Here is a 72,089-nt window from a genome sequence, read left to right on the forward strand (position 1 = left end):
AAATATAATTTGAGCAAAAATCTGTATTAATTTACTTGTAAATGTACAAAATTTTACTTTCAGCACATATTCACTTATCGGACTTACCCAATTTTAGTCATTATGACAATATGACAAATTTAAAAATTCTATAACTCAAAATTAGTATAAAAAAAATGCGATCACACAATATGTATGTGAACAAAAAAAAAACGAAACTTAAACAAACGTGACGGATCCTATAAACAAAAACTATGTGTACTATATATAGGTCATTGGACATATTTGGGTTAAGTTCGAAAATTCGAAATAAAGTTAGAAAAATAGAAAACCTAAAAAAGAAAATCTGAAAATTCGAACATATGTTCGAAAATGTTTTGAGTCTACTTAAACCTGTTTCCTGTAGTTCAAATTGACTAAAATTTGATAATTATGATTGCAATGGTGGCAATATAGTATTGTGTTCGAAAATTCGAAATTAAGTTCGAAACATGTTTAATGGTTTTAAAATAATCTTTGAATAATAAAAAAATAAAAAAACTTCGAAAAATTGAACTTATGTTCGTTAATGATTTAAGTCTATTAAAACTAGTTCCTGTAGTCTAAAGGGACTGACGAAGGCATTACAATATTAAGTTCGAATATTCGAAATTAAGTTCCAAAGATTTTAAAATAATCTATGGATTAAAACCATTCGAACTTTTGTTCGAAATACCAAAAAAATGTTGGAAAATAATTTAAACTATTAAAATAATCTCTGATCATAAAAAAACTATGAAAATAACATTAATGGTTCTTATTAATTCAATGTGCTAATATACAAAGGTCCTAATGTATCAAAAAACTATTAAAAAATGCTGAATATCGACACGATGTTTACTATTTCCTCTTTTTATCAGAAGAAATTTGTTGCAAAATTTAAAAAAGTAAATTATATAAAAGTTGTCAAAATAATCTATTACAAAAATTTAGATAATTAAATTGTATATACCGACAAAAAATATATACCCCTAATTAATAAGTTGTTTTTGTTTTCATATTAGGACGATAACAATTTTCTAAAAATAAAAATAACTCAAAAATTATTTATATATGTACATGTATAGTATGTATATATTACATACATATTATGTATGTATGTTTTGAAGATTATTTAATAGAGAAATACTGAATGAATGTGCGTAGTTTTAGTTAATGACATAAATTTTTGTTTTATTTTTTTTGCCAAAGGAAGTATTTAACCAAAAGCATTATCAACGCACTGTAAATATTTAGTTCCATAAATGAAAATACATTATTTCATTTATATAATTTTATACATACATAACATTAATTTTGCTTGTTTTTTTTCTATGATTTAAAAATGACCCATTTTTTGCAATATATTTTTACGATAAAATTATTCTTTACTTTCAATGAAGTATTTAAATTTTTCATTCATTTTCTACAAAACAATAAATGGATTTTGATACGTTACTGCTGCTTATCAACACTTAGTTCCGCTCACAATGATCTCGTTTTTGTTTATTTTATCCCAAGCATGTGGGTGAAGGGTGACTAGTATTAGTACGAATATGTGAATGTAACAGTATACTTGTCGTCGTACAAACTATTTTTTATAATTACAAAGGTCTCAGTATGGTTTAATATACATATGTATATAATATAATATACATATGTATATAATATAATTTTTAACAAATTTATAAATCCTAATATTTTTATTAAATGCTTGTTTAATAAATTTCTTTCTAATTGTCGCAGCTCTATGAGACTGTAGGAATGGACAGCGACAAAACTAACAAATTACATGTTTTAACCGGAAATATTATTTTCTTTTTAGGGCTATAATTTTAAGATAAAAAAATTATGTATAAGTATAAGTACGTTGTGTTCTGTGGACAAATTAGCAATTAAAATACATATGTATGTATGTATGTTTACTTTTAAAAACAACGTACAGATCGTATTACCAATAACACTGGTCTGCAAAAAAGTTTTTTGCGCTCCTTTAAATTTTAATGGCTGAATGGGATAGACGTATTGCTCCTGAATCCAGGTGTGGTAACAAAGTAGATCATGTCTACTTTTTCGCAAACGTGTTTTAAAAAATCCAATTTTTGGTTAGAATTTTAAAGTAAAATTTTATAATGTGGACAAATTGACAAAAACAACAACAACTAACACAAGTAATATTTACTATAAGGATGTCTGGATGTATATAAGTTGTATTTGTTTTCTATTCAATGATGCATCAATGATGCCGTAATACATCATGATGTATTACGGCAAATAGATCAACAAAAATTCGCAAGCATGCCTGACCAATTTCAGGAAGAAGTGTGAGTCTAAAAAATTAAGTTTTAGTGAGTGATATTTAATTTAAAATGTCGATATGCCGAGAGCAGTCCTTTAATTTTTCATCCTCAAAAAGTTCCCGCATTTGTGGCCCTACCTTTGTAGGTCCTCTTTGTTAAGACTTCTTGCTTACATACATACATACATACATACATACATACATACATACATACATACATACATACATACATACATACATACATACATACATACATACATACATACATACATACATACATACATACATACATACATACATACATACATACATACATACATACATACATACATACATACATACATACATACATACATACATACATACATACATACATACATACATACATACATACATACATACATACATACATACATACATACATACATACATACATACATACATACATACATACATACATACATACATACATACATACATACATACATACATACATACATACATACATACATACATACATACATACATACATACATACATACATACATACATACATACATACATACATACATACATACATACATACATACATACATACATACATACATACATACATACATACATACATACATACATACATACATACATACATACATACATACATACATACATACATACATACATACATACATACATACATACATACATACTACATACATACATACATACATACATACATACATCAAAGATGCGTATTTACGAGGCTTATTATTAAATCATATTTTGAATTTTCTATATTTATAAACCAATAAATGTTTTTGCAAAAAAATTTAAAAAAAGTTTAATTTTGTAAAATTAGCAATACAATTTTTTCATCATATAACTATACATACATATATTTTCGCTAGTGTATCCAACCCTCATTGACAGTATTGAACAAATATTTCATAAGCTTCAAAAATATTATACAAATGTTATATAAAAAGTCGAAAATTTCTTAATTTTTTCAAAGTTTTGAACTTTACACGCTTATAACTATCAGATGGAGCTGCCTATGGATTTTAAAATTTGTAATCCTATACTTTTGAATATTGTAAGTACAATACTATTAAAAGTTTATTAAAAAAATATCGTTTGAGATTAAAGTTCGCCAAATAGTGAATTACTCGAAATTGTGACGTGATAGGAAGCAGTCGACGACGCAGATTCAGTTTGTTCTATAAAATTTTTTTTAAGGAGGATTTCTGTGCAGACCTATGTAAAGCAGAAATCATTAATCAATTCTTTTTTGATTTTATTGTATGGTTAAAGTAAAATAGCTTAGCACAACGTCACACTTAAGATGAATAGATACTATGTATGTATGCACATATTTATCTCGCTTCCCGTAAAATGCAATAATACATAACTCATGTTTTAGCATAATTTTTATATGTATTTGCAATTTGGAACTCATTTGCAAAAAACAAATCTTTGAATTATTTGCGTATTTATTTACATGTAAATGATTTGTATTATTCTTGAGGAACATTAAAAGCCTGGATCCCAATCAGTCTTTTGTGGCTCCGTATGTGTTGAATAACAAACTATAATATCACCAGGCTGAGGTATGATGTTGGTGTCTTTTAAGCGTATACCGCATTCAACGTCTTTTTTAATTGAATCTACTTCATTCTTTAAATGTCTCATAGATTCAAGAGGTCCTGTAATGGAAAAAAGACATTCATATTATGTTTGTTTGGAAAATGTGTTGTATTCTTACCATCATAAATGGTTTTCTCCATTTCGCATTAAACGAAATTGGTATGCCCTTTTCAATACACCTTTTGTGCATCGACAACCTGCAACTGGTACTTCTTTTCGTCCCTCCGTGATAGAAAACTGTTGTAAAACATTTGCTTCTCCCGATATATCTTCTACTTCTAATGGAGGCAGTTTATTGCTGATTTCTTCTTTTAAGTCGTCAATTAAGCGATATATGATATCACAAACTCGTATGGAAACGTCACCAGTAACTTTAGCAGGCGGTTCAACCGAAAAGGCATAAATGATTGCATCGAAAGATTTTGCCAATTCAATATCAGACTCTGACACATTTCCAACGCCGTAATGAACTACATCCAAACGACATTTATCGTTTCCACTATATGTTTCTAACACATCAAGTATGGCTTCGACCGAACCATGTACGTCACCTTTGATTATTACACTGACGCGAGGTGTACCGTCATCTGGTAAAGTCTCTTTGGACCTGGGACCATGTCTCAAACGGAATCTACCCGCTAAACGACGGGCGTCTCTTTCTGCTCGATATTTTTCCAAATGTTCTTCTTCTTTTTACGTATTTCTTCAAGACTCTGTTCAGCTTTTTCTTTTTGAGCTTCGTGGGTCCGATATCTAAGGACAGAATGAGCCTTTTTCTGAAAGTGAAGAAAAAAATTATAAACACATTAACTCTAAAAACAACATTATATAAAAAACCTCTGTGTCAACTTCCAGAATTAAATCTCCAGCAAGTGGTAATTCTCGCCATCCTAATATTTCTACAGGTGTGCCCGGTTCTGCTTTATCCAATGGCTTACCATTATGATCAAATAGGCCTCTAACTTTAGCATGCGCAAGTCCACTAACTAAGACTGATCCTTTGCGTAAAGTTCCCCGTTTAACTATAGCAGTAGAAAGCTTTCTTAAAATAAAGCAAATAACTATTAATTATTATAATTTAATAATAATAATAATAATAATAATAATAATAATAATAATAATAATAATAATAATAATAATAATAACAATAATAATAATAATAATAGTAATAATATTAATTTAATTGTGAATAACTCTATGTATACTACACTATTATGGCGGTGAAAAATTACTTCGCAAATTGAAAGTATGCCGAAAATGTATTCAAACTTTCGAAGCATTTTTTGTTGCTAGGGGTATAATATAAAAGCTCCTGCGAAGGACCATTGAATAAAAATCATGATCATTCCGAAATGTTCGCAGTTTCCGAATAAAAGCATTATTTTTTAATTTATTTGCGATATGTACTCTTTCTAGCAAAAAACATTTTAAATTATTCAAGAAGAAGGGACAATTTCATGATGTATTTAGTACGTATTCCATTTAAAATCGTTTTAAATACATTCTTATACTCTAATAAATTTGTCATAAGTGAACGCATGAGAAATTGCATGCACTTTTTGCGCGTTTTGTATAAAAAGGTGGGAGACAAATGTAGAAATGTTAATGACAAATAAAAGCTTGATACCTATATTAAATATACATATTTGGTATAGTACATATGAACATACATTTTTATACTATATAAGAGCGGACAAAAACGCTTCTATACAAAGTAATCACTGTTGCCAACTTTTTTCCCAAAAATATCGCTAAAGTCGACTGAAAAAATAGCTAGAAAATAGCTAAATTCAAGACATTTTGAAAAATTTAGCGATAAATCGTCAAAATAATATTTATTATATGATTCTGAAAACAAATAGCAAAATTTTTCAGATTTTTTATATTATTCTAAAAAGTCAGCGATTTATCGCTAAAATCTATATACATACGTAGGAATGGGATAGTGATACAAACACATCTTATAACAAACACATAAGATAATCTTTTTTTATGTTAAATATTTTCACTTTGGGTTAGGAAAAATGTCAAGTTGAGGTTAATTTCGATATGCGACCCTATACAGATTGCTTTAGAAATGTTGTAAAGATAAATTGAATTTCGAAATGCTGGCCTTTATGGATCGATCCTTTATTTTCAGCATAAGAGTATTATTTATTTTTCCATTACAATACAATTACAAATTATATTCTTACCTAATTTACCGAGCAGGGTGACGATAACCATACGACCGTTGTAGTGTAGCAGACCAGGATCTCTGCTGGGAATCGAACCCACAACCCTCAGACGAACAGGCTAGCACACTACCAACTAGCCTACCGGGGCACCCAAGATTATTATTATACACTCCTTTTGTGGGAAGTTTATCTGCAATATCGATATGCGGCCCTATACGCCTTAGAAATGTTGTAAATTTTTAGGACTTTATGGATCGATCCTTTCGTCACTTATTTCCAATGTTCACTAATTTTTAGAATTATGGTAAATTTTATTATCATATCACTCATTTACTAAAAGACTAGAATAATTAAATATTCGTTTTTTGAGTACAACAAAATATACCCCTTTTAAAATTTTTCGTATAACTTTACCTGTACGCACAAATATTTGCTCCTAATTATGTTCTTCAGAACATTCAAAATAAGTATAATACACACAGCTAAAACTCAAATAATTTACATTGAATGCATATTTTTATACTTATACATACATATATGTAAATCGTCATTCGTAGCAACTTTTAAGCGATATTATCAACATATAAATGAATAAAAAATGCCTTAAAATCTAAAGAAAAATCGCTAGATTTCCCGCTAATAGCTAAATCATATTTTCCCCCGCAAAATGGGATTAAAAATCGCTAGATTTGACGAGAAAATAGCTAAATTGGCAACAGTGAAAGTAATCTTTATACTGTTCAAAAAAATTAAATCATTTGTTAATATTTTAAAATTTTACTGAAGCTGCGTTATGAATATTCGAGATTTTAACGTTTCGCTTTCGAAATGCAATTTTAAACGGCGATAGAGATTATGTCACAATTTTTCTTTCTAATATTAGTCAAAGATACATGTTAATTTCTGTTACACCCGTTATAACAGAATCACTCTCTGGTCCATAGTGCAATGTCCGTCTATCGGAAATTTCCGATGAGGTCACAGGCCATAATTATGAATATAATTTGAAAAAGTTAGTGGACATAATCTACAAAGTCAGGAAAATATATCCACTAACTTTCATTGAAATTAGATTACTACTTCAACTATCTCTAATATAGGCAATCGGCTTTAATTTGTTTCCAATATTGTGTTTTTATTCTTTTGAAAATTCAAAAATTGCTACAAAATATTTGAAGATAAAGTCTGATTTTAATAAAAGTTGGTAAGAATATAACCCTAAATATGTGGATTGTGATCACCAAGTTTTTTCTAATTCTAATTATAAATAAGACCTGTGTTACTATCTGAAATTATGGATAGACAGACATTGCACTATGGGTCGTGGCCTCATGTTTTCCTGATTGTCTGAAATTTTAAATCTCCATTTTATATACATAATATATTTTTAACATTTCCTAACTTTTGTTTAACAATCTTAGTTCTGCTTTCATATACACAAACGGAAATTAATGTTTAGAATTATCTATTCAAAATTTTTAAAAATTCGAATCACAATAAAAAATAAAAAAACATAAATTTTTGTACTAAAAATTTAAATTTTTCGAAGCCGGTTAACCGAGACATAAAAACCGGATAACTCGGTTAACCGAAAGCCAATGTCTTAAAAACCCGGTTTGCAAAAAACCGAAATATGCAATATAAACCGGTTGTTAGATTAACCTGGTAACCGGTTTATAAACACTACATATAACATATAATTTTAAATAATTATTAAAAGTATCAGAATAACGAATATTTTGCGACAAAATTAACATCACTATTGCACATTTTCTTATTTTTAATTATTTTTATTGCAAATTTTGATAAATTATTGCGTTATATTTAACATACATATACACTATGAAAAAAGAAAATAAAATGATTTTGGCCATCATTTGGTTGACAGAGGTGCATTTCCAAATTGTCTAAAAATAGTGCTGGCCAATTGGAATATTGTCAAATATTTATCTATTAATCCAATATTACCTAGATTAGAGTCTCTAAAAAAAAGGACGTATGGTCAGCTTAACATTGGTGGTAATCGATTTTAAATATTTACATACCAATTCTGGTCAGTAATGTATTTTAAGCAGTTTTAAATTCTGTTAAATGCATAAAATATCAATAAAATTTACAAATTTTCCCATATAAAACATTTTAACAAATGCTTTTTTGCATATTTTGCATAAAAAGTTTCAAATAATCATTTTATGCACTTTTAAAACTTTTTCAACAGGGAGAAAATGCATTCTTTAAAAATGTATTATCTTAAACTTTTTAATATAAAAATTATATTAGAATGAAGAAGCTCATCCATAGTAATAGATTGGGTTCAAAATAAACAAGTAAGAAAGTATATTCGGGCGTGGCCATATGGTCGGCCACGCCCGACCATATGACCATATATGGTGGTAACCCTACACCAGTTATGAATATTAAATGTGATTTATTTTTCATAATAAAGCATTTATCTTCAATATTCCCTTGTTCCGATACATTTAAGCAATTTATGGATGAAAAACTAATTTTCTGAAAGAAGCTTTATATGGGGGCTAGGGGCAAATATGGACCAAACCCAATAAAATTTTGTGAATATATTTATATTTACATAATATTTTATTGTGCTGAATTTCATCGCGATATTTGTGTTTATAAATTAATTTGGGACATTCAAGTAATTTTCTGAAGGGTACTTTGTATGGGAGCTAGGGTCAAATGGGGCCCGATCTTTATGAAATTTGGCAGGGTCATCAAGACTTCTATAAAACTTAGTTGTGCCGTATTTTATCGATATATATGTATATTTAACATAATTATGAGCTCAGAAGCCCTTTTCGGGGGGTTCTGTTCTATGGGGGCTAGGTGAAATAATGGACCGATCTTAACCATTTTCAATAGGCTTCGACCTGTACCTTGCGCACAAGGTTTACATGGACAGCCAGCCAGCCAGCCAGACGGACGGACGGACATGGCTTAATCGACTCAGAAAACGATTCTAAGCCGATTGGTATACTTTAAGGTGGGTCTAGGACGAATATTTTTGTATGTTACAAACATCAGCACAAATCCAATATACCCTCCCCACTAAAGTGGTGTAGGGTATAAAAAAATCCGATATAAACTTTCAAAGATATAATCCTTCAAAGTTTTATACCTTTTTGATTTTTTGTAGTTTTCGAACAAATTACAATCGCCATAAAAATAGCGTTTCTTGAAATTTTTAAGAATTTAACATTGATATGTCTTATGTGTTTAAGGGTCAATCTTTAGGTGGGATTAGGTAAGATTAGCGATTAAATTAAAATTAATCCTCGAAAGATGTTTTTGAGTACTCAATTAGTTAATTTTGTTTGGAAGTTTAGGCGCCCAATGGAGGTGGTTTAAACTTAAGCACGAAATGCAAAAGTGTAAACAGCTGATGCAAAAAAAATAATACAATTTTAATAAATATAAACATTAAATTTTCTATTTATTAATTAGTACACTTCTCGCCACTTGAATAGCACATATATAATTTTTTTTTTTCAAAGCATATATTTTTGGATCAGAAATTTCTGGAAACTTGCTTTTTCCCCTCATTGTAATATTTTTTGTTCTGAATAAAATGTGATACGAATAGTTGTCATATCTGTAATATTTGATTTTATATAATTTTTTTTGTAAATTAACCCAAAAAAGCTAATGTTAAAAATTCGCCATCTGAATAGAATATCCCCCAGAAAAAGTGATTTTATAGCAACTTTTGTAATTAAAACTTATTGATTTAGATTATTTACAACGATATAAATTAAACTAAGCTATTTTAGTAATGTGTTAAACCTCTTTAGTTGACTAACACTTCACAAATCCTGTTTGGAAGTGATTCATATAGCATGGCCATGTAATTCAGTTGCACTGAGCTCCAGACTTCTTTAATTGCATAGATTAGTTCAGGAAATGTTGAATACTTTTTTTTCCAGACTCATAAACTTTTCGGGCAACCCATTCCCACAAGTTTTCTATGATGTTTAAGTATGATGAATATGGAGGGCAGCTCAACAAGCTTCCAGAAATTCCTGATCCAAAAATATAAGCTTTGAAAAAAAAAATTATATATGTGCTATTCAAGTGGCGAGGAGTGTATAAATTATGGACACTTCAAAATACATATTTTTGTTTTTAAGTTTTCATTAATTTTCATATTAAATTTACAATTGGTTTAAACTTAAGCATGAAATGCAAAAAAAAATTAATACAAATTTTATAAATATAAACATTAAAATGTTCTATTTATTGATTAGTATAAATTATGCACACCCAAAATACATTTTTTTTGGTTTTAAATTTAAGTTTTCATTAATTTTCATATTAAATTTACAATTGTCTTCTTTTTTAAAAAACATGCATTGTTTTGGTAACAAACAGTGACATTTTCTGTTGTTTTGTATGGCAACACTGCGAAATTTAATATTGTACTCAAAAACATCAAAGGGGATTTACATCAGAAATTTATGATTAGATTAACTAATCTGATTATTAATTGGCATTTGATTGCTCTCAACAGATTTTTGTAACCTTTGATCCCCAAGTATCTCGCTTACACGATATTTTTGGAGACTTTAAATTTAGCTATCTAAAATTCCCCAGATTGCAAATTTTTTGCCTAATTTTTCTGCCGTTTTTTATCGTTTATATACAGTTTTGTATCTTATATATATCATAATTTGTATCTTAGTATATAATATTATAAACTCTTCTGATTTAAATGCAACAAATTTTATAGATTTCTATCGCGGATCTTCTTTTCTGGAAATAATTTTATGTTAATCGAATATTAGTTTAGTTAATTCGATTGTCTGCGATATTTTATTTGAAAAATATGTTTTGAAGTCTTAAAGTCTTCATCCTTTTAATAAAACATGCATTATTAAGGTAAAATTCAACATTAAATTGGTACTGTTTAAATTGAATCATATTTTAAATATACTTATAATTGACGTAGGGCATATGATATACAGTAGCGAGCACAAAAATTGCAACGCGTTGCGATAAGATCTTTGATTTCGTCTGTCGCGAAATAACGGTAATGAATCCATCTCTTCTTTTTGCTGTTTATTCTCTTAACTTAGAGCTACCAAATAAGCAACATTTTGTTCGAATTTCTATTACTCAAAGTTAAATATTTTATATGTGCTGAAAAATGTGAACATTTTCCGCGATCACAAAAAACGCAACGAAATGAAATAACAGTAAATTTATGATTTTTGTTGTGTTTTTAATGGAAGTTTCTTAAAGAAATTACACAATAATTATCTTCTAATAAACAAGCTCTAGAGGATAAGAATTCATGCTTAAAATAGGATAGCTCTTTTGAATGAAAACTTTTTTGGATTTACATATTTAGTTTTATTTTTATAAAGTGCAAATAAAGTGCACAAATTATAAATATACACTCACATTTGCTCGCCAGTGTATATTCATATTTCTCACATTTTTAGTGCAACGTAAAATAATTGTGCGAAAGCACGAAATATTTAACTTATATGTATTTACCCTCGTCTTGGATCTGTTTTAGATTCCACAACAACTCCTTCCATTAGACCTGTGAAGTCTGCTTTTAAACCCATTAGCGTCGCCTGTGTACTAACTGCTTCTGCTAGCAAAGGAAGATTTGTGCCTTTCATTGCCGAAATTGGTATAACTTGAATATCGCCGCCATGTTCCTCTAAGGTCAGACCCATTTGAGAGAGTTCTTGTTTTGTTTTCTCCTGAAATAATTTATGATTAGTTTAAAAAATTGTCTGCATAACATTAGTAAATGAAAACTTAGTTTTTTTATATATACAATATTAGAAAGCACATTAGTTATGCACCTACACATATAATGAAATGCATGGGAAGGTCCGTAAAGTTTCCTGACCCATAATCGATTGGAATCTTATAAGAAATTGTAAAACAGATATAAATCAAGAAGATTTGGACGGAAGCCCACAGAGACTCTTTAGTGTAATCCTGGAAGTGGTAACCAATACCAATGAATATATGAGATATTCTTATTATTTTGATACCAAAAACACCTACTAAAGAAATTTTGGATTGGATTTTTAATCAATTATCAAGACAAGTTTAGATTCCAATATGTTTTGCCGCATGTATTTTTTACTTCCATGTTATTTTTTGAAAATAATGTTACTTTAAATTTAGTTGATTTTAAAACAACATTTCTCAAATTTTTTTTGTCCTGACATCAATATTTGGCAAGCTGGATAAAAGAATAAAAAGGTCCTTTTTGAGGTTTTTTCGATTTTTTCCACATTTATCACAAAGAAAATATACGCAATTTTGGTATCACATGAAAGGCGTTTCAAATGTCATATCAAACATTAATGTGCGATTAAAAAAGTATTAAAAATTTTTAGATTTTCAAATTTTTACATAGAATTTTTTAATGTAGATAATTGAAATTGTTACATATTAAATATCAAACAATTTCACCATAATGGTTTTTTATGTTTTAAAAATTCCACCTAGTTAAAATTTAATTTTTCAAAAATTATTTTCTACCCGATAGTGTTAGTTATGCAATCAATGCTGACATAAAATGCATATCATTATACGCATAATTTTATAAGCTTTTCAGTGAAATTAAAAGAATATTTCAGTTTAACTGAAAGGCACTTGCTGTCCTGCTTTCTGCACTGAAAATAATCCATGCTCAACATTACGAAAAAAAATTTCGTAACTTCTATTTTCGTAATATTTACAAAAATTTCGTGTATAATACGAAATATTATTTAATAAAACCCTTTTCTATTTTTACGAAAGTACGAAAACCTTTCGTAATATTTTTTTTTTAAATTTTAGCGAAATTAAACATAATGATATTAATTATATTATCATTAAATAAAACTACAACATTTTTATAAAATTTAAGAAAAAGTATAATATTATTCACGAATTATTTTCATAAAAAAAATTAAAAATTCGTGTGGTTGTACATTGTCCGAAATGCTTCGTGGTTTCGCACCATGAAATTCTTTCGTAATATATACGAAATTGTACGAAATATTTTAGTAAAATGCAAAATAATTTTATATATTTTACATTTTTTTTAAATACATAAATATGTTAGTTCTTTTAAAATAATTATTGTAAATTTAGAAAAAGATTGCGAATTAAAAAAAAACAATTTTTTTATGTTTTTTAAAAAAAACATAAAAATTGTCTGCCTAATTTCCTGTAAATTTAAAATTACGTTTAATATAACTCCATAAAAATTACGAAAATAACAAAAAAAAAAAAAAATCCTAGCAAAATATATATTTTCTTTTTTTTAAATCAAAAATAATTCTTGTATATTACTAAATAATCTTGTTACGAAAAAAAATCGTTACTTTCGTTAAATATTACATGCCTTAAAGAAATTATTTTTGTAAAAGAAAACAAAGTTTCTTAATATATACGAAAAAAGATATTACGACAGGTTTTCGTATTTTCGTAAAATTATAAAAGGGGTTGATTAAACAATATTTCGTATTATATTACGAAAAAAGTAGTTACGAAATTTTTTTTCGTAATGTTAAGCATGGATTATTTTTAGTGTAGAAAAAATATTTTGAAATTAACAAAAATGTTTGCATAAATTAATATTTCGTAAATTTTTCCATATTTATTCAAAATTCTCTTTTTTCAATTTAAGTAAATTAATTTTTTCAAGATTATTTTGCATTATACTAAAATATTTCGTACAATTTCGTATATATTACGAAAGAATTTCGTGGTGCGAAACAACGAAGGATTCGTACAATGTACGACATTTTTCGTATTTATTAGGCATGGATTTTTTCAGTGAATGTATATGTATGTCCACATTGTATGTGATATAAAATTAAATTAAATTAGTTCGGTAAAAAATTTAAAATTTGTATTGAATGTTATTTTTTTACTGTTATAAAATAATAAAGAAACAATTAAAAGTACAGATGAAAAGTGACAAATTGTTTTTAACACAAGATAATATATTTAATTTGTCATATTTTTGAGGGGTTTTACAACAAATTAACGAAAAATAGTCTAAGAACTTCAGTGTTTAAGTTATAGTATGAAATACTTACAACATTAGCTTCAGGTTTATCAATTTTATTAATGGCAACAATGATGGGAACTAAAAATAAAAAATATATATATTAAAATAAATGAATAAATGTAAAAAAAAAAATTAAATAAAACACTTAGGGAGAGTTTTACAGTTCTACCTAATGGAAAAAGTTTATGTATGAAGTATAATTTCGTTCCCTAGAGTGAACTATGAAACCGGCCCTTACAATTCGAAATACAGTGCACTTGCGAAAAGGTAAATGAATTACAACCGGTGCACACTGGTTTATAAACTTTTATATTTGGAAATAATTCGGTATATCGGAAATGGGGGCCAGTGAGTAGCCCCCAAAGTTTGTCACATTTTTTAAAAAATCGCCAAAAATTCTTTTATGATCCGAATGAGCTGAATTTTAGAACCTGTTATAGAATTGATAAAATGATGGTGAACATTTGTTTTTTGCTAAAAAAGCGATTCTAGTAGAACCCCTTCTTAAGGAAGCGTTTCTAGTGGAACTTTTTGCAGAATTGATAAAGTGGGAATCTATGTTTAATTTATATGGGAGATGCTATTTCATTTTCAAGTCATCTTGTATTCGATGAAATTCTGCATAATTAACGTGCGTACAAGCTTTACATGGCATAGCATAGTCGACTCAGAAGGGATATTAAGCGTTTGTGCTGATGTTTGTTGGAAATAATCATTTAATATAAAATAACTTAAGAACATTTTTTCTAAATATATTTTAAAAATACACATTTTATTACAAAACCTATATGAGTTAGATACTCGGCCGGCAACGGTTGCCTCCTATGCCGATACCAACTCTCTATCATTGTTAACGTGACCAGACATCCCGCTTTTTAATGCTTGATCCCGACTTAGATTTCAATCCCGCTTTTCAATAACAAATCCCGCTTTTTGTTACATAACAGGTCAATCGTCCTTAATTTTGTTGTAATCAATTTGGGATTTACTATTTAAAAGTTTAAACTTTAAATTAAGAAATTTTGTTAGAAAATAGAGAATCGAAAAAAATATTCTAGTATTTTTTAATAACATATCAAAATGTGGGTACAAATAGACATCAACTTTTTAAATAACAAATTTTCAGGCTGATGTTTAAATAAAGTTAACGGTCTAAAGAAATTATATTATTTTAAGTGACAAGTGAACCTTAACTTTTTGGACACATGACTTTAAATTTATAAAGCTGTGTTTTTTTTGTAGAGTTATAAGAAAAATATCAATCCAATTTTATGACCAGTATTTTAAGTCCCGATCTACTGGACAATTGAATTTATCCTCACTTAAAGTGACTGTGTATCTGATCCATCAAAACACACTAATATTTAACAATCAGGAGAAATAAGTAGTTCCATTTGTGGTCCCATTCTGATTTGTTTTATTTTTATAACTAATAGTTCAGAGTGATTTTATCGAATTTTTCTTATACACTATGTTTCCTCATATTTTACTCAGAATTCTCGAGGAGCATGCGAAAATGCTGTATAAAGTTTAATTTATACTGATTTTTTAATAACATAGGCCAACAAAAAAATGTATTTTATCATATCAGGTTTTTGTGTCTTGTTTGCCCTACCTTTATTAATCGAAATTCAGTTTTTATTTTTTCCTATGCGTCAAAATTTTGAGATAAAGAGGTTTTAATTCAGCATAATTCTTCAGTAGAGTTTGTAAAATATTTGAATGAAAATTAGTATTGATTTTGAGGTGCTTGCATCTTTTTTGGGAACCTAACAATCAACTCAGAAACAAAAATAAAAATATAAAATTTGGGAAAATATAAATTTTGGGATTTTTTTTTTGGAACGTTTATAAAAAAAAAAAAATCAAAAAAGACAATTTTCAAAAAAATTCTTGACATTTTACTCCAGAATTACAAACGTATGGATCCGAGTATATCATTCTCAATAACAAGGCAAGGTTTTCATGCACTAAAAAATTAAAAATATGCGCTTATAACATGCACTATAAAATATGCACTAAAAATGTGGAAAATATGCACCAAAAAATATTTTCTTTGTGAAATTTATTTGTTAGCACTAATTTTTCTTTTATCATATTTGAGTAAATTTGTATAGATATTTAGAATTTTAGTTTTTGACAACATATACATATATAGGTTCTTGATGATCTTGATACTCTAATACCAATTAACCAGAATCACGATCTCGTGTCAAGACCAAACTCAAAAAATCGATTTGAAATTTGCACTGCTATTGGATAGTAGCCCAGACACAACTGTCAAGAACTTTATCGGACGGAAAGAGCTGAAGTGTTGAAATTTTCTATAAATATTTCTTATAGGTTTGTTTGGTATTGAATATGAGCAATTTCGGTCCACGTTTTCGCATAGCCCCCATACAAGTGGCCCCCTGAAAAAGAGCTTTAACAGTCATAACTGTTATAAAAATGCGAGTATAGCGAAATTCGACATAAATAAGTCTTATATGAGCTAAATTCTCTCTACCAAATTTTATGAGGATCGGTCCATAATTGACCCCCATACATATGTATATGGTCCCTCCAAAAAATTACTTTAACGCCCATTACTGGCTTAAAAATACGAGTCCAGAGCTGAAATTCGATATAAGTAAGTTTTTTACGAGCAAAAATCTTTCTACCGAATTTTATGAGTATCGGTCCATAACATACTCTACCCCCCATATATGGTTCCCCTCAGAGCATGACTTTAATGCTCACTACTGGCTTGAAAATAGCGCTGAAATTCGACAAAAGTAAGTTTCGTACGAGCACAAATCTCTCTACCGAATTTTATAAGAATCGGTCCATAATTGACCCTACCCCCGATTTTCAGAAAATGACTTTAACACTTACTGCTTACTAGCTATGAAATTCGATATACAGAAGTAAGTTTCTTACAAGCCAAAGTCTCTCTACCAAATTTTTTAATTGACCCTAAAGTTGGACAAAAATATTTTGTTTTTAATAATTTCCATAATTGACTTAAGCCCTATTTCAAATATAAACCTAATGTTAATATAGGAGCATTCCATTTACGGCATACGGTATATAAGAATATAACACTTGTTTTTAAATAAAATTTGTGTTCGAAAATTAAAAAAATGTGCTAAATATGCTATAAAAATATTACAAATATGCAAAATATATGTATTTTAAAGCAAAATATGCAATTTATGCATTTATAACAAAATATGCAAAAATATGCAACAACAAATAGATGCCATTTTGTTGCAAAATCTTTGATTCGAAAGGAAAACTACTTAAAAGTTATTTTGAGTTACTGACTACAAACATGCATTTGCATAGAAATCCTTGCCCTGCTCATTAATATCTTTTCCGACATCTATTCATCAAGATTTATTAAGAATATTTTAACGGAATTTTCAATTTTTTTTTTATTTATTTCCTGTCCAACAACATTTTTGTAACTAACACCAATAAAATTATTTATATAAAAAATAACTAAAACTCTAAATATTAAATTTTTTCTTCCATAAAAGAACATCTTCGGAAAATCACCCAGAAGTTCAAATTAATATCGATATATGTATATAAGATCCGTCTTAATCAAGTATAATGTGTTTACTTGTTTTGATATTAAGTTTTATTAAATCCAGATTTAATGAATGACAGTTTTCAAAATCCCGCTTTTTCAATATATTTTCATTCAAATCCCGATTTTTAGTCACTCGGATCCCGCTTTTATTCCAAAACCATCTGGTCACGTTAATCATTGTGTATATAGTGAAAAAGTTATGGATTATGAAAAGTCGACTTTTCGACTTTGTGTTTTATGAAAAGTTGACTTTTCTACTATTTCCGACTTATTTTCTTTTTCGTAATCTCATATATCGTACATCGGAAAAATCGTACGTCCGCACCGACTTTATTAAAATTAAATTCAAAAGGGCGTAACAACAACAGCAAGTCAGAAAGTCCTAAAAAGCAACATAATATACAATGTCTGGCAGTACAGTTATAATCCAAGGTGTTTATTGATGTTAGGATTCAGTACTTGTGAAAAAATATCGTTTTTATAACAATAATAGCTTTCAATGTATTTAGTTTTTTGTCTCTCCCTTAAAATTTTTAAAAGTGTTGTTACGCCCTTTTGCATTTCAAGTAACGATATATGAGTAAAATCAAATATTTTTAAGAATCGATGAAACTAAATTAAAATGTCACGTATTTGTGTTACTCTTTTGAAATTAGTAAATGTTTTGATACGATTCGGTATAATATACCAAAACACATGTATGTCCATAATTTCAGACCATTGGCTTATTATCTCTCAACCTTCTGAACATTTAACATTTTAAAAAATATTCTGGGTCCTTCTAATTCTAAGACGATCTAGCCATGTCCGTCTGTCTGTCTGTTGAAAGCACGATAGAGTCCGAGCGGAATGATTTAGAGGGTTGAAATTTTCCATAAAAGGGAAAAACAGATTTAACGGCCATATCTGTTTTAACAGTACGATTATGGCGATAAAATTCGTCATAAATAAGTTTCATATGATCCAAAATCTCCCTGCCAAATTTTATGAGGATCGGTCCATAATTGACCCTACCCCCCATATAAGGTCCCCTTCGGAAAATCACTATAGCGCTTATTACTAGCTTAAAAATAAGAATATAGCGATGAAATTCGACACAAATAAGTTTCATGCGAGTCAAAATCTCTCTATCAAATTTTATACGGATCGGTGCATAATTGATCCTACCTCCCCCCCCCCATATAAGGTCCTCTTCAAAAAATGAATTTAACGCTTATAACTGGCTTAAAAATACCCCCATATAAGGTCCTAAAATGGTACTAAAATTGAGTCAAAACTAAAAACCTCATAACTTCGTTAATATTGTGTTTTTTTGGGAAAAACGTGTTAATCTGTGATCACTTATATTTCTTACCAAATATCGATTTTTGGTACTAAAATTGAGTCAAAACTAAAAACCTCTATAACTTCGTTAATATTGTGTTTTTTGGGAAAAACTCGTTAATCTGTGATCACTTATACTAAAATTAAGTCAAAATTAAAAACCTTTGTAACTTCGTTAATATTGAGTTTTTTGGGAAAAACGCGTTAACCTGTGATCACTTTTATTTCCTACCAAATATCGATTTTTGTTACCAAAATTGAGTCTAAACTAAAAACCTCTATAACTTTGTTAATATTGAGTTTTTTGGGAAATAACGCGCTAATCTGTGATCACTTTTATTTCCAACCAAATATCGATTTTTGGTACTAAAATTGAGTCAAAATTAAAAACCTCTATAACTTCGTTAATATTCAGTTTTTTGGGAAAAACGCGTTAATCTGTGATCACTTTCCTACCAAATATCGATTTTGGGTAGTAAAATTAAGTCAAAACCTCTATAACTTCGTTAATATTGTGTTTTTTGGAAAAAACGTGTTAATCTGTGATCACTTATATTTCCTACCAAATATCGATTTTTGGTACTAAAATTAAGTCAAAACTAAAAACCTCTATAACTTCGTTAATATTGAGTTTTTTTGGGAAAAACGCGTTAATCTGTGATCACTTTTATTTCCTACCAAATATCGATTTTTGGTACTAAAATTGAGTCAAAACTAAAAACCTCTATAACTTCGTTAATATTGAGTTTTTTTTGGGAAAAACGTGTTAATCTGTGATCACTTATATTTCCCACCAAATATCGATTTTTGGTACTAAAATTGAGTCAAAACTAAAAACATCTATAACTTCGTTAATATTGAGTTTTATGGGAAAAACGCGTTAATCTGTGATCACTTATATTTCCTACCAAATATCGATTTCTGGTACTAAAATTAAGTCAAAACTAAAAACCTCTATAACTTCGTTAATATTGTGTTTTTTGGGAAAAACGTGTTAATCTGTGATCACTTATATTTCCTACCAAATATCGATTTTTGGTACTAAAATTAAGTCAAAACTAAAAACCTCTATAACTTCGTTAATATTGAGTTTTTTGGGAAAAACGTGTTAATCTGTGATCACTTATATTTCCTACCAAATATCGATTTTTGGTACTAAAATTGAGTCAAAACTAAAAACCTCTTTATATTGATTTTTTTGGGAAAAACGCGTTAATCTGTGATCACTTATATTTCCTACCAAATATCGATTTTTGGCACTAAAATTGAGTCAAAACTGAAAACCTCTATAACTTCGTTAATATTGTGTTTTTTGGGGTAAACGTGTTAATCTGTGATCACTTATATTTCCTACCAAATATCGATTTTTGGTACTAAAATTGAGTCAAAACTAAAAACTTCTATAACTTCGTTAATATTGTGTTTTTTTTGGGAAAAACGCGTTAACCTGTGATCACTTATATTTCCTACCAAATATCGATTTTTGGTACTAAAATTGAGTCAAAACTAAAAACCTCTATAACTTCGTTAATATTGAGTTTTTTGGGAAAAACGCGTTAATCTGTGATCACTTATATTTCCTACCAAATATCGATTTTTGGTACTAAAATTAAGTCAAAACTAAAAACCTCTATAACTTCGTTAATATTGAGTTTTTTGGGAAAAACGTGTTAATCTGTGATCACTTATATTTCCTACCAAATATCGATTTTTGGTACTAAAATTGAGTCAAAACTAAAAACCTCTTTATATTGATTTTTTTTTGGGAAAAACGCGTTAATCTGTGATCACTTATATTTCCTACCAAATATCGATTTTCGGCACTAAAATTGAGTCAAAACTAAAAACCTCTATAACTTCGTTAATATTGAGTTTTTTGGGAAAAACGCGTTAATCTGTGATCACTTATATTTCCTACCAAATATCGATTTTTGGTACTGAAATTGAGTCAAAACTAAAAACCTCTTTATATTGATTTTTTTGGGAAAAACGTGTTAATCTGTGATCACTTATATTTCCTACCAAATATCGATTTTTGGCACTAAAATTGAGTCAAAACTGAAAACCTCTATAACTTCGTTAATATTGTGTTTTTTGGGGTAAACGTGTTAACCTGTGATCACTTATATTTCCTACCAAATATCGATTTTTGGTACTAAAATTGAGTCAAAACTAAAAACTTCTATAACTTCGTTAATATTGTGTTTTTTTGGGAAAAACGCGTTAACCTGTGATCACTTATATTTCCTACCAAATATCGATTTTTGGTACTAAAATTGAGCCAAAATAAAAACCTCTTTATATTGATTTTTTTGGGAAAAACGCGTTAATCTGTGATCACTTATATTTCCTACCAAATATCGATTATTGGTACTAAAATTAAGTCAAAACTAAAAATCTCTATAACTTCGTTAATATTGTGTTTTTTGGGAAAAACGCGTTAATCTGTGATCCTACCAAATATCGATTTTTGGTACCAAAATTGAGTCAAAACTAAAAACCTCTATAACTTCGTTAATATTGTGTTTTTTGGGAAAAACGTGTTAATCTGTGGTCGCTTATATTTCTTACCAAATATCGATTTTTGGTACTAAAATTGAGTCAAAACTAAAAACCTCTATAACTTCGTTTATATTGAGTTTTTTGGGAAAAACGCGTTAATCTGTGATAACTTATATTTCCTACCAAATATCGATTTTTATACTAAAATTAAGTCAAAACTAAAAACCTCTATAACTTCTTTAATATTCAGTTTTTGGGGAAAAACGCTTTAATCTGTGATCACTTATATTTCCTACCAAATATCGATGTTTGGTACTAAAATTGAGTCAAAACTAAAAACCTCTATAACTTCGTTAATATTGTGTTTTTTGGGAAAAACGTGTTAATCTGTGATCACTTATATTTCTTACCAAATATCGATTTTTGGTACTAAAATGGAGTCAAAACTAAAAACCTCTATAACTTCGTTTATATTGAGTTTTTTGGGAAAAACGCGTTAATCTGTGATAACTTATATTTCCTACCAAATATCGATTTTTGGTACTAAAATTGAGTCAAAACTAAAAACTTCCATAACTTCGTTAATATTGAGTTTTTTGAGAAAAACGCGCTAATCTGTTATAACTTATATTTCCTACCAAATATCGATTTTTATACTAAAATTAAGTCAAAACTAAAAACCTCTATAACTTCGTTAATATTAAGTTTTTTGGGAAGAACGCGTTAATCTGTGATCACTTATATTTCCTAGCAAATATCGATTTTTGGTACTAAAATTAAGTCAAAACTAAAAACCTCTATAACTTCGTTAGTATTGAGTTTTTTGGGAAAAACGCGTTAATCTGTGATCACTTATATTTCCTACCAAATATCGATTTTTGGTACTAAAATTGAGTCAAAACTAAAAACCTCTATAACATCGTTAATAATGAGTTTTTTGAGAAAAACGCGTTAATCTGTGATCACTTATATTTCCTACCAAATTTAGATTTTTGGTACTAAAATTGGGTCAAAACTAAAAACCTTTATAACTTCGTTAATATTCAGTTTTTTGGGAAAAACACGTTAATCTGTGATCACTTATATTTCCTACTAAATATCGATTTTTGGTACTAAAATTGAGTCAAAACTAAAAACCTCTATAACTTCGTTGATATTGAGTTTTTTGGAAAAAACGCGTTAAAATGTGATCACTTATATTTCTTACCAAATATCGATTTTTATACTAAAATTAAGTCAAAACTAAAAACCTCTATAACTTCGTTAATATTGAGTTTTTTGGGAAAAACGCGTTAATCTGTGATCACTTACATTTCCTACCAAATATCGATTTTTGGTACTAAAATTGAGTCAAAACTAAAAACCTCTATAACTTCGTTAATATTGAGTTTTTTGGGAAAATCGCGTTAATCTGTGATAACTTATCTTTCCTACCAAATATCGATTTTTGCTACTAAAATTGAGTCAAAACTAAAAACCTCTATAACTTCGTTAATATTGAGTTTTTTGGGAAAAACGCGTTAATCTGTGGTCACTCATATTTCCTAACAAATATCGATTTTTGGTACTAAAATTGAATCAAAACTAAAAACCTCTATAACTTCGTTAATATTAAGTTTTTTGAGAAAAACGCGTTAATCTGTGATCACTTATATTTCCTACCAAATTTAGATTTTTGGTACTAAAATTGAGTCAAAACTAAAAACCTCCATAACTTCGTTAATATTGAGTTTTTTGGGAAAAACGCGTTAATCTGTGATCACTTATATTTCCTACCAAATATCGATTTTTGGTACCAAAATTGAGTCAAAACTAAAAACCTCTACAACTTCGTTTATATTGAGCTTTTTGGGAAAAACGCGTTAATCTGTGATCCTACCAAATATCGATTTTTGTACTAAAATTGAGTCAAAACTAAAAACCTCTTTAACTTCGTTAATATTCAGTTTTTTTGGGAAAATCGCGTTAATCTGTGATCACTTACATTTCCTACCAAATATCGATTTTTGGTACTAAAATTGAGTCAAAACTAAAAACCTCTTTAACTTCGTTAATATTGTGTTTTTTGGGAAAAACGCGTTAATCGGTGATCACTTAGATTTCCTACCAAATATTGATTTTTGGTAATAAAATAGAGTCAAAACTAAAAACCTCTATAACTTCGTTAATATTGAGTTTTTTGGGAAAAACGCGTTAATCTGTGAACACTTATATTTCCTACCAAATATTGATTTTTGATACTAAAATTTAGTCAAAACTAAAAACCTCTATATCTTCGTTGATATTGAGTTTTTTAAGAAAAACGCGCTAATCTGTTATCACTAATATTTCCTACCAAATATCGATTTTTGGTACTAAAATTGATTCAAAACTAAAAACCTCTATATCTTCGTTGATATTGAGTTTTTTGGAAAAAACGCGTTAATCTGTGATAACTTATATTTCCTACCAAATATCGATTTTTGGTACTAAAATTGAGTCAAAACTAAATACTTCTATAACTTCGTTAATATTGAGTTTTTTGAGAAAAACGCGTTAATCTGTGATCACTTATATTTCCTACCAAATATCGATTTTTATACTAAAATTGAGTCAAAACTAAAAACCGCTATAACTTCGTTAATATTGAGTTTTTTGGAAAAACGCGTTAATCGGTGATCACTTATATTTCCTACCAAATATCGATATTTGGTACCAAAATTGAGTCAAAACTAAAAACCTCTACAACTTCGTTAATATTGAGTTTTTTGGGAAAACGCTTTAATCTGTGATCACTTATATTTCCTACCAAATATCTGTTTTTGGCACTAAAATTGAGTCAAAACTAAAAAGTTATATTGAGTTTTTTGGGAAAAACGCGTTAATCTGTGATCACTTATACTAAAATTAAGTCAAAACTAAAAACTCTACAACTTCGTTAATATTGAGTTTTTTGAGCAAAACGCGTTAATCTGTGATCACTTATATTTCCTACCAAATATCGATTTTTGGTACTAAAATTGAGCCAAAACTAAAAACCCTATAACTTCGTTAATATTGAGTTTTTTGAGAAAAACGCGCTAATCTGTGATCACTTATATTTCCTACCAAATATCGATTTTTGGTACTAAAATTGAGCCAAAACTAAAAACCCTATAACTTCGTTAATATTGAGTTTTTTGAGCAAAACGCGTTAATCTGTGATCACTTATATTTCCTACCAAATATCGATTTTTGGTACTAAAATTGAGCCAAAACTAAAAACCCTATAACTTCGTTAATATTGAGTTTTTTGAGAAAAACGCGCTAATCTGTGATCACTTATATTTCCTACCAAATATCGATTTTTGGTACTAAAATTGGGTCAAAGCTAAAAACCTCAATAACTTCGTTAATATTGAGTTTTTTGAGAAAAACGTGTTAATCTGTGATCACTTTTATATTTCCTACGAAATATCGATTTTTGTTACTAAAATTGAGTCAAAACTAAAAACCTCTATAACTTCGTTAATATAGAGATTTTTGATAAAAGGCGTTAATCTGTGATCACTTATATCTCCTACCAAATATCAATTTTTGGTACTAAAATTGAGCCAAAACTAAAAACCTCAATAACTTCGTTAATATTGAGTTTTTTGAGAAAAGCGAGTTAATCTGTGATCACTTAGATTTCCTACCAAATATTGATTTTTGATACTAAAATTTAGTCAAAACTAAAAGCTCTATAACTTCGTTAATATTCAGTTTTTTGGGAAAATCGCGTTAATCTGTGATCACTTATATTTCCTACCAAATATAGATTTTTGGTACTAAAATTGGGTCAAAGCTAAAAACCTCAATAACTTCGTTAATATTGAGTTTTTTGAGAAAAACGCGTTAATCTGTGATCACTTTTATATTTCCTACGAAATATCGATTTTTGTTACTAAAATTGAGTCAAAACTAAAAACCTCTATAACTTCGTTAATATAGAGATTTTTGATAAAACGCGTTAATCTGTCATCACATATATCTCCTTCCAAATATAAATTTTTGGTACTAAAATTTAGTCAAAACTAAAAACCTCAATAACTTCGTTAATATTGAGTTTTTTGAGAAAAACGTGTTAATCTGTGACCACTTATATTTCCTAACAAATATCGATTTTTGGTACTAAAATTCAGCCAACACACTATTTATTAGACCTTGGTGTACAAAATTTTTGATATTTCTTTTTATATGACTTTAAATTGTAAGAACTTTTCAATTTCTATAAAAAGTGGATTTGTTACGTTTGCGTACTAAGCTAACCATATATAAAATCAGGATTGGAAATAGCTTCGAAGCAGTGAAAAAAAAAGGTGTAATATAGGAAAAATAATGTAAAATAACTGTAATTCGTTAAGGATATTTTAGAGATAACGGTAGTAAAGAACGATAACCAACCTTTATTAAAATAAAGTATACATAAAATACTTATAATATCTTGAGCCTACTGTATTAACTGTTTAAAATGGCCACAACAATAAACAAGGCGGAATCGAACCAAAAATGTTTCGAATAACCACGAATATACCAAAGTATTGAGATTCCCAATGCCCCATAACCTTAAAAAGTATTAGGTAACGATAAATGAAATTTAATTAAAAACATGCAAAAGACTTAAACCTATCATTAAAGCAAACGTTGGCTCCAATAAAGGCTGATATATCCATGCGAAAAATAGAAAATGTCCATATATCAGTAGGGTTACAATAGTGTTCACAAAAACATGATTATATTTTTCACTCCTTTTCTACGAAAATCAAATTTAATTTCATAATTTAAAGCTTAGTTAATTTTTCGGGACGTATTATACATATTTACCCCCTTATTCACAAAAAAAATATATATTTTATAAACAGTTTATAAATTAGATTTTGTATGGAAATTTTGTTTTATAAACCTTTTATAAAATAAAAATGTTGTTTGTGAATAAGGGAATTAATATATATAGAATGAAATTCTTATTAAAAAAGCGTATGTGTGGTATGTTGTATGTATGTTGGTTTTGTTTTTTTTTTCATGCTTTGGTATGTTTGGATGTGTGTTAGGTTCTTTGTTTTGTGTATTTTGTTTTTGTGTTTTGTTTCGTTTCGTTTAGGCTTCTTGTTTTATGTTTTTTTGTTGCTAAAGTAACGGTAGTCTTGGAAAATTGAAATGTTATAAAATTAAACTTATTTTAAACACTCTATGGTAAAGGGTATAAAGGCGAAATATGTACATATGTCTGTATTGAAGAAGTTTTCCGCGGGCAACTTTTTGTAGAAATATAAAATATGTTTAAATAAGTAGATTTTAATTCCCGGGATTCCCTAAAATTCCCGGGAATCGAGATGTTAAAAATCGCCACATTTCCTGGGAATCTTTTCCCGATGCTACCCGGGAACGAACTACATACTTGTAAAATTAACACAAAGCTTTGGTAAAAGTTTAAAATTAAAACAAACCTTCGATTTTTAATGTTTTAATATTTGTTTTTAAAATGAAATCTTGCTAATGTCAAAAATATGTTGTGTAAACGAACTAGGTTTTGACAAAACCCAACTCTAGACAACAAAAAAATATTGTGTTTGTTGCCGAAACGCTCTCACCTTACTTATTACATCATGGTTTTGAACAAGGTATGTATGTATATTAATTTTATTTTTTTATAATTAATATATCTTGGTTTTCAGAGATGGGGGTAGTGCACTAAATTATTAGTTAAATCAATATTTAAGTAGCACTAAATATTATTTCAAAAAATATATTTTTCACTAATTTTCTGGAGCTTAGTGGTAGTGAAGCTTATATTTTTAGCACTAATATTTTTTAGTGATAATTTTATTTTTTTAACTATAACTCAATTGAGTGATAGTGTAGAAAAAAGCACTACACTCTAATAGTTAAAAATTTGAACAGTCACTAACAAAAGGCTTCAATAATTTTCTTTGCACTATTTTTTTTTTATGAAAATGAAAGAATTTGTAAGACAATAAATGATTCAATTTTTTAAAAGGCACATCTATTAAAATGGAAAATACAGATTTTGTTAGCGATGGCACTATGATAGACCCTACATATGCAGTTACCCCAACAACATCTCATGCTTTAAAAAGAAATGGTGATGAACCCTCCTCGGAGAATTAAATTAATTGGTTATTCATCTGCGATGCCAGTTGCCAAAATGATGTGGTTACTGGATGTTTTTTAGGCAATAGCTTGGAACCTTTGTAAATAATGAACGTTTTACTCATTAATAATATTCGTCCAATGAGGTTTTGGTTGACTTAAACCATTTCTAGACTGTCCTATTAACTTAAACTTTCAAATGAGTGAAACATTTCTCTGTTGAAAAAAATAGTGCAGGAATATTTTTTGAACTAATAATTTAGTGTAGAAAAAATTATTTCACTAGGCTGTAAAAACAAATATTTTAACTATTTTTAAAATATTTTTAGTTAAAAATTTTAAATACCACTATCACTATTATTGAATGAGGCTTATATTTTTCAATTCATCACTAAACATAAATGAAAGTAGTGAATAATTTTGAACTACCACTAATAATTAGTGATAGTTAAAAATTAGTGCACTACCCCCATCTCTGTTGGTTTTGAACAACATTTTTTTGTTTCTGAACTGTCATCACCTTATGTAAATTCGCCTTGGTTGCGAACTTCCATCTTAAAATCTACTCATATTTAGCACAACTCTGTTAAAATGAAAATTTGATATTTTTGGTATTTTGCGCGCGTAGTCTGATGTTTTTCTCCCGATTAAAAATTATTTAAAATTCGGATTTTTTAAACAATATCGATTAATAATATTGTTTATTAATATTATACATATTGTCTTCATAACAAGCAACGTGAAAAAGTATACATAATATAGAAATAAATTAGAAGATTTAAACTGTCTCTGAAAACATAAATAACACTTTTTTGTGAAAGAAGGAATTAAGCAGCAAACGATTGTTGTGAAATAATGAACTATACATAAATAATAATAATAAAATAATTGTAAAATCCTTTTTTAATTCTAATTAGAAAATATGGTTTGAACAAAACTCTAAATTCCAGGAATTTTATTCAACCAGAACAAAGATCTAAAACATTCAATGTGTTCTGTTATTTTATATTTGAAATTGCTATTTTTTAGTCCAATTAGATACAGGACATAAGTATGTATGTATGTAATACATAGAAACATCACTGTATATACATTTGTAGGGACATCGATTAGAAGTATGTATTACTCGGCACACAGTAATCCTATTTATTGTTATTCACCATGATGTAATAAGATGAGAGCGTTTCGGGTTTTGTCAAAAGGAAATTGCTAAAATTATTAATAAAAATGTTGGAAAAAATAAGCCAATATTTAAATTTTGAGCAGAATCGGTGCAAGGATAACGAAACCAACCATATATCTTCAAAAACGAAAATGTGATTAAATAATTTCTAGTTGCCAAAAGGAAAACGGACATTTGCCTTTCCTCTTTGGAGGGACCTTATTTTATTCGTTTGCGTCTAAAACATATTAGAGTAAAATGTAAGTTAAAAATTATATCTTTGAAATTTCGTTTTCTAAAAATTTTAACTATGTCATACCTACATTTTAGAGAAAATTATGTTTCCAAAAAGACATAAAATAATGTATGTATAATAAGTAGTCCGACTCTTTGTAACAGCAATACCTAACTTTAATAGGATTAACAAGTAAGAGTGCTATATTCGGCTGTGCTGAATCTTATATACCCTTCACCATAGTGTATTTAAAAATTAATTTTTCCGACTATATCATTATTATAGCAATAGCAAAACATAATGAACAACAACAACGCTAAACGATATAAACACACAAAAAACAAAATACACAAGGCAGCAGTGTTGCCACTTTGGTTATTATTAACCAAAATTGGTTATTTTTATTTGGCATGTGTACATGTGAATTATTTTTTCGTTTTGGTTATTTTTTGGAAACAATTGAACTAAATGCTGTTTGCTTTTATTCTAAAAATAAAATTAAAAAAAACTTATTTTATCTCTAATTTTAAATCAACTATGTAATTATACATATCGTCCTGTTTTGAATTTTAATGGGGAGGGTATATTGGATTTGTGCTGATGTTTGTAACATACAAAAATATTCGTCCTAGACCCACCTTAAAGTATACCAATCGGCTTAGAATCGTTTTCTGAGTCGATTAAGCTATGTCCGTCCGTCCGTCTGGCTGGCTGGCTGTCCATGTAAACCTTGTGCACAAGGTACAGGTCGCAATATTGCTTAAATGTATCGAAACAAGGGAATATTGAAGATAAATGCTTTATTATGAAAAATAAATCACATTTAATATTCATAACTGGTGTAGGGTATCATATGGTCGGCCACGCCCGACTATACTTTCTTACTTGTTTTATTACAGCAATTTGTACATCTACTGGTTATACTTATGTGCACAAAGGTATTTTTTGAAATCTTAATTGGTTAGGATTTAGCAAAAGTACCTATGAGTTTTCCACATATTAAATGAGTTGATTAAAATCATAACAACACCGTAATATTATTTTATTTCCACTAGTCAATCTAAAACCGTGAATAATGAATCCTCTCTCTCCTTCTGGTGCATCCATGAACTTAAAATCACTTTTTGGGTCGATTCAAACTCGTCCGTCCTTCCTTTAATATTTCTATTGGAACTTTTTATGTAAAGAACTCGCGATACTTATATGAAAAGACGAAGTAGGCTGTACTTCGCATTTCGATTTTTATGGAATTTGGTGGGAATAGTCTACGTACTTAGTCGATTATGTCCTCCAAATTAAATTTAAAATCTAAAGTATTTTGCATAAACAGATACTGTGCTAATTTGCCGAAACTCTAAGATAAATGATTTTATAAGAATTAATAAAGTATTTTCTGCTAATTGATGCAAGAATAGTATCACAATATCTTTAAAGTATTAATCAACTGATATTTTTAAGTAACACAGCTAAGGAAAATGAAATTGTATTGTATACAAAAGTTGTAATAACATCTAAACTCGTACGACGAACAATAATCGCGATATATGCAAAGATTTGATACTCATGATATTTGACTTCTACTATCTCACAATGACTTTTAGTTCTTTATTTACATTTTCTAGATGATGTTGTATACTAGTTTTTATTTTACCGTCTTAAATTCTAAATTTTGGTCAATTTGTCGGATAATTTGGATAGATTACGTTTACAAATATTGCTGAATTTATGAATGTAATGCTAATATCCGCTACATGGTATTATAATTTGGCCAAATATACCTCTTAACCCCAAATTTCGAACGAAATCTCCAAATCTGTACATAAAATGGGAAGAATTTTATAATTTAAAATTGTTTTCCAAAAAGTCATATGTGGAGTATTTTTGAATTGCGCTAAAACGCGTTAAAAACTCAGTTATTTTTTAAAATAAATATTAATTACATTTGTTAACGAATCCGCAAAGAGACATATATTTTTTGTTGAATATACGATAGAGTCGAAAAGAAACAAGATAGAAAACTGAAATATTTTACCAAAATATTTTTAATTGACCCAGTTTGATTGGTATTGAAAATGCGAAATATCGGTCAACGATTTCACTTAGCCCCCATATTATGCACTATTCAGAAAATTACTATATTGCTTAAAAAAGCATCTATAGCGATGAAATTCAATATAAAAAAGTTTTATTGGAAATGTATTTGTCAAAGTTTATGAGGATCGGTACATAATTGACTCTATCCCTCATAAAAAGTCTCCTCAGAAAATGACTTTAAAGCTCAAAAATGATTTTAAAGTACTGCAATATAGCAACAAAATTCAACATAATCAAGTTTTAAAGGAACTAAAATATCTCTGTCAGATTTTATGAGAATTGGTCCATAATTGACCATACGTCTCATATAAGATCCCGTACAGAAGATTACATTAACGCTCATAACAGTTTAGCAACGAAATTTAACATAGTTACAAGTTCCACTTCAGAAAATGAATTTATTATTTTAATGTCCAAATGTAAACATGAAACAAATAAAAATAATTTTGTTTACTTTTTTCTTAATTTGGTTATTTTTTTATTCGAATTTTGGTTAGAAAAAAATTTTGTTGTGGCAACACTGCAAGGCAGTAAAACCAACAGACTTCCAAACATACGAAACGAAATACAGAAAAAAACAAAAACAAAATACACAACGCAATGAAACCAACAGACATCCAAACATACGAAACGAAGTACATATGTAAATAAACAAAAACAATGTACACAAGACAATGAAACACACAGCCATCCAAACATACGAAATTGAATGCACCAAGAAACAAAAACAATATACACAAGGCAATGAAACACACAGCCATCCAAACATACGAAACGAAATACTCAAAAAAAACAAAAACAAAGTACAAAGGCAATGAATAAGCACTGTTGTTGTTGTTTATTTTTTATGAAATTTTCAGAGGTTGTCTCGGATTTTTGCTTATATCTCCGTTGTTTATGAACGGATTTTGCTGATTTTAAAAAGGAAACTTCTCGAAAGCATGTCTGATAGAATTATTGAAGATTTGGATCCCGAAGATATCTGGGGTCTTCAGAAAACTGATTTCAACAGACAGACAGACAGACGGACATGGCTTAATCGACTCCGCTATCTATAAGGATTCAGATTATATATACTTTATGGGGTCGGAAAATTATATTTTGGAAATTACAAACGGAATGACAAACTTATATATACCCTTCTCACGAAGGTGAAGGGTATAAAAATATTTAAATAAAAACATCGAATTTCGAAAAACAGGAAAAATTACTGCGGTGAAATTATGAGGTTTTAAATTAAAACTTTTAATCAATTCTATGTAAAAATTTTAAAAACTTAAAAATTGTATACAAAATTGTGTTATGTCATTGAAATCGTCTCCCAAAGACCTTTCATATGTTACTAAATTGGTTTAATTTCAAGAAATATGATAAAAATCATAAAAACCTTAAAAAAGACATTTTTATCCTTTGATCCATCTCACCAAATATTGACATCAGGACAAACATTTTGAGAAATGGTATCTTAGAATAAAAAAAAATTTCATTTTCCTGGGAACATCAGCAACTTCTATTTTGGGGCCACTCTAATTCAGATGTTCATATCGTCATATGAAATCCAAAAAGCCCTAAGTTACATTGAACAAATTTTTCAGGAGAAGCAAAAAACCGTATAAAATGATAAATAAACCAAAAGTGTTCAACATTTTCTCAAGTTAAGCTTATTTCTTATTGACAAATTATTGTTTGAAGAAAAGCTTGCTTTGTTTTACTTACGGAGATATGAAACTTACGCCCTTGAGAATTTGTTTTTTCTGAAACCCAAAAGGGCGTAAGTTACATTAAAAAATAGTAAGTTTTAACATTTTCAACTAAATTCAAATCGGTTTTTGTTGGTCAAATAGACCGTAACATGGAAGGCATAAGGCTTCTTTGTTTTCATAAAAATTTTCGGAAATTGGAATTTTTCTTTGAAAAAATTCTAAAACTGTTAAAATAATCTCTAAATTACAAGGATTCGCTAAAAGTGCCATTTTTGTTTTATTTGATGCCAACTTATAACATTTCACAGTTTCGAAGTTAAAAATTCAACAGAATTTTAAAATAATTTAAATATACGGTGTATCATAATCAATCAAAAAGTCGATTTTGATTTTTTTGTAACTTAGGGCTTTTTGGATTTCATATGACGATATATGAATATTCAATTAAAATAATAAGTAATTATTAAAAACTCTAGATTTCGTTAACAACTCGTGTATGCTAAAGTAAAATTAAGTGAAACAATATAAAAATTACTAATTAAAAAATAAATAAATAAAACTTCGCGCGTAATATAATATATGGCAAAACACGTGAACAAATAAATATATACAAATAAAAACTAAACTAAAGATTTTTTATATTAAAGCAATGCGAATTTTTTTAACAGAATAACCGTGTTTTTAATTTTTTAATAATTTTTTCAAACAATCTAAATAAATCTATATTTTAAAATTCTTAATAAACTAATTGAATCTGGAATTAAATTAAATAAAAACATATTTATGTAAAAAAAGTCCTAGATATGTATGATGATAAGTACTGCTCAAAAATATAGCGCACTTTCTATTTATTATTTTGTCTTTTTATACCATTAAAAAAACTTAAGATAAAAAAATTTTGTATATATTTTAAATTAAAGCATATAGACCAGTTTATTAAAATAATATTGAAATTTTTTTTTAAATAGCAAAATAACTGCGCTAAAAAATATTTTACGAAACAAGTCCTTAATTATTGATTCAAAATTATAGCGCATTTATAATCAAATTGGCAATAATATATTCTTATATGAAATGTTTTTCAATATTGGATCTCGGGATGATAAAATACTACTGCCCCTATATTTTAATACCCATTTAGTCCCAGTTGGTATTGAGTTGCCAAAGTGTAGCGAACACTTTGGGGTTTTTTTTACCAAATTCATTTTTTAGCATTTTACAATCAATTTATGCAGCTATTTTCAATTCTGATGACATGAATCGGTAATCAATCAATCATTATATAATTTATAAACATTTGATAACAATTTAGTGTTATTTTTTGAATATTTCCTTGATAGATCCAAAATTTCTAAATTTTGGGCGATAGCATTGAGCGTTTTTAATATTTTAACTAGGCCTATGTTAAAATAATAATATAAATATGATAATATTTTCTACAAAAGTTTAAAATTTAGTGATCCTGTATTTTCATATCCTTAAAAAAAGATAATTGGCCAAGAGAAAGGATGCTAAGACATGCACCTGTGCTAACTGAAACACCATCAAGAAAAATGTTTTTAAATTCTTTTAAATGGTAATTGTATATTCAGTAAATGGAAATTTTATTTGCAGAAAATGGAAAATAGAGGTCAATTCGAACGAAAACTATTATTTTTATTTAATTAGTATACAAATTTATTATCAAATCGATGTAATACGATATTAGATATTATCGGATTAGTTCGTAAATTTTTTATATTATATGTGAGGTTTAGCTTGTGTAGAATTAAGCATATTCAGATCACAGTAATGATGTGTTATTATTCCACAGATTAATATTAAACAGTAGACGCAAGTTTTTTAAGGCTTTATAGTGAAATTTGATAAAATTATTACAATTTGTATCATCACAATCTTAAATCTGCCAAAAAGTGACCCATGTTAGAGGGTTCGATTGTTGTTAACCTGGGAAAAAAATTTTAAAATGTCATTTGAAGGTTATCTCCAATGTCAGTAGATATAATCCGCATTAAAAGAAATTGGACTATTGACCAATTAGGGGCATATTTTGACATAAAGAAATTTACTAGTACTACAAGACACATATCAGCAAAAATAACCAAAAACAACTGCTTAAAATTTGCTACTTCAAATTAAATAGCATTTAGAAGCATACACAACTGTCCTTTCATAACAATATGTTGCAATTTTTCAAAATTAATTACCATTTTTCAATATTGTTTCAACTTATTTCAAAGAGTGCGCTATAATTATGAAACAGTTTTTTAAGGTTAGTTTTGTATAAAAAGCGCTATTACCGTTATTTTACCGTATTACGCCGAATTTTGATACTTATTACATAAACTGGACTTCGTTCTTGAATTTGCCATCAATTATTTTTTTCTAACTTAATTAATTGTAATAATATAAAAAGAATAAAAACCTAATACAACGTGCGCTATATTTTTGAGCAGTGCTTTATTTATTCATATTTGTTTGTACATGTGTTTATATAAATTAAATGAAATTTAGAAACGAATTGTTCCTAATTGATAATTGCTCAAGGTAATATTTAAATGTAAATATACATACATAATATATATTAAATCGAATCCTATTCGCAAAAAATGTAAACATGATTTTCAATTTTCGTTTTTTTATAGAAATCGATATTTTGGGTTCCTTAGCATCATCTTTTATTGAACAGTTACAACTTGACAAGAAAAACAATTTGGACGTATGTATGTAAGTATACATTAATTTTTGTTTTCGAATTTTGTAACAGCAAGGTGTCGGTTACTTCTAAATTTTCTTTAAAAGCAATTAAATTTAATTTTTGTATTGAAATAATGTAAGCGGAAAAATTTTTGTATAAAGTGTAAATATAAAATTCAGTAACAAAGAAAAATCTAACAAAATAACAAATGAAATCAAGATGCTGCTATGTTATTTGATTGATATAGTTAAATTCGTTCAATAAATTCTTTGAAAAATAAAAATATGTATTAAAATTTTACATTACCATTAGCTTCTTTTGCCAAATGTATTACTTCTCTGGTTTGAGCCATCACACCATCTTCAGCTGCTACAACTAAAACAATTATATCTGTGGCTACCGCTCCTCGCGCTCTCATTGAACTAAACGCTGCGTGACCTGGTGTATCGAGAAACGTCACCTTATCTCCGTTTTCCAAACTCACTGTAAATGCACCTATATGTTGGGTGATTCCACCAGCTTCGCCAGATGCAACGTCAGCTCCACGCAATGAGTCTAACAATGTTGTTTTGCCATGATCTACATGCCCCATAACGGTTACCACAGGTGGACGTGGCCTCAGTTGTTCTGCAGTAGCTGGAGGCCTTGGAAACACATCCTTATCTTTACTATCGACTTCTGTGGTCGCAGAAGTTGGTGCTGCTACGATACGAACTCTTGCCCCAAGTTTCTTAACAATTTCTTGTATGACTTTTAGGTCGTGCAATTGCGCAGTTGGTTCAATATTGTCAGCATCTTTAACGAACAACATGGCTTCCTGGACATCTTCTACAAAAACGTAAGATAATATGCATACATAAGTTAATAAATTAAGAAATTTGTTTGGCAGATATTTGATAATTACACATTTCATAATTATAATTATATGCATTAATGAATTCCGAGAATTGTATTTTTACATACCCAAAGAGCGACTTATAGATTTAGACAACTGATCCACAGTCATATGCCGCCATATCTCTACTACGCTTGGCAAATCAGGTGAATTTTTCTTTTTCGGGGAATATTCTATGATTCTTTGCGATTTCTGAAAAAGTAAACAATTAGAGTTATTCAGATTAGCCTTAACTTGCAAAAATAGCAAATAGATATGTATTATATTTTGATTAACAAGTAAGAGTAGTGCTATATACGCCCATAATCAAAGCATGGGTTCGGAAAGTGTTCCTATATATGGACTTACGTCTTAGGAGTATAGTGTAGGCTTGAGTCAATTATAGACTGAGATCTTAACTTCGAAATAGTAAATAGGTAATATCTTACAAAAAACTAATTTTGTCTTCTGACTAGATATAAACTGATTTTCTGCAATAGCGGTATATGGGGACTAAGTCTAATTATCAACCGATACTTATAAAATGGCGCAGTGATTTTAGTTGTTATAACAATTACCTATTTGTGTTAAATTTTACATATATATACATACATATACCTATGTACATTAGACCGACTCACTCTGTATGGAAAGTAAAAACGTGTTTTTGTTACCCCCCTCTAAATTTACCTTGCTTTGTGTTATGATAATTCCCAAAAATTTTTAAGTCCTAGCGTTTTGTTTTGAAGCAATATATAAAATGGGGTATCGTTTGAAAGGAGTTTTAAAACCGCGTCCAATGATGTATTAATCATATATAACCGTAAGCTTATAATTATCATATTCCAAAAAATTTAAAATTGTTAGGTTTTTCATTAATATAAATAAAATACATATGTATATGCTCAATTCTTGCACACCACTAGACGTGTCTTCAAAAGACCTTTCAAATTATACCACATTTGTACATTTTGTTTAATAATAATTGTAAAATTTAAAAAATAACTAAAAAGGACAGCTCACGAACGGTCATACGTTCCCACGATAATTGGATCTTCGCTCCGGAATGACCCGAGTCATACTCGGCCAAAGATTGTCTACTCAGCGACAGCTGTATCAAACGTAAGTTTTTCCCCAGGAAAGAACTATCGGCCACAGTCGAACTGTTACAACAACAACGAACAGCTATAGATTAAAAATATTTTGGGAATCATCATAAAACGAAACAAAGATTTTTTTGAAGCTGTGTAAAATATTGAATTGAACATGAAATATCGTTTCCCCCGTAGGATATTTTCTTGGACGGACAACACTAAATATATTTTGGGTAACATTATATTACATACCAGCGAATATTTTGAGGGGGTAACTTAAGCACCATATTATTTTGAATTTTAATGAAATGTTTGTTCATTTCCTCGATCATTTTTGAGTTACTTTGAAGTTAGTCATTAATAAGTTAGCAAAAAGTTAACTTGATTTTTAGTTAACTCACAAAATCTTTCAGGATATATCTATACTTGTATTTTTATGCCAGCTATGAACGTTATTATATTATTCACATTCATTTACATTGAGTTTAAATAAAATGATCTATAAAGAACACTATAAATGATCTATAAAGAACACTAAAAAAATTTCAAAAATTTCGTAGCCATTGTAAAAGGACCCAAAATATATGTACATATTGTATGCATTTATACTTTATGGGATATAACAACTCTACTCTTCTGTCAATGATTTCATTATTCGTATTTTCCATAAACCTTTTCTTCGGCAGTTTTTCGTCTCTTCAATAGTATTTCGCAGGTGAATATAGGTCTAACAAAGCTTTTACCATGCAAGAGATTAAGGTTAGACACCCCCGGTGCGAACCGGCCAATGGAAGATCTAAAAGAAAGATGTTTAATGATTTTAATCATATTTTTTGGATGCTTTTAATTTATCTATAACAAACGAGGATGCCATTAGTTTATAAAGCGCTCCATTTAATTCCTTTTACCGAATCACAGAAAACATTTTTACGTAAAAATTGCATGCAATTTTTCTTCTTTTAATTACAAACTGCAACTCACAATGATTGATAACGTTCAGCACTTTGCAAAAGCAGCTGACATGTTCGTGCGCCGCTTGTAAAAACTCAGTCAAGGCGAATTCATATAAGGTGGTGTTATTCAATCAGCTGATAATTTTTTTTCTTAATTCGGCTGGTTTACGTAGCTGTCAAAGTTTGTTATTGTTTACATTTTTATATTTAAAAATGTCCGTTAAACAGAGAAAAACTTCGTTAATATTTTGAATTATTTATGTAAAAAATCTGAAAATACCAAGCATTTCGTAAAAAAATATCATTTTATTTAAATAATGGCATAATTGGTATGTATACAAATATGTTATTTAAGAAAAATATTTTTTCTATTAAATGTTAACATATTACACAATATTGTTTTATATTTTATATTAAAATTGTGTAGATAACGTGATTAACTAAAAAATATCTCTTCCGGAACACTTAATATTTAGAAACGCAGGCTGGCGGCAGCTGACTTCTACGTTATGGCTTAATTTTGAAATCTATTAAATGTTAACAAATTAAACAATATTGTTTTATATATACACTATGTAGATAAAGAGATTAAATAAAAAAAGTCTGTTCCGGAACGCTTTATATAACAAAACCCATATGAGGTATTTACCCGTCCGGTGGCTGCTACATTATGGCCAAATATTGGAAATTACTCCGCCGGAGTAGAATTATCCATTCGCAACAAATATTCATTAATTCGTAATATAATATTTTCATGAATATGTACTTTTTTATGTTTATTTTTCACAAAAAATTAAGTTTTACTAACTTCACTCACTTAAATTTTGCATATTAATCTGTCGGAATAGAATTTTTCGTTTGAAACAAACATTATTAGTTAATCGCGTTATCTACAAAGTGTAAATATAAAATATAAAATAATATTGTTTAATTTATTAACATTTAATAGAAAAAATATTATTGTTATTATAAGTTGGTACATGTGTACCAATTATTCATTATTTATATAAGAAAAATATTGGTTTACAAAATGCTAGGTATTTTAAGATTTTTTACATAAATTATTCAAAATACTAAAGAATTTTTTCTCTGTTTTAACGGAAATTTTTAAATATTAATATGTAAACAATAACAAACTATGACATCAGTGCGTACCAGTAAAGTGCAGAAAAAATAATCAGCTGATTGAATAACACCACCTTATCTGAATTCGCCTTGGGCGAAACTAATTCTATTTGAAATCATATCGCTCATTTTCTACAAGACATAATCCAAAATTCGGGTTTTTTGAACTAAGTACTACAAAACATGTGCCATACTAAAGTCTTTCAAATATTTTTATCAAATGTTAAATATGTATGTCAGATCGATTTTTTACAAAAATTAAACTTCTAAAACTCAAATCGCTTGATTTGTTTAAAAGATATTTAAAAAATAGTAAAATGTCATTGAACAAAGCCATTTATCTCAAATCGACTTGTAGTAAATGAGCTATATTTTCTGTTAAAATATTTTGTATAAAGGATTACAATACTACCGGTACATTTGTTGTTCCTTCCCAATAAACCAAACGATATCGAAACGATATTACCTAGGTAATAAAAAGTATCATAATATCGTTCTCGTATCGGAAACGATAGTATTTACGGACTAAATTGTACCTTTCCTTATAATATTGTTTTTCCATGAAATTATAATATCGTTTTCGCTATCATAATTTCCAAAAATAACGATAGTAAAATCGCCTTTTCCAGCTTTTATTCTGTATGGTCTTTTGTTATCAAAATCTAATTTTAAAGGATATTTAACTAAATATTTCGCTAAAGTAAAATAACAAAAGCCTGAAAAAGAAAAGATTGCATATATACATACTTAGATACATTCATAGAATCATATTTTTCATCAAATCTGCGTTGTCATGCAAATACCTGAAACTTTTTCAAAATTGTATACATGTCAACTTACCACAAAATTTAAAATCAAAATTCGCGTATATCTTTTAGTTTTATATTATTTATCTAAATTAAATTGATTTTATTTGAATTTTCTTAACAGCTTTTCATGAAATTTTTGTATATAAATTATTTTTATGTTTGAAATATATTTCAAATTTTTGTATTTTTTATTGGAAACAAAATATATTAAAACGATATTATAATAATATCGTTTTCAATTATCATAATCGCCCTAAAAAAGTAATACCGTTTTCGCTATCATATCGTTCTTTGGTTTATTGGGTTATAATGAAATTTTAATTGATTTTTTGACTAACATAGTATTAATGTATAACAAGTGCTAAAGAACTCATTCCTTGAAAACTACATCGAATTACTTAAGAACCACAATAGTGTCCTGTAAAACGATCTACGGAAGTAAAATGTTTCCTAGGAGATATTAAAGAATTTTCGTGACATTTTTTAATTAAGGCTTCATTTTATATTGACTCTAAAATTAAAGTTAAACGCGTGCTAAATTTGTAAATTTTTTAAAATGTGTTGCTGACAGGGACCGTAACCGTTATGATTTTTATAATAAAACTCAGAAAATAATAATTATTTTGGATTTTTTTTTTTTTTTTTTTTTTTGTGGAAATAATAATTATTTTCTGATTTTTATTTTTTTGGGCAGAAATAAAAATCAAAAAATTATTTTTATTTTTTTTTTGGCAGTAATAATAATTATTTTTTGATTTTTATATTTTTGACAGAAATAAAAATCATTAAGGTAATATCAAAGTAAATTAATAAAGTAGCGACACGAGTTGTTGTACAACAAACGTCTACAAAAACCACAGGCAATTTGTTTTTGTTCGAAATACTCACTTGTCAAAATTTGTTTACAAAAATGAACCAATAATTAATGGAAAATATGGCATTATTGTTGTACTTTCCAAAAATATGTTGTTATTTATATTAAAAGTCACAGAGTTTTCTTTATTTTTTAAAAATTAGAACATTTTTAAAAATATTATACACTTAAAATACACTTTTTCACATTAAATACAACAAATTACTCAGACATTTGTACAAAAGCAAGCGTTAAAATGAAAACAAATATGGCAACATAAACATTTTTGACAAGTAAGTCCACAAATAGCAAGTTTAAAAAAAATAGTCAGCTGTTCAAATGAGTCTACTTTATAAATTTACTTTGGGTAATATCATTTTTGTTTATTCATTTGTTTGTTAATTCGCTTTTCTTTGCTTATATTTTTCTTTGCTTATTTGTTTATTTGATCTTAGATAGTTTCTTTGTTTGTTCGTTAGTTTGTTTATTTGTTCGTTCGTCAGTGTCTTTGTTTGTCCGTTTAATTGTTTGTTCGTTTGTCTGTCTGTTTATTTGTTTGTTCATTATTTTATTTTAATATAAAATAATATAACATATAGATATATTTAGTTATACATTTTATTATTTATAAAATTGTTTCTTTATTTGTTTTTTTACCAAGCTAAAATACGAATTACGTATAAAGAAGAAGAGCTATACTTATTTTTTTTGTAATTATACATTTTCAATTAGCTAAATAAGACAATGTGTCCTAAAATAAATATGTATTTTATATTTTGTGTACTTATAACAAAAAAATAAACAAACAATTTTATAAATAATAAAATGTATAACTAAATAAATCTGTATTTTATATTATTTCATCTTAAAATAAAATAATGAACAAACAGACAGACTAACGAACAAACAATTAAACAAACAAACAAAGACACTGACGAACGAACAATGATTTTTATTTCTGCCAAAAATATAAAAATCAAAAAATAATTATTATTTCTGCCAAAAAAAAAAAAAAAAATAAAAATCATTTTTTGATTTTTATTTCTGCCCAAAAAAATAAAAATCAGAAAATAATTATTATTTTTTGCCAGAAAAATAAAAATCAAAAATTTAAAAAGCATAGCGTTTTATAAAAATATAGCTCAAAACAATAAAAATGGTATCTTTAAAGTTGTTCTCCTATAATTTCTTATATTTGATTTTTTTCTTTAAAAATTCAAAGATAATAATTATTTACGATCCCTGGTTGCTGAAGTTAAATTCTAATTAAGAATTCCAAAATTATTTTTAATATTTATAATAAACTAGCTATACCCAGTGTGCTTTGCTACCCTAAAAGGAATATGTATAAATAAATACCAGATTTATTATATGTTACATATGAAAGATGTCAAGCAAATTATTGCAAGTTCGCCAGTTTCTATCTATCGCCAATTTCTATCTATCTATAAAAAATGTGAATAATATAAGAGTTTCCAAGATGCACGAAATTTTGTATTTAATTCATATATGTTGTGCCAAGCCACCCATTGAAACTCCACCCGTTATGCTCTAAATTTTCACATGAATTTCAAAGTTCTCCATGTAAAATTTTAAGATTCTAGCTCTAATAGTTTCTCAGATATACGAATTTTTCTATTTGATTCATGTGGGGGCTTCAAGTACCCCCAGGTGAAAGTCCGCTTTTTTTTCCTCCAAAATGTTCAGATGAATATTTAAGTTCATCGTGCGAAAATTGAAGAATTTAGTTCCATTAGTTTTTCAGATAAACGAATTTTTGTCTTTAATTAATATGGGAGGTGCCGCTCCCCTCATGGGTAGTCCGCCAATTTATTACTTAAAATGTTTAGATGGATGTTAAAGTTTTTCGTGCAAAATTTGAAGATTCTAACTGTAATAGTTTCCCAGATAAACGTATTTGTGTATTTAATTTATATGGGAGGTGCCACGCCCCCTAATGATAGTCCGCCTACTTTTTGTCCTAAATAATTATATTGAATCTAAACCCAATAAACCAAACGATATTATAACGATATCGAAAAGATATCACTTAGGTGATAAAAAATATCATAAGTGATAGTCGTTCTCGTATCGAGAACGATAGTATTTACGTACTAAATGGTACCTTTCCTTATGATATCGTTTTTCCATAAAATTATGATATCGTTTTCGCTATCATAATTTCCAAAAATAACGATAGTAAAATCGCCTTTTCCAGCTTTTATTCTGTATGGTCTTTTGTTATCAAAATCTAATTTTAAAGGATATTTAACTAAATATTTCGCTAAAGTAAAATAACAAAAGCCTGAAAAAGAAAAGATTGCATATATACATTCTTAGATACATTCATAGAATCATATTTTTCATCAAATCTGCGTTGTCATGCAAATACCTGAAACTTTTTCAAAATTGTATACATGTCAACTTACCACAAAATTTAAAATCAAAATTCGCGTATTTCTTTTAGTTTTATATTATTTATCTAAATTAAATTGATTTTATTTGAATTTTCTTAACAACTTTTCATGAAATTTTTGTATATAAATTATTTTTATGTTTGAAATATATTTCAAATGTTTGTATTTTTTATTGGAAACAAAATATATTAAAACGATATTATAATAATATCGTTTTCAATTATCATAATCGCCCTAAAAAAGTAATACCGTTTTCGCTATCATATCGTTCTTTGGTTTATTGGGTTATAATAAAATTTTAATTGATTTTTTGACTAACATAGTATTAATGTATAACAAGCGCTAAAGAAAGAATTTTAATTAAGGGTTCATTTTATATTGACTCTAAAATTAAAGTTAAACGCGTGCTAAATTTATAAATTTTTTAAAATGTGTTTCTGAAGTTAAATTCTAATTAAGAATTCCAAAATTATTTTCAATATTTATAATAAACTAGCTATACCCAGTGTGCTTTGCTACCCTAAAAAGAATATGTATAAATAAATACCAGATTTATTATATGTTACATATGAAAGATATCAAGCAAATTATTGCAAGTTCGCCAGTTTCTATCTATCTATAAACAATTTGAATAATATAAGAGTTTCCAAGATGCACGAAATTTTGTATTTAATTCATATATGTTGTGCCAAGCCACCCATTGAAAGCCCACCCGTTATGCTCTAAATGTTCACATGAATTTCAAAGTTCTCCATGTAAAATTTTAAGATTCTAGCTCTAATAGTTTCTCAGATATTCGAATTTTTCTATTTGATTCATGTGGGGGCTTCAAGACCCCCCAGATGAAAGTCCGCTTTTTTTTTCCTCCAAAATGTTCAGATGAATATTTAAGTTCATCGTGCGAAAATTGAAGAATTTAGTTCCATTAGTTTTCCAGATAAACGAATTTTTGTCTTTAATTAATATGGGAGGTGCCGCTCCCCTCATGGGTAGTCCGCCAATTTATTACTTAAAATGTTTAGATGGATGTTAAAGTTTTTCGTGCAAAATTTGAAGATTCTAACTGTAATAGTTTCCCAGATAAACGTATTTGTGTATTTAATTTATATGGGAGGTGCCACGCCTCCTAATGATAGTCCGCCTACTTTTTGTCCTAAATAATTATATTGAAACTAAAGTTGCTCCGACAAAATTTGAGGACTCTAACTGTTATATTATCTAAAATATACGGATTTAATATTTTCTTAATATAGGCGTGGCTCCTCGCCCCTTGGAATTTCAAAATAAAAATTAGCCTATTACCTATTCCAGACATACAGGAATACGCTGTGAAAATTTGAATAAAATCGGTTCAGCCGTTTAGTAGTCTATAACGTTCAAACATACATACAAACAAGCACACATTCATTTTTATATATATAGATAAAAGATAAATAAACCCTTTTTATTATTATTTGAATATTTTATTGTTTTCAAAGACCTTTAATCAGTAGCGCACTCTGTTGGCGTTAGAATGCATTACCACATTTAGTATTGTTTTTGCTGAGCTCAGCAAATTTGCTGGGATCGACACACAAACACGTATATTTCATACCGGACGATTTTGCTGAGATACCCCGCCTTTAAGTAGCTTGCTGAGTTCATATTATAAAAAAATTGGTTTTGCTGAGGCTCAGCAAATTTGCTAGGGTTGTAAATCAATGTCTCCACTGTTTGCTTATCAAGGCCAAAAACCTACATGTGTCGATAATGCAGTGTAAAATATCGATATAGCAGTCAAAGAATTTTAATCGTATAATTTTATAATTATACAGTACATACAGTTAATTACAAAAATAAGTACTATACAGAAATCAGACTTGGGCGATTTCCATTAATTTTGCATTAACATTAAATTAAAAAAATATTAATTTAATGTAAAAAATATTGCATTAACATTAAATTTATAAAATTTAATGCATTAAATTTGCATTAACATCAAATATTTTTGAATTTAATTCATTAATTTTACATTAACATTAAATATTTTTGAAATTAATGCATTAATTTTGCATTAACATTAAATATTTCTGAAACTAATGCATTAATTTTACATTAACATTAATTATGTAATAAAATTAATGCATTAATTTTCCATTAATATATATATAAAAATTGATAAACATAAATAAAAATACATCGCCAAAGACCTCGATCTAAATAAATACAATTAAAATTTAATGGGTTAAAATCCTTTCTAATAATTCCATTTAAACTTGTGAGTTTTGAATATGATATTTACATTTAAGGTTGTATAAGATTGCACAGTATGACAAAATAAACAAAAAAAGAATACGTGGGAAGTGATACTATTCTTCTGATATGTATTATCGAGTATAGGACTAATTAGAAAGGAATTTAACACATTGAATTTTACTTGAATTTAGTTAGATCGAGGTCTTTGGCGCTGTATTTTTATTTTTATAAATTATTATATACATTAATGTTAATGGAAAATTAATGCATTAATTTTATTACTTATTATTTAATGTTAATGGAAAATTAATGCATTAAATTCAAAAATATTTAATGTTAATGCAAAATTAATGCATTAATTTCAAAAATATTTAATGTTAATGTAAAATTAATGCATTAAATTCAAAAATAATTAATGCATTAATTTCAAAAATATTTAATGTTAATGTAAAATTAATGCATTAAATTCAAAAATATTTAATGTTAATGCATTAAATTTAATGCAATAAACTTGCATTAACATTATTTTTTTAAATGGTGAAAAAATTGTTAATGCATTAACATATTTAATGCATTTATCCCAGGCAGTATATTCAATTCGCTTTACAAACATATTTAAAAAGGGATGTTATTTTTTTTTAATATAATGGCGAAGACGCGAGAGTTGTTCACCAAATCAGACCAGAACTACGACTCTCAAATTAATAAAAATATATCGACAAATTAATAAAAATATATCGACAGATATTTTCATATAAATTTTTTGAACTGTACTGATATTAATATTAGAGGCCCCTTACAAAACAATATTTCTTTTTACTTTCTCGTGTTCAACACATTAATATGCATCAATTGAGAGGTATTCCTGCATAAGATTCTTAAAAAGACAGATAAAAAATAATTTATTTTTTTCTAACTTTAAAAACCATAATTTTCTTCATAAGCAATTTGAATACGAAAATAAACCAAAAAATATTTTTCATAATACATGAAAGAAAATTGTTCAATACATTTTAACAAGTAATTGGGTTTTGTGTTAAATACAATGAAACTCTGATATTATTGCACATTTTGTTAACATTGCACAGTGGACGTAATACGCAATCTGGCGTCATTAAACTCTAAAATATATAAAACAATACTAAATTATTATTTTCGACTGTAAAAAAGTTTATCAATATATAAATTTTAAGCATTTTTTTTATAAGTAAACAATAACTTACATACGTTTTTTGTGCTTCAATGAGGGCTTGTCCTTCCCTTTAGAAATTTTCATAGCAACTTTTATAATAACGGAAACATGGAAAATTTTTAATAATTGTACTATTACAATTATGTGTATTTGGAATTAATATGGGCCATAACCTCTCATTTTCGATTATATTGAACTGACAGTAACAAAACATTGCAAGAATTAAATAAGTAATTATTAATTTATTTATTAGAAATAAAAATTGGCGGAATTTGAGGTGTGGCATCTTCTATTAAAATTAATTATGTATTTTAATATGTAAAAAAAAATTGTGTCTCAAAATTGCACACGAGTAAATTCATATCCATTTTACGTAAAATAGTGAATATTTTTAAAGGTTTAACAGTTAAATAGAAATTTATTCAACAGTATTAAACCGTTCTTACTACATCTTGAGTAATATAAATAAAAAGGGCGGAATATATAGGTGGGTGCGGCGTGTTAGTTGAAAAGTGACTTTTTATTGTCAAAAATGATGAGTCATGTTAAAATACGTCTACCACACTTATCTCAAATTATATTTTTACCCGCAAGATGTTTCTAATTATAAGAATTAGCGGGTTGAAAATAACAACAATTAAATAACAACAAATCAAATTTTCGACTAAAGTAAAATTTGGGACGAATACGGTCAAATCTTCAAATGCTCTTGGAGGTTACCTATTATAAAATTTGAATTTAATGATTCCAGAACAATCTTCGGACCGTATTCATAAATACGAATGGACAGTAATATTTAAAATTTCCCAGCAAAAATCTTTTAATGGCTTGTACTTACTCAACTACTTACTTTTCAACTACTTAACGTCTGCATTACTAAGAAGTAAATTGTTTGCACATTTTAATTGTTTTAATTTACAAAAAAGAAAACAAAATCAAACAAATATAGCAGTGCACGGTGGTCAATTCCGGCCAAAAATGATTTCTTTCAATTATTTAATTCTGATAAATTTTTGATGGTAGATTATAGCTAACACTTTAAATCATACAATTTAAATCATATTTTGATAATTGCTTAACTTTGTGACTGTTTATACATGTGCAAAGTTGATAATATTTTGCCTGTCGTTTTAAGGTTTTTTTAAATTAGATTTTAGACACCTTGACATAAATGAAGGCTATGATTTTTCCTTAAAGTTTTCTTTGTAAATTAGCACGTGTTTTAAAGTAGCCTTAGTAAGTGATCATTCCATGTGGTTATTGCGATTTTGTGCGGTTTAATTTTTTTCGATAAATTAAGTGATTGTGGCTTACTTTAAAAACTGAAAAAAGCTATACAAATCCAAATTTTGAAAGAGAATGGGTGAACATTGCATCTACTACTGTTATATATCAGGAATAAGTATTATAAATGTCATCTGCAACTTCCTGCAACTCTAGTAACTAGAGCATTTTTAATGAATTCGTCTATTACAAATGCTGAACTTTTCCATATATTTCAACTTCATAAAAATAGAGAACGGGACGACATATTATCAATAGTACAAAATCAAATGGATTAGGGAAGGGTCAATTATGGACTGAACTAAATAAAATTTGACAGAAGGATTTTACCGCCTATAAAACTAGTTTATGTTGATATATATGTTTATGCTGATATTTATCACTCCTTTTTCTTAAGGACCCTTATATAGGGGATAGGGTCAATTATGGACCAATTGTCATAAACTTTGATACACATATTTATGTTCATATAAAACTTGTTTGTGTTCAATTCCATTGCTAGACAGATATTTTAAGACAATAATGAGTGTTAAAGTAATTTTTTGAATGGAATCTAATATGGGAGGTAGGGTCAATTATGGACCAATTCTCATAAAATTTTATAGTGAAATTTCATTGCCAATTATGGACCGATTGCCACAAAATTTGGTCGAGAGGTTTATTTTCCTAAAAAAATATTTTGTGTCAAATTTCGTTGTATTACTAATATTTATTAATATTTATATTTATTTATTACTAATATTAAACGCGGACATCGGGTCAAATATGACCCGATGTCAGCCATACTATACCGTAAAATTTATGGGTGCATAAAACTGCTTCATATTTAACGTATTTATGAGTATTTGAAGAGTTTTCTGGGGGGGGGGGGTCACTTGTATGGGGGCTAGGCGAAATCTTCAACCGATATTGCCCTTAGTCAGTACCAAACAAACCTTACCTATAACAAACATTTGTGAAAAATTTCAGCTATTTATTTAAAGAAATAAAGAAGTTATAGATTTTTGGCCGGAATTTACCACCGTGCAGTGGTGCAGTGAGTAGAACATTTGACTAACAAACCGAAGTCCCTGGTTCTTTTTATTATTAAAAACAGCTTACTCAACAACTTCTATGTAAGCGGAACTGCAAGTACTTCTTTTTTACACGGTTTTGTTTACAAAATATATGAAAATATTTTGAATGTATGGTAACGCTGTTGAGAGAATGAGTACCTAAAAATGTGAGCATAAAAATAAACGCTCTCAAAATAAAATAAAGTCAATTTTTACAAGCGCATTCTACGACTTCAAAAAATGCCAATTTGTATGAAAAAAGCGCTATGCTTTTTTTATGAATGTATGTATGTATGCATGTATGTATGTATATATGTATGTATGCATGTATGTATGTACATATGTATGTACATATGTATGTATATACATTAAAAATCTATGTATCACCGGGTGATGAGAACTCTGCTAACCCTCTACTATATGACACCGTAAGGACCTGCTTTAAATGCAAAAGTTGCTTTTAGTCATTACAAAAAAGCTCTTATAAGAATGTGATACTTCACATGTTTTAAAAGGACTTGGAAAATGTTAAAAGAAAATAGCTGACATACAAATTTGACGGTATCTGTTTGAAGGTGTTCTATGTTTTATTGCTTTTCCCTTCAGAATTTTTTCCTTTCAATCACACTTGAAAATCATAACCAACATTATCGAAACATAATGGAAAATAAACCTAAAAATTACTTTGTGTTGATTTTGGGTTGTGCAACAACAACAATTCTGAGTGACCAAACATACAGGTAATCATCATCTTAGGATCGGACACTAGCAAAATATTTACAATAGCGGCGTACATCACTTGTACACACACATTCAAACAAGTGAATCGGCCAAGTTAGACGCGTATGAATATTTTAAGCGGTCGCGCTTAAGTGCTATTGTCGCATTTGCAGCAGCACCAACAACAAGCAGGTAGGACCTATGTACAAAGCATAAATAACATAATGCATAGACGCATACATTAACTGGGACCATTAAACAGTACTCACTCTTGAATTGGAAAGACCCGTCCTGTGTTTATAAATAAACATTTTTTTTGGAATGGATAATGTCTATTAAGAAAAACATCATTATCATCATCACCGCCATTGTTGATGTTGTTTATTAAAGTAAATAAGACCAAATTTAAATTTCTTTATTTGAAATGTTGTTTTAACAGTCAAAGTGATAAATTTCACCTGTAAGCGTTGATTGTATTGAAACTAGGCAGGCAGTTTGAAAAGTAAAAAGTGCATTAAAATAAAAAATCTATTCCTCATATTTAGACAAGTGGCACATCATAAAAACAATGAGCGAACAATTGCCGGCTAAAGATCTAAAGCCAACTACTGCAGTAGGACCACACAGACTGCGAAATATGAAAAATATGTATTTGACTATCTGCAGTATTGAATCGCATGATTTGTTAAAAAGTAAATCACATCACCATTTAATTCCATTATATTCTGCTTTTTAAGGTGTCAAAAGCAATTAATTCGCATCAATGTAACGATTTTTTCCAATTTATTATCTTGCACAAACAATTTTTATTCCAAAGCCCTACACAAATAATCAGGTCATTATTCCTCAAATATGCTGCTGCTCAATCAAACATTTTTATGTTTGAGATTTTCCTATATTCCGCACACACGCCTAAAGTGAATAAATAAAAAATACATACAGATACAAATGAACTCGTCTGTATTGAGTACTCGTCCTGTTTGTATGTTTAGTGAATGAACTATTTAAGTACTCTTTATCACGCTTGACAAAAACAGATTCATAAAATTATGTATAAAACTAACAAAATATCAACAATAAATACTTACGTGTTTTGTGGTTTTCAACTCCCTTTACGCCCTTCTCCTGCATTGTGTTCCTTTCACTATTATAGGCTTGAATAGCTGGTACGTCTGCCTGGGTTCAATTGAGAAATGCAACAAAAAAGCTACACTTGCCCTGACAAAATGATATGGGGTGCATGTGTATACATCGAGCAAACAATATCAAACCAATCTTCATGAAATGCTTTTTTTACCCCTGCTTAGTCCTGCCTCTTCAATTCATACAGAAGTTTATTGTTAAAATATTGTTTAGGTTTTACTCACTCAAGTACCATTGAGATAAATTGTACGGCGTCGTCATTTTTTGTTGTATGATGTTGACATCAAACAAACACAGAGGATTTTTGATTATTCGAGCTTTTGTTATTAACTAATCGAATGAGTAACCACTGACATTTGTTATTGAAAAACTCGGATATTAAACTTACTCCAATTTGAAAATTGTTTGATGTACATAAGTTTAACATCTCTAGAAAGGGGGATGTGCACAGAATCATTGACAGTGGAGTGTTTTATGCGGTATTCAGTGTCTCAGACGAAAACTTAATTTCCAAATTAATTTTTATGAAAATAATCAAATATTTTATATTTTTAGAATATTTTTTATACAAAATTTGGAAAAAATCTATTCAATATAATGAATACGGGTGTTAATATTGATTAGGGAAACAGAAATAATTTTGATTTAAAATTCATAATAATTATTTTTAGTTATTTCGTAGTAATTGATAGCTTTAGTCTGAAAATCCCACTAAGTAACCACAAAGCTTTTAAAGGAAATGGTCTAAGCTTTCTTTTGAGCAAAAAAAAGCCCATTTTGAAAAAATTGTGGAAATTGAAGTGCCAAATATTGAAAAAATCTTATTCATGAGTTAAAAAATTATTTTTTGATAAATTCCCACTCGTATCCCATTAAGCGACAATAAAGTCTTTAAAACAATTTAATAAAAATTTTTATTTTTTTTGAAACAGTGTAAAAATAGCTATCAAAACTCCTTTGGACAATTTTTCCTAGGTCCAATAGGACAAAAGTTACACTCATTTGAAAAAACCCTGTATGCCCAAAATGTCCAACTTTGACCCCTTCTAACTCCGGTAGTTCTTGACCGATAGAGCTGAAAATTTGTGTCTGGCCTACTAACCTTGGTGTAAATTCGGAAGACATCAATTTGGGCCATTGACACGAATTTACCCATATATATGAAGCTTTATGTTCTTTATATGAAGCTTTATGTTCTTTAAGTTCTTGCCTCGTATGTCATCCTTGTGTTAAAACAAGGACTTAAAATGCTATTGTGTGAGTAAATTTTAGCATAGCTGGGGAGGTTATGACGAAATTTAAAATAGGTACTGAAAAGGGTTTGTTAGGTAACCATAATCAAAGTGCAACATATTATAATTATAGGGGCATTTCACAAATTTTCGTACAGGTTTTGTACCTCACCTTTTCCGATTTTGACGAAACTTGGTACACACATTCTTTGTATAAATACAAAGTTTAAAGTTCTCCAAAATTTCATTACGGTTTAAATTTTATCATGTTTCAAATTTCACATTTTTCAAGATTTTTTCAACAAGCATTAAATTTGACATCGTATATTTTCTAAACTATTTATCCGATATTAATCGTTTTAGTCCCTGGCTAGGATAATAATATCAAAAAACGTCCTTTATTCAAGGATATATCAAAAAATGGAATGTGCCATTTTCTTTATTCCTTCACATAAGATTGCCTATAGTGTACTCAACAATATACAAAAAAGATTCAGAATGGGTCCAAATAAACTTTTAGTAAAATAATCCACATCATTTCCATACAAATTTCAAAAATTTTAAATTTTTTATTCAGGAACAATTAATTTTTGTTTCAAATTTTTAAATTTATTTTTGTGTTCATCAACAAATAAAACTATAGCCCAATTCACGATCTGGTGTATTTTTGCAATTGTAAATACATATTTGCTATTAATTGTGAACGATTTTTTCTGCTTTTATTTACAACACTAATTGCACACACACAAAACACACGGCTTTTTGCTGGTTTTTCGCTTAAAATTCGTTCTTACCTCTATTTCCGGTGCTTCTAGAAGATATATTATAATCCTATTTGTCTCCCTTAGTCCATTTTTGTTTAATTTCTTATTTTTTATAGCTTTTTACTTTTTTCGTTTGTTTTTTTTTTAAATTGTTTTTTTATAGGGAGAATCCATGTGAAAGCGGACAGCAGTCGGATTTACCATCTCCGATTTTAATGAAACTTACCACACATATAAAATATATAATATGTTCCACATATCATTGACTTTTTGAATGGAATCTCATTCCAATGTAAAAATATCGCGATTTGAAAATTGAAAAATATGTTAAAATTTCCTAAAAGTACATACACATAATTGCCCATAACTCTGAAACTACATAAAGTCTAACATAATTTTTGATTTCATATTAAAGCCAAAGATATTGTCTTTAAAATCGTGTAAACAGAATATTTCACTTCCAAAAGGTTAAAGGTCAATTTTCATAGTGTATAATTCAATGTCAAATAGGTCAGACAGCCCCGTGTTAAACATTATAAAAATACATGGTATGAGGATACCTAAACTCTCTTCTATATTCTAGTGAAAACTTTTCGATGGAGGCTCGTGTAGTTCAGGAGTTATTAACCAAAACGTAATTTAAAACCAGTTTTTTATACAAAATTGTATGAAAAATTAAACAAACAGAAAAAATTAAACAAACAGAAAAAATACACAATTTATATGGTAAATTACATTGTATCTCATAAACCACTGGTCCGATTTAAATGAAATGTGCAAGAAAATTATGAAGGACGATCAGGCCTTACTGGAGGTATCCTTTGTCATCACAATATTAAAATAAAAGGTGGAAAACAGCGTTTAAGAAGTTAACTCTTCGACTTCAAAAATTATTTTAAAGCTTCTATCATCTATAAATGAGATCAAATTTAACTGATCATAAACTTTTCGTAATCTATACAATACAGTAAAGCTAGATCCATATTGCAATACTAATTAAATTTAAGGGTTTAAGAGATATAATTTAAATAAAGTAGTGGACAAAAGTTAAACAATTAAACTAAAATAATTTTTCAATTTTACTTATAACTTAGTACTACCATTAAGTTTTATAATACCCGTATTGTCTACTATAAGAAAAATTCAACTTCAGCCAAATCGGTCCTTATTTGCAGATTTGTGAAGCTTTAATATTTTTTTATGGTCGAAGTACTCTCATTTAACACCACATACCTCACCTTGTATTTTAACAGGGCGGTAACAAGGTAAATTTTCAGTAAGGTTAAATCGTTTTTAATAATTTTCTTGTACATTTTATTTAAATTGGTCCTGCAGTTTAAGAGATACATAGCATTTTCCATATAAATTGAATTGACTCCACTTTGTATTTTTTTCGGTTTGTTTAATTTTTCATACGATTTTGTATAAAAAAAACTTGCTTTAAATTACGTTTTGGTTAATAACTCCTGAACTACACGAGTCTCCATCGAAAAAATTTCACTAAAATATAGAAGAGAGTATAGGTATCCTCATACCATGTCCTATTATAATTTTTAATATGGGGCTGTCTGATATATTTGGCATCGAACAATACACTATAAAAATTGACCCTTAACCTTTTGGAAGTAAAATATTTTATTTGCACGATTTTAAAGACAATATCTTTGGCTTTATAACGAAATCAAAAATTATCCTGTACTTAAAGGAATTTCAAAGTTATGGGCAATTATATGTATATACTTTTAGACAATTTTAACATATTTTTAAATTTTCAAAGCGCGATATTTTTGGTCTGGAATGGGATTCCGATCAAAAAGACATTGATTTAAAGAACACTTTCAAACCATAATATGTGTGGGAAATTTCATTAAAATCGGAGATGGTAAATCCGAAAATTGCAGTTTTCTGTCCGTTTTGATATGGATTCACCCTATAATTTTTTTATTTTTTAAGCTGTCAGTTTGTGTTGCAAAATGTTGAGTAAATAAAAACTACGTATTTAAGTGTAGTATATTTTATAAACCGTAGCATGAGTATTTCTGTATATTTTGTTAGTGTATTGTAAAAATATACTAAACCATTTGCAAATGCAATGATACAATACCATTTACACTAGATTGTGAATTGGGCTTATAAGTTTTGAAATTTGTAGGGAAATGATGTGAATTATTTTACTAAAAATTTGTTTACCTAAGATCCCCTCATTGTCCCATTCTGAAATAATTTTTCTGAATACACACGTGACGGACATTGCAGTAGAATCACCAGCAATATTTCACTTAAAACCAGGATTTTTTTGGGCGGTGAATTTTATCGGTGTATTCATTAGTTATAATTACAACATATTCTAATTTTAATAACATTGTTACCTATCAAATTAAATCATATAAAACGTAAAATTTGGTGAAAACTTTGCGACAATAAATATAATCATATTTAAAAAATAAAATTAAAAGTTGGCTTTGACTTTTCAGTTTTGACTTTTTAGCTAATAAATTAATTACTATTAATTAAATTTTATTTTATATTAATTAAACATTTGATATCAATAATAAAACATTTATCAAGAAAATGGGTCACGCAAAGCATTGTACTGAAAAAGAAAGAGAAGTCATTAAAAAATTAAGTAGTTCAGGCCGATCACATTGAAAATAAATTAGTTAGCATTTTAAATCATTATTTTAACACGGCAAAGACATTGGAGGCAAGTACCTACTTACAAATCACCACTTAAATAAGTACTTACACATAGAGAGTTAAAAAGCTATTTTGTTTTAAAAAAAATCCAATAAAATGTGAACATATTAAGATAAAGTACTTACGTATCTGATTATTTGTAAGTCATTATTATAAAAAACCTAACTATACTCTACACCTCTATAGTGGGGAGGGTATTATGCGTTTGTGCTGATGTTGGTACTAACACCTACCTTAAAGTATACCAATCGGCTCAGAATCACTTTCTGAGGCATCTGTCGTCCATGCGTGTCCATATAAACCTTGTGCGCACATACTTTACTCTTGGTCCTAGGATCCATTATTTCACTCAACTAGCCTTAAGCTCATAATTATGTTAAACGTTCCAGTATTTTTACAAAAATCGGCAAAACTTAGTTTTATATACATAAGTCGAAATAATACTGCCGATTATCGTAATGATAGTTGTTCGAGAATTGTATAACGCCCTTTTTGCAAAAACACTTTGTATATAAATATTTTCATCACTCAAGTATGTATGTACTTTAGAGTGCATGCATAGATATATATTCATCCTTCCCGGTAGTGAAGGGTTGTTTGTTGTTATTGAGAATCATTACACAAACATATTCGTACATCCTTCAGCTCCCTCATCACATATTAAAAATATACAGAGCAACGACTGGTACTTCATCTAACCAATTTTTATAATAAAACTTTTTATAACTACATACATCTTAAATACAAACAATAACCACTACTTTACGTTGCATTAGTTATTAAAATATTTTGTTATTATGTGGAAGTTGGTTCTGGGTTGATATTTTTGTTGTACCTTTTTTCCATATTTTAAAAGTGTTTCACTTTATCCTGTTCACATTATGTGAAAATAAACCACAATTCTACTAAAATACACCTAATTATAGAAAGGGAAAAATTATACTGAGGCATATATTAGGGTTATAGGCGAAAGTGAAGGGGTTGTCAAACAAAATTTGTTATTCTCTTCACACAGACGAGTTCTGAGAGAATAAAACACACTTCAGAAAACTAAACGCACTCACAAAACTTCAAATTTTCTTCGCGAAATTGCGAGAATATTAGCACTTAATAGTTTTTCTTATCACTTAAACTTAATATTTATTATTTTTTGCCACACTTTGAATGTATTTAAAACCCCGAAAATAATTTATATTTTACAAACGAAAAAAAAAATATTTTTTATTCTTTGACATTTCATTTTAATTAAAACTGAAAAAAGTATTTCACATACTTTTTTTCTTTTTCCATCAGTGCAGAAAAAAATAACAGAAAGACGTGTTTATAATGTTTTTAAGATGAAATATCTTCTGAAAAAATTAATTAACTAATATTTTCATTCACTAGTATATGAAATCCCAGTAATAACATACAAAAAATAACGTATCAAAAATACATTTATTATTTAGTACATTTTTATTTTTGTGCTACTACTAATACATTCTCACCAGTTAGGTTTTTGACAGGGGACTTAGGTCTTTGACAATCCCTTTCGCCTATATGCTACTATATGTACTGAGGCTTCTCTTGATGTTGCTGATGTCACTGCAATTTCTCTTACAAAGAAGTTGTTTAGTAAGTTGTTTTATTTTTACACCCTTCACCTTCGTGAGAAGGGTATATATAAGTTTGTCATTCCGTTTGTAATTTCCAAAATATAATTTTCCGACCCCATAAAGTATATATGTATATTCTGAATCCTTATAGATAGCGGAGTCGATTAAGCCATGTCCGTCTGTCTGTTGAAATCAGTTTTCTGAAGACCCCAGATATCTTCGGGATCCAAATCTTCAATAATTCTATAAGGCATGCTTTCGAGAAGTTTCCTATTTAAAATCAGCAAAATCCGTTCATAAACAACGGAGATATAAGCAAAAATCCGAGACAACCTCTGAAAATTTCATAAAAAATAAACAACAACAACAACACTGCTTATTCATTGCCTTTGTATTTTGTTTTTGTTTTTTTGAGTATTTCGTTTCGTATGTTTGCATGGCTGTGTGTTTCATTGCCTTGTGTATATTGTTTGTGTTTTCTTGGTGTATTGAATTGTATGTTTGGATGGCTGTTGGTTTCATTGCGTTGTGTATTTTGTTTTTGTTTTTTCTGTATTTCGTTTCGTATGTTTGGATGTCTGTTGGTTTTACTGCCTTGTGTATTTTGTTTTTTGTGTGTTTATATCGTTTAGCGTTGTTGTTGTTCATTATGTTTTGCTATTGCTATAATAATGATATAGTCGGGAAAATGAATTTTAAATACACTATGGTGAAGGGTATATAGGATTCGGCACAGCCGAATATAGCACTCTTACTTGTTTAATAATAAAAAGAGCCAGCGATAAAACGAACCAGTGACTTCGGTATGTTAGTCAAATGTCACATGTTCACTTCTTAGCTATTTTATTGCGCGTCAAATAATGGTTTTCATATACAAATTTAATTTAGTTTTCTTTTTTCTAAAATAGAATTCTTAAGTCGCAATCATATAAAATGTACAAACAAAATGATAAAGCCGAAAATAAAATACTTCTATATCAGATTAAAAGAAGTCATTACTGGAGTACTTGTAAGTAGCAGTCATTGAAAAGTAAGTGATTATGTAAGAACAACCCATTACGGAGTTTTTGCTGTCTATATACATATCTCTTAGTGCGGGTTTTTAATGTTGTCAATTAAATGCTAATTTATAATCAGATAGTTAATCGAATCTAATGTTAATCCCGTTTAATGCTTTTAAGTACAAAACCGAAAAAACTATTTTCGACGATTAATTTTAATATAATCGCTTGTCGTTCACCTATACATTTCAGTCTGAAAAACAGATTGGACATCGATTAAATAATAAACATTTGCGGAAAAAAGTAATACATATAGCCCAGGAAAAAAGGGGTTTGCTGTGGATGTTTATATAGCTGAATGAAAATTGACACATAGCTTCTCCTTACCTTTACTAATAAAGTATTATAAGTCACCATAATTATCGTGTGCGCTAAACTATAATTTCTATAGAGAATTGCGTTTCCTACATTTTGATTGAAAACTTTTTTTGCATGTCATTTGTTGTTTTCGTGCTATAGTGCATTATTTTTCATTGCAATGATATTTTCAAATCTTAATATAGATTGTACCGAAAAGAAATCTGTCATAACTTTTACTTAATTCATAAGCTGTTAATATATGCTTATATGTACACTGTTATACGTTCTGCCTCATTTAGCTATCTAAAATTCCCCAGATTTCTAATTTTTTGCCTAATTTTCCCGGGTAATATCGTCATATAAAATCAAAAAAGCCCTAAGTTACATTTAATAGATTTATCAGGAGAAGGAAAAAACCTTCTAAAATGTGAAATAAACCAAAAATTTTCAACATTTTCACAAGTTAAACTTATTTTTTTTATTATAACATATTATAACAAATTAATATTCGAGAAACATTTTCGGTTTTTGTTTTACGTACCACAGTGGGGCAGAATGGAAATTTTTTGGAAATAAATCTGGCATTTCTAAACGGCTGATCCGATCGGGATAAAATTTGGCGTGAGCGTAGCCAAGGAGTATTCGAGTTTAAGTTTTGAAGATGAACCCTGCAGATGCCCCAGGGACGGCGCTGTGGCGGCTCAAAGTAGGGTACCTACGACATGTAAAATTTTTAAACTCGTGCCATTTTTTTGTTTTTCACCCAAATACAAATACATTTATATTTTGTGAAAGCGCTCGACGAGATCTTGAAAAAACAAGCTTGGACATACTACTTATCTCTTATAATATCCGAGTTATAGGCATTTAAAAATTTAGTGATACAAAATTTACCATACCTTGGTCCGCCTTTTTTTGAATACCGGGCGTAATTTTGGACCAAATGGACTAAATTTTTTCTTGTTAGTTAGACAACAAAATTTCCAATAATATACAAAAAATTTCAGATCAATATTGTTTACAGATCCAAAAATATACGTTTTTTAATTTAAAAATTCAAAAAAATTTAGATTTTTGGCGTTTTTTTGCCAAAAATGTATCTTAACTCTTTTATTAATAAAATAAAATTTTTATTAAGAACATATAACAATTTTATAGTTTTCTAAAAGGTATCTTTACGCAGAACGCTTTGGCGTAAAAAACTTGTCCTATTTTTTGAAAATGTTGCCACTGCGTCCTTCCGAATATGACCTATTTTTTATCAAAACTTCAACTTTGGGCGACATGTTCTAAAATCCCAAAGCTGGGATCAGAAAACTGAAAGCAGTTTTGGAAACCTCAATATGTTTTCTATTTACTCCAAAAGTATTTTCCCAGCCCTGAAAGAAATGTGGACCCTATGGGCAAAAAAGTAAAAAATCCCATTTTTGGGATTTTCATTCCTATTTTTGGGAATTGCGGGATGCCCTTTGACCTTTTCAATTTTTTTTTTGCATATTCTTATTTGAAATGACAAATTTAACAAGCGTTGAAAATTTCATTGAGTTTTGTTCATAAATAAAGATTTTGTCATATATTACATATTTGTTTAATTTCTAAAACTATGATTTATATCAAAATTTTTATAGGATCGCAGATAGCTACAACAATTTAGTCCATATTTATCCCTTAATATCATTTTTTAGTTAGATATGGAAATTCTCGACCCTTTACAAAAAATTTCAAGCCAATATCTCAATTACATTCAAAAATATGTTCATTTAAACCTGTGTCCTTTAATTTCATCTTTTTCATATTTTAGTATTAAGTATGACAGAACATACATTTGGTGTTGAATAAAATATTTGGACAATTTTTAAAAATTATTTAGTTAATTATTTTATTATAATATTGTATATAAAATAAAAAAAATTATAATTGTATTATGAGCCACGCACAACAACACCTAAATCACCCCACACAAATTACCTTTCCCGCCCACCGAAATATAAAACACAATTTAATACAATATCATCAGTTAGTATAATAGCTTTTTTTATTTGAACTGTTTATCTTAAACCTACTTATATAGTTAATTCCTAGCACTACTTATTTTCTATAAAATAATCTGTCATATCGGTATACATATCCAGAAGGTAATATAAGTCCTTTAAATCTTCCTTGTTTTGAGATGATAGAGTTTCATAACAAATCCATCTTTTTCGCATAGTTGAAAGAACAGGATCAGAAGATAGAAGTAAACTATTAAAAATATCTTCATTCTGTGATTGCCTGGAGCATTTTCTTGAGCTGAATAGTTGAACATGCTTAAAATCTCGATTCCTCGCTTCCTGGGCTTCTTCTGTTAACTCTCCAAGTGGAAGAATATTCGATTCAATTATTATTTGACCATGACACAATACTTTGTGTACTGTTGGTGTTAGTTCCCTCCATGGATACAGAGATACAAGTAATTTAGAAATTTCAGATGTGTATTCCCCAAATCGATTTTCATTAATTTTATGTTTACTATTCAGTGCCATTAAAATAGTTTTAACTCTTCGAAGCAACTCCTTGTCGATTCCAGTTATTTTTGAAGTAATTTCAAAATCACGAAAAAACCTTCTCGACGTATTACCGTCATTTGTACTACCGCAACTTGAAAGTGGTTTGTCGATGTTTAATCCCATCTGAACTTTAAATTCTTCTTGGATTCTGCTTTTTTCCGCAGCTCTCAGTTCTTTCAATTCTTCCTATTTTTTGTTGATTTAGTAGGATAGTTTGTTTTTTTTTCCTGGATCGCCTTGTATGATGGTAATATATTGTGTCCTTTTTCATGCAGAGCTTTCCTTAATATTTGGTACTTATTTCGACTGAGACCCAGTTCCAACATAAGCGCTATTGCTTCCTCTTCAGTAAAATTTGATTATGATGTTGGAGTTGGTATACTTTCCACAATTCGCTTAAGTCGTTTTGGTGATGCATTAGGAAGAATAGTTGCAATATGTACGACATCCATATGTTGGTTTTCCTTTTTCAGCATTTCGTTAAATGTATCAGCAATTTCCTCATTTGAGATTGAAAAAAGTTTTTGTGTGACCCTTTTTTTTTTACCTTGAACATAAGTCTTCGTATGACTTGCAAGGCGCTCCTATTGATGTGTTGTAAGTTGAGATTTCCGTAGTAGTTTCCATCCAACTACAAAATTTTAATCGAAATTTCTTTTGATTTCCATCCACAGACTTACTTTTTACATCAAAAAGTTTTAAAAAGTTTTCAATTTTTGATATGCCTGTTTTGTCTACTTTTCTACTATATGTAGTTTTTATATAATTTGAAATGTCTTCAATTCTTTCTGGCCCTTTTGAAGATATACTCCATAAAACGGAACACAACTCTTCGTACTTTAATGTAATCTTCATTGTAGATTTATTAAATATGGTACTTAAAAGCTGAGAAGTTTACTTATATACCAATTCTTGTCATTTCCGATACAGGTATTCCAAAGTAAAAAATTACGAATTGTCTACCTATTAATATTTAGGACTATATTACTATAACCTGTAATTCAGTCATTGATATTTCTTATTAGTGAATGAATCGAAATTATCATTACCTGTATATTTTTACCTACATGATCATAAACGAAACAGAACGAAATGATCTGTCGAAAAAATTTAGGTAAAAAATAGTTATAAATTTTTGAAAATTTAAGCATAATAGGACCTTTCAATTATAAAGATAAGCAAACAAATAGAAAATAGGTAAATATAAGATTTAAATATGTGCTGTCATACTTAATACTAAAATATGAAAAAGATGAAATTAAAGGACACAGGTTTAAATGAACATATTTTTGAATGTAATTGAGATATTGGCTTGAAATTTTTTGTAAAGGGTCGAGAATTTCCATATCTAACTAAAAAATTTTATTAAGGGATAAATATGGACTAAATTGTTGTAGCTATCTGCGATCCTATAAAAATTTTGATATAAATCATAGTTTTAGAAATTAAACAAATATGTAATATATGACAAAATCTTTATTTATGAACAAAACTCAATGAAATTTTCAACGCTTGTTAAATTTGTCATTTCAAATAAGAATATGCAAAAAAAAAATTGAAAAGGTCAAAGGGCATCCCGCAATTCCCAAAAATAGGAATGAAAATCCCAAAAATGGGATTTTTTACTTTTTTGCCCATAGGGTCCACATTTCTTTCAGGGCTGGGAAAATACTTTTGGAGTAAATAGAAAACATATTGAGGTTTCCAAAACTGCTTTCAGTTTTCTGATCCCAGCTTTGGGATTTTAGAACATGTCGCCCAAAGTTGAAGTTTTGATAAAAAATAGGTCATATTCGGAAGGACGCAGTGGCAACATTTTCAAAAAATAGGACAAGTTTTTTACGCCAAAGCGTTCTGCGTAAAGATACCTTTTAGAAAACTATAAAATTGTTATATGTTCTTAATAAAAATTTTATTTTATTAATAAAAGAGTTAAGATACATTTTTGGCAAAAAAACGCCAAAAATCTAAAATTTTTTGAATTTTTAAATTAAAAAACGTATATTTTTGGATCTGTAAACAATATTGATCTGAAATTTTTTGTATATTATTGGAAATTTTGTTGTCTAACTAACAAGAAAAAATTTAGTCCATTTGGTCCAAAATTACGCCCGGTATTCAAAAAAAGGCGGACCAAGGTATGGTAAATTTTGTATCACTAAATTTTTAAATGCCTATAACTCGGATATTATAAGAGATAAGTAGTATGTCCAAGCATGTTTTTTCAAGATCTCGTCGAGCGCTTTCACAAAATATAAAAATCTTTGTATTTGGGTGAAAAACAAAAAAATGGCACGAGTTTAAAAATTTTACATGTCGTAGGTACCCTACTTTGAGCCGCCACAGCGCCGTCCCTGGGGCATCTGCAGGGTTCATCTTCAAAACTTAAACTCGAATACTCCTTGGCTACGCTCACGCCAAATTTTATCCCGATCGGATCAGCCGTTTAGAAATGCCAGATTTATTTCCAAAAAATTTCCATTCTGCCCCACTGTGCGTACGGAGATGCGAAACCTACGCCCTTGAGAATTTGTTTTATCAAAACTCAAAAGAGCTTAAGTTACATTAAAAAATAGTAAAGTTTAACATTTTTAATTAAATTTAAATCGGTTTTTGGTGATCAAAACATTGAAAATTGTAATAATAATCCTTAAATCACAAGGATTCACTAAAAGTGTCACATTTGTTTAAAATTGTTTAAATTTTCTTGAATTTTAAGGTAATTTAGAACAGCGGTTCCCACCATTTTTTACTTCGCGGACCCCTTGAGGAATTTATTTAATTTCACGGACCCCCATACATATTTTGATATCTTATTCTTATAAATAACACTGTGATACAAAAGTGAAGAAAAATAAAATGCAGGCGTTCTCATATACCAATTCTATTTCGTTATAGTCCATAGAGTACGAATATATTTTTAGTTTTCCCCTATCACTTCGTTAACTTACTTTTTAAGAGCAAAAGATGCGAAAAAGAGCCATTTTTGAAGTTTTAAATTTGAAAAATCATAAGTTTAGTAGTTTTCATCCGATTTTCAAATCCGATATTTTTTTTTAATGATACAAGTGTCTTTTAATCCAAAAAAAGAAATCCAAAATTTATGGTCAAATGTCTGAGTTACGGTCGTTTAAGTAAAAAAACTCACACTTTTTTAAAAAATTTTCATTTTCATCATGCTCTACTTTGACCATGAGGCAGTGAGTTCATCTTTTATTACTTTCCTGAAGAATCACATAAAGGAAGGTTTCTAAAACTTGTTATTTCATAAAAATCTATGAAAAACTGGATGATTTATGCCAATTTTTCTAATAGCATGTTTCTCGAATTTTTGGTTTTCTCCATACAAATTAATTTTTGTATAAAAATGTTTATAAACATTTTTTAAACTTGTTACAAAGAAAACCAGAAACATGAACGTTTTTGTATGGAAGAAATATGCTATATTTTTATAAAACTTAGCACAACTCATAACCTTTTTCATCGATTATCATAAATTGACCATCATTGGAAACCCAACTTAATGTGCCTTTTTTCAAATGTAATAAAAGCTAAAGTTACTACTTCATGGCCAACGTAGAGCAGTATGAAAATTAAAAATTGTGAAAAAAGTGTTAGTTTTTTTACTTAAATGACCATAACCAAGACATTAATCATAAATTTTGGATTTATTTTTTTGGGTTGAAAGACAACACTTGTATCTTTAAAACAAAATATCCAATTTGAAAATCGGTTGCAAACTACCAAACATATATTTTTTTTAAAGTTAAAACTTCAAAAATAGCTCTTTTTCACAACTTTTGCTCTTAAAAAGGAACTAAACGAAGTGATCGGGAAAAATTAAAAATAAATTCCTACTCTATGGACTATAACGAAATGGAATTGGTATATGAGAACCCCTGCATTTTTTTGCTGTATCACTGTGTAATTGTTCGTCCGAAAATTGTCTTACTCCTGGTCCATAAACCCTATAAAATATTCCCGTACATTGAGAACATTTAGTATTTCGGAGATGTTTTCAATTTCATGGTTTTAAATATAGAATGACTTCTAACATGATGTTTAATTTTATGATCGTGAGAGCTTTCATGTTCATTTCTCGTCAAGGTAGAGAAAAGGTTTCTTTAACAAGTATTGTCGACATGTGCTTAAAGAGTCATGTTTCTAAATTTTTTTGCGATTGCATAGGAGTGAGCTGAGTATGTAAGCTAAGTTTTCGGGAAAATATGTGAAAGTTAGACTTCTTCGATGTTGTTGCGGAATGCGTTACCCACATAAAATATGACCTGAACTCTTTGCGAATGTACTGTGAATTTGGATCTTAAATTTGAATTTTAAAATACCTACGAATTATTTTACTGCGTGGTTTTGACTATTTACGCAAAACGCTATGAATTTTCTGATGTTGATTTAATAATATTGGACAACAAAATGAAGTTAAAATCTGTGTATCACGTTGTAATGGAATATTTATATTTAAAATTAACTAGATTAACACTTTTGCTTGCAATTTAAAAAAATATTATGAAATGTGACCTAACTTCATATTCCGGGATACCAGTATCAGTATTTAATTCTAAGGCAAATCATTATCCGTCTGCTATAAAAACATTTATTTCGATACATATATATTTATAAAAATTACAAATCACGTAATACTTTACTTTATAAAAGTGAAACAATAAATTTGTAGCGCCTAGCTTCATCCTGATAAACGACCGAAACAATAAAATTCAAAGAGTCACCAACAAATCTGGGATTATTGAATAAAAATTGTGTATTTTAGTATTTATGAAAAATTTGGAGATATTTTTAATATTTTGTAACATATAGAGAATATTTTTTATTCATGATTTTTTTCGTTCGTCTTCGCGGACCCCCTAGGATTTTGCTACGGACCACTAGGGGTCCGCGGACCCCCTTTTGGGAACCGTTGATTTAGAACATAATCTATTAGAATTTCGTTGATAGGGAAGTTGATTTTAATTGTAGGAGAGTAAAATTTTGTAGGAACATGTATTTTGATACGGTGCATGATGCACTGTGCATCATAATCAATAAAAAAGTAGATTTTGATTTTTTGTAATGTAGGGCTTTTTGTATTTCATATGACTATATGTAACTTGAATGAATTTTGTAATAAATAGTATTAATTGAACATGATTTTTTCCCCAAACTATTTGCATTCAGAACATTAAATGTATGAATTTTTACATGATTGAAATTTTTTTGAAGAAATCATACAATTATTTACCCAATTTTACACTTTTTAAATATTATACATGTAATAAGAGTTTGGCTGCTGAATAATCGCGAATTCGGGAAAATAATTGTTGCTAGCATTTAGTGTTTATAAAAATCGACTTTTGGAAAACCCGGTTTTTCGGTTAACCGAATATAAAAAAACCGGTTAACCGAAATGCTTGGAAATCTTTAAAATATTATAATATTTAGTTGAAAAATGTAATTTTGCGATATATTTTGAATTACTTAATACGATATTTGCACTTTTTAGTATTGATATGTACATTAATATATCATAAGAAAACAGACTTATACAGATCTGAAGATATTATTGATTCGTTAGGTATATGGAAGTTGCCATAGGAGGGATAAATTGACCTTTGAATATATAATGCATCTATATCAATAAAAAATAGTATGTCCAGGACTATCAAGTATAAATAGTGTTCATGCTCGCGACGATTCATCGTGAACGGAAGTAGACGACGACTGTCTCGACATAGACATTGAGCCCCTGCTTTAATTGTGACCTCCCTCCGCTCGCTACGCCTGTGGTTGTTCAATTACTGTGAATGACGCTTAGGAATATTGACAGATGTCATTCTGACTCCTAAGCGCCATTACAGTTTGTGAAAAACCCTAGCAGCATAAATTCTCGGAAAGAGACAACAACCCTTATGTTTCGATAAATGAAGTCCGTTTGAGAGCGTTTGAGAAACTTCTTGATTTTTATTATACTCACGCAGTAAACAGCGCACAGTGGGGCAGAATGGAAATTTTTTGGAAATAAATCTGGCATTTCTAAACGGCTGATCCGATCGGGATAAAATTTGGTGTGAGCGTAGCCAAGGAGTATTCGAGTTTAAGTTTTGAAGATGAACCCTGCAGATGCCCCAGGGACGGCGCTGTGGCGGCTCAAAGTAGGGTACCTACGACATGTAAAATTTTTAAACTCGTGCCATTTTTTTGTTTTTCACCCAAATACAAAGATTTTTATATTTTGTGAAAGCGCTCGACGAGATCTTGAAAAAACATGCTATAGATATACTACTTATCTCTTATAATATCCGAGTTATAGGCATTTAAAAATTTAGTGATACAAAATTTATCATACCTTGATCCGCCTTTTTTTGAATACCGGGCGTAATTTTGGACCGAATGGACTCAATTTTTTCTTGTTAGTTAGACAACAAAATTTCCAATAATATACAAAAAATTTCAGATCAATATCGTTTACAGATCCAAAAATATACGTTTTTTAATTTAAAAATTCAAAAAATTTTAGATTTTTGGCGTTTTTTTGCCAAAAATGTGTCTTAACTCTTTTATTAATAAAATAAAATTTTTATTAAGAACATATAACAATTTTATAGTTTTCTAAAAGGTATCTTTACGCAGAACGCTTTGGCGTAAAAAACTTGTCCTATTTTTTGAAAATGTTGCCACTGCGTCCTTCCGAATATGACCTATTTTTTATCAAAACTTCAACTTTGGGCGACATGTTCTAAAATCCCAAAGCTGGGATCAGAAAACTGAAAGCAGTTTTGGAAACCTCAATATGTTTTCTATTTACTCCAAAAGTATTTTCCCAGCCCTGAAAGAAATGTGGACCCTATGGGCAAAAAAGTAAAAAATCCCATTTTTGGGATTTTCATTCCTATTTTTGGGAATTGCGGGATGCCCTTTGACCTTTTCAATTTTTTTTTTGCATATTCTTATTTGAAATGATAAATTTAACAAGCGTTGAAAATTTCATTGAGTTTTGTTCATAAATAAAGATTTTGTCATATATTACATATTTGTTTAATTTCTAAAACTATGATTTATATCAAAATTTTAATAGGATCGCAGATAGCTACAACAATTTAGTCCATATTTATCCCTTAATATAATTTTTTAGTTAGATTGGGAAATTCTCGACCCTTTACAAAAAATTTCAAGCCAATATCTCAATTACATTCAAAAATATGTTCATTTAAACCTGTGTCCTTTAATTTCATCTTTTTCATATTTTAGTATTAAGTATGACAGCACATATTTAAATCTTATATTTACCTATTTTCTATTTGTTTGCTTATCCTTATAATTGAAAGGTCCTATTATGCTTGAATTTTCAAAAATTTATAACCATTTTTTACCTAATTTTTTCGACAGATCATTTCGTTCTGTTTCGTTTATGATCATGTAGGTAAAAATATACAGGTAATGATAATTTCGATTCATTCACTAATAAGAAATATCAATGACTGAATTACAGGTTATAGTAATATAGTCCTAAATGTTAATAGGTAGACAATTCGTAATTTTTTACTTTGGAATAGCTGTATCGGAAATGACAAGAATTGGTATATAAGTAAACTTCTCAGATTTTAAGTACCATATTTAATAAATCAACAATGAAGATTACATTAAAGTACGAAGAGTTGTGTTCCGTTTTATGGAGTATATCTTCAAAAGGGCCAGAAAGAATTGAAGACATTTCAAATTATATAAAAACTACATATAGTAAAGTAGACAAAACAGGCATATCAAAAATTGAAAACTTTTTAAAACTTTTTGATGTAAAAAGTAAGTCTGTGGATGGAAATCAAAAGAAATTTCGATTAAAATTTTGTAGTTGGATGGAAACTACTACGGAAATCTCAACTTACAACACATCAACAGGAGCGCCTTGCAAGTCATACGAAGACTTATGTTCAAGGTAAAAAAAAAGAGGGTCACACAAAAACTTTTTTCAATCTCAAATGAGGAAATTGCTGATACATTTAACGAAATGCTGAAAAAGGAAAACCAACATATGGATGTCGTACATATTGCAACTATTCTTCCTAATGCATCACCAAAACGACTTAAGCGAATTGTGGAAAGTATACCAACTCCAACATCATAATCAAATTTTACTGAAGAGGAAGCAATAGCGCTTATGTTGGAACTGGGTCTCAGTCGAAATAAGTACCAAATATTAAGGAAAGCTCTGCATGAAAAAGGACACAATATATTACCATCATACAAGGCGATCCAGGAAAAAAAAAACAAACTATCCTACTAAATCAACAAAAAATAATGAAGAATTGAAAGAACTGAGAGCTGCGGAAAAAAGCATAATCCAAGAAGAATTTAAAGTTCAGATGGGATTAAACATCGACAAACCACTTTCAAGTTGCGGTAGTACAAATGACGGTAATACGTCGAGAAGGTTTTTTCGTGATTTTGAAATTACTTCAAAAATAACTGGAATCGACAAGGAGTTGCTTCGAAGAGTTAAAACTATTTTAATGGCACTGAATAGTAAACATAAAATTAATGAAAATCGATTTGGGGAATACACATCTGAAATTTCTAAATTACTTGTATCTCTGTATCCATGGAGGGAACTAACACCAACAGTACACAAAGTATTGTGTCATGGTCAAATAATAATTGAATCGAATATTCTTCCACTTGGAGAGTTAACAGAAGAAGCCCAGGAAGCGAGGAATCGAGATTTTAAGCATGTTCAACTATTCAGCTCAAGAAAATGCTCCAGGCAATCACAGAATGAAGATATTTTTAATAGTTTACTTCTATCTTCTGATCCTGTTCTTTCAACTATGCGAAAAAGATGGATTTGTTATGAAACTCTATCATCTCAAAACAAGGAAGATTTAAAGGACTTATATTACCTTCTGGATATGTATACCGATATGACAGATTATTTTATAGAAAATAAGTAGTGTTAGGAATTAACTATATAAGTAGGTTGTAAGAATTAATTGTATTATGTTTAAGATAAACAGTTCAAATAAAAAAAGCTATTATACTAACTGATGATATTGTATTAAATTGTGTTTTATATTTCGGTGGGCGGGAAAGGTAATTTGTGTGGGGTGATTTAGGTGTTGTTGTGCGTGGCTCATAATAAAATTATAATTTTTTTATTTTATATACAATATTATAATAAAATAATTAACTAAATAATTTTTAAAAATTGTCCAAATATTTTATTCAACACCAAATGTATGTTCTGTCATACTTAATACTAAAATATGAAAAAGATGAAATTAAAGGACACAGGTTTAAATGAACATATTTTTGAATGTAATTGAGATATTGGCTTGAAATTTTTTGTAAAGGGTCGAGAATTTCCATATCTAACTAAAAAATGATATTAAGGGATAAATATGGACTAAATTGTTGTAGCTATCTGCGATCCTATTAAAATTTTGATATAAATCATAGTTTTAGAAATTAAACAAATATGTAATATATGACAAAATCTTTATTTATGAACAAAACTCAATGAAATTTTCAACGCTTGTTAAATTTGTCATTTCAAATAAGAATATTATATAAAAAAAAAAATTGAAAAGGTCAAAGGGCATCCCGCAATTCCCAAAAATAGGAATGAAAATCCCAAAAATGGGATTTTTTACTTTTTTGCCCATAGGGTCCACATTTCTTTCAGGGCTGGGAAAATACTTTTGGAGTAAATAGAAAACATATTGAGGTTTCCAAAACTGCTTTCAGTTTTCTGATCCCAGCTTTGGGATTTTAGAACATGTCGCCCAAAGTTGAAGTTTTGATAAAAAATAGGTCATATTCGGAAGGACGCAGTGGCAACATTTTCAAAAATAGGACAAGTTTTTTACGCCAAAGCGTTCTGCGTAAAGATACCTTTTAGAAAACTATAAAATTGTTATATGTTCTTAATAAAAATTTTATTTTATTAATAAAAGAGTTAAGACACATTTTTGGCAAAAAAACGCCAAAAATCTAAAATTTTTTGAATTTTTAAATTAAAAAACGTATATTTTTGGATCTGTAAACAATATTGATCTGAAATTTTTTGTATATTATTGGAAATTTTGTTGTCTAACTAACAAGAAAAAATTGAGTCCATTTGGTCCAAAATTACGCCCGGTATTCAAAAAAAGGCGGACCAAGGTATGGTAAATTTTGTATCACTAAATTTTTAAATGCCTTTAACTCGGATATTATAAGAGATAAGTAGTATGTCCAAGCATGTTTTTTCAAGATCTCGTCGAGCGCTTTCACAAAATATAAATGTATTTGTATTTGGGTGAAAAACAAAAAAATGGCACGAGTTTAAAAATTTTACATGTCGTAGGTACCCTACTTTGAGCCGCCACAGCGCCGTCCCTGGGGCATCTGCAGGGTTCATCTTCAAAACTTAAACTCGAATACTCCTTGGCTTCGCTCACGCCAAATTTTATCCCGATCGGATCAGCCGTTTAGAAATGCCAGATTTATTTCCAAAAAATTTCCATTCTGCCCCACTGTGCAGCGCATTCTGCATTTTATCATTAAAGTTATTTATTCGTCTTAAT

The 72,089-nt window shown here is 28.5% G+C and overlaps 1 protein-coding gene across 1 annotated transcript; it reads right to left on the minus strand.

Annotated features, from left to right (window-relative positions):
- Positions 1-3,768: 3,768 nt before the first annotated feature.
- On the minus strand, positions 3,769-38,497 carry LOC119613342 (translation initiation factor IF-2, mitochondrial-like). The gene is given in 10 exon segments (XM_037969362.1): positions 3,769-3,999; positions 4,059-4,071; positions 4,073-4,635; positions 4,638-4,716; positions 4,778-4,982; positions 11,632-11,846; positions 14,193-14,242; positions 35,876-36,397; positions 36,533-36,656; positions 38,210-38,497. Coding segments are annotated over 10 exon segments (2,100 nt in total). The 5' UTR covers positions 38,366-38,497; the 3' UTR covers positions 3,769-3,826.
- Between the last annotated feature and the right edge of the window lie 33,592 nt (positions 38,498-72,089).

The sequence above is a fragment of the Lucilia sericata genome, unplaced genomic scaffold (assembly GCF_015586225.1).
Source record: "Lucilia sericata isolate MDLA Ls3-8-SP2 unplaced genomic scaffold, ASM1558622v1 Contig002074F_arrow, whole genome shotgun sequence".
NCBI classification, from domain to species: Eukaryota; Metazoa; Arthropoda; class Insecta; order Diptera; family Calliphoridae; genus Lucilia; species Lucilia sericata.